Genomic DNA, 60,948 nt, shown 5'->3' on the forward strand with positions numbered 1-60,948 from the left:
AACGGGAGCAGCTTCGGACATTTCAGAGAGAGGGGATACAACACCCTTGATACACACCACCATCTGCCTCAATGTCTGAAAAGCAAGCTCCATGGATAGTGTTTGCAAAAGCTTTCCCCACATGCACAGCTTGTACATTCCTGCTGCACCCAATTCATTGAGAGATGCTGCAGCAGTGGTGTACTAAGAGTCACCCTGAAGCCTCTGAAACCAGCCAGTTTTACTTGGAAAGGGAATGAATTAGGAATGCTCAGTGTCTTACAGACTCAAGAAGCCACTAGAGCTTGTTCAAATGAAACAAAGGGGAGGATCGATACCTATTTTGCTGCTCTGTGCTCATGATACAAACTCACCTTTTGATGACTTTCTGAAACCTGAGTGGTTTTATGTTGCTTTCATTGGTACACATAACTAGTCAAGGGATTCCCTAATTAGATTTTTAAAAAAGAAAAAAAAGCTATTACTCGTTTGCAAGTAGGGAAAGGGAGGAAATTTGATTCCGTTCACATTTAGCGGTGACTCTCCCTAATTCACACTTCTCCACATTCACAAACCAAAGCACAACCACCCTTCAAAGTTCATACTTCTCTGAATTTTGCAATGCACCTTCTACAGCCAAGTAATGCATACAAAAATGCATAGACTGTGGTAAATATATATGTGAAAATGAGATACAAAAATACATTATATTGGGAGAAATAGCTCTTCAAAAAGGTGTATATTAGGAGATATGTGCACTAAAACGCTGACAAATTTTCATAATGTGTGTGTGTGTGTGTGTGTGTGTGTGTGAGAGAGAGAGAGAGAGAGAGAGAGAGAGAGAGAGAGAGAGAGAATATTCTTTTGGAGAACTGAGCCCAATATCAGAAAAATGAGAAACTGAGAGTGACCAAAATTTGCCACCATTGCATGCAAGTCATTGTGCTTGTTGTTTCTGTGTTTTTTTCTTTCAGTCTGTGATGCTTCTCCTGCATAGTCAGCGTCGTTACATCTTTGAGTATGACCAGTCAGACTACCTGCTATCTGTCACCATGCCAAGTATGGTACGCCACAGCTTTCAGACAATGCTGTCTGTTGGATACTTCCGCAATCTCTATTCCCCACCAGACAGCAGTGCATCTTTCATCCAGGACTTCACCAGAGACGGACGACTTCTGCAGACCCTCTACCCGGGTACAGGGCGCAGGGTTCTTTACAAATACACCAAGCAGTCTAGACTGTCAGAGATTCTTTATGACACCACGCAAGTCTCCTTTACTTATGAAGAGTCATCAGGTGTTATTAAAACAATACACTTGATGCATGACGGATTTATTTGCACCATCAGATACAGGCAAACAGGTAGGTTGAAATAATAAAATTACGATTACCTTTAGCCCATGTAGTATGGGAGCATGGCATAATGGCTGCCACAACTGAAAGAGAAGAAAAAAAGATGGGACCACAAAATGGTAGCAGCCACTCCATCATGGGGAAAAGGAACCTACAGCTGTCACCGCCATGTTTAGTGACAGAGAGAAGCTGCTTTTGCCTCTGTTAATAGATTGGAGGGTGGATATCCAGCCCTGCATTCCAGTGGAATGTGGGTATATTAAGAGGGAGGGAGTTGTTCATTGTAGAAAAGGCCAAGGCAGCATAAATAAGAACTGAGCAGAAAGAGCTGGCCTCTCACCTGTTGTAGATTTTTGACAGGATATTGACTGAGATAATTTCACAGGTGCCATAGGAGGTACTGGCAGCCACACTGGTGCTTGTGGGCATCATATTGATGACACCGGTGTAGCTAGTCCATCAGGCAACTTGTTTTATTATTACATTATTATTATTATTATTATTATTATTATTATTATTATTATTATTATTAACTTTTGTGCTGTTTTCCTTCTCTTTAAACATTTGTCCGATGTTTTATATGTAGGTCCACTTATTGGCCGCCAGATATTCCGATTTAGTGAAGAAGGTCTTGTGAATGCCAGATTTGACTACAGCTATAACAACTTTAGAGTAACCAGCATGCAGGCCATGATCAATGAAACTCCTCTCCCTATTGATCTGTATCGCTACGTTGATGTGTCTGGTAAAACTGAACAATTTGGAAAGTTCAGCGTAATCAATTATGATTTAAACCAAGTTATAACTACCACCGCTATGAAGCATACCAAATTTTTTAGTGCCAATGGCCAAGTGATTGAAGTGCAATACGAAATCCTTAAATCCATTGCCTACTGGATGACCGTTCAGTATGACAACATGGGCCGCATGGTGATTTGCGACATCCGAGTTGGAGTCGATGCAAACATAACAAGATACTCTTACGAATATGATGCTGATAGCCAACTTCAAACTGTGTCTGTGAACGACAAAACCCAGTGGCGTTACAGCTATGACCTCAATGGAAATATCAATTTACTTAGCCATGGAAACAGCGCTCGGCTTACTCCTCTGAGGTACGATCTCAGAGATCGTATCACAAGACTGGGAGACATTCAGTACAAAATGGACGAGGATGGTTTCCTCAAACAAAGAGGAAATGACATCTTTGAGTACACCTCTAATGGCTTTCTGAACAGAGCCTACAACAGGGTTTCTGGGTGGACAATCCAGTATTGCTACGATGGGCTGGGGCGACGGGTGGCCAGCAAATCAAGTTCAGGACAACACCTCCAATTCTTCTACGCGGACCTTTCCAATCCAGTAAGAGTTACTCACTTATACAATCACAGTAGTTCAGAAATAACTTCCTTGTATTACGACCTTCAGGGTCACCTAATAGCCATGGAATTAAGCAGTGGAGAAGAATATTATGTTGCCTGTGACAACACTGGCACACCTTTAGCTATCTTCAGCAGTCGAGGTCAAGTGATAAAAGAAATTCTTTACACCCCTTACGGAGAGATCTATCAGGACACAAATTCAGATTTTGAGCTCATTATAGGTTTCCATGGAGGCCTGTATGATTCACTCACTAAACTGGTGCACTTGGGACAAAGAGATTATGACGTCATTGCTGGGCGCTGGACAACACCAAACCACCATATCTGGGAAGAACTGAAGAACAACCCCAAGCCATTTAATTTGTATGCATTTGAAAATAATTATCCAGCTGGCAGAATCCAAGATGTGGCTAAATACACAACAGGTAAAGCATTTATTTAATTGGGTTGTGGGGGAGGGTAGTTTCTGGTCCAAACTTTAATGACAGGAGTGCTAAAGGGGATCCTCCAAACCTCTCTGTATGGCCTTTGGAACTCTCGGCAGGACACGCAAACCACTGAGCCTGTTTCATGCACAGAAGTTCAAGGTGTTACTTTTAGTATATGACAACTTGGGACTGCTTTACTTACGAGATCACTTTACCCCACATGCAGGGGCGTAGCAAGGGGGAGGGGGGGCAGTCCGCCCTGGGCAGCGCCCTGCTGAGGATGACACTTTGGGTGGTGGCCCCGCCCTCCCTGGGCTTTTTTTAAAGGCTATTTTCGGCACTGCCGGGGTGGAGCTGCAGGGGCGGCCAGCGAAGCAGGGTGTCAACCCCCCCCCCCCCCCTCGCTGGCCGCCCCTACGGCTCCACCCTGGCAGCGCCGAAAATAGCCCCCCCTTCCAGCGGCTTTTTTTGCCGCAGCATGGAGGCAAGGGGCGGACCAGCGAGGAAGGGTGCCACCCCCTCCTCGCTGGCCCGACCCTTGCCTCTATGCTGCGCTCTGCACAGGCCAGCCGGTGGCCAAAAAAAGCCTCTGAAAGGGAGGAAAGGAAGACTTTCCTTCGCCCCCCTTTCAGCGGCTTTTCCTGCCACTGGCTGGCTTGCAGAGCCAGGGCATGGAGAGGGGCGGGCCAGCGAGGAGGGGTGGTGGGCCAATGAGGAGGGCTGACTTGCGCTCCGCCGAGGGAGCCTGGGCGGCAGCTTTGGGAATCTCTGCGGGCTGCAGAGACTCCCGAAACTGCCGCCTGGCATCCCCAGAGGCAGGGTGTGGCGCTGTGCGCATACGTCATGACGTCATGACGCGCACACACGCCGCGATTCCCCGCCCCCAGGGGTGCCTCTTGGCTTCCCGCCCCGGGCAGCCAAGGGGCTAGAAACGCTCCTGCCCACATGTATCCATTCAACCACTTGGATCGGCGGAATTGGCACTGCTGCAAGTGCCACATAATGCTCATTCCGCATTTGTAAGAACTCAAGTCGTTTCGTGCGGCACCACCTGCACTTTGGAACTCTCTGCCTCTTGAGATCAAGCAGCCACCTCCACTTTACTCTTTTCGGTGCCTGCTAAAAACATTCTTGCAAGCCTGTCCAGAGGCTTAGAAAGCTGAGGTCATTTTAATCTGCTTTAGTTTTAGGTTTGTTTGTTTTTCCTTTTGCATGTTTTAAAGTAGGGCTGTAATTTATTATTATTATTAGCTGGGTTTTTTTTAATGGCTTTCAGATTTCTTACAATCAAACGGTTTTTTTTAAATTTTATGAAATAAATAATAAATAATGAAAGTCTTTTTGCCTGACTGGAATATGTCCTTGAACTCTTACAAAGTCTCTAGTCCACCTGGATGTAACTAGGAAAGGAGTATGAGAGAGAGAGTGTGTGTGAAAACTATCTTAGTGTGTACAAAGATGTAAATGTTACCTCTGTTGCTCCACCCACGTTTGCCTCTGGCCCTCCCCATTCCTGACTTGTGGTCCCTGGAATGGAATACTTCCCTCACGCTAGAAAAGGCTCCCCCAATGCTTTTGTGACAGTGGATCTTGTGAATATGTTCAGTCGATTTCTGTAAACAGTTTCATTGAATCTCTGATTAATTTTGAAACAAAATGAATTAATAAATCAGTCAATTTATTTTGTATAGCCAGAGGCCTTTAACAATGAACACCAGGGGGCAAGAGCGAGGCTTTCCTCTGAAATCACACAACACAAACTATAAAAGATTACAGCACAAAAGTTTTAAAACTAGAAATCCTTAACATAGCTGGAACGGAGCTTCCTTTGCCACCTTTCCTTCCAGATTTTTTAAATTAAACTTTTAACTGAATTTTTGTTACATGCAAAAACATGTAGACACTGGAAAAGAAGGTAAGGTGGGGGAGAGAAGAAAAAAATGAAAAAAGCAATGCAGAGTTGCAGAATGAAATATCAACAGCAAACCAGTATACCAAACTAAAGTCATATTTCACTGAATAACCCAGGTATTTAAGGCAGTATACAAGCATGTTCTTCCCCATTTTATTGCCTACCTGGGGGTTAGGTTAGAGTTAGACCAGGGGTTCCCAAACTGTGGTCCACAATCTTCATTCAGGTGGTTTGTGGTTCAGGATGGGAAATGGCAAATCCAATGCATGAAATATCCATGTTGATCATATTGCTTCTTTCTTAAATCAGGTTTTACTTTATTGCAATATGAATTTTATGGAATTACAGTGCTACAACAAGCAGCAAAACCAATCCAGCTCATACAATTTGTATTTTCCAACTCCTAGAGGCCATGGGAACTTTAGTTCCCACAGTAAAACATTTGAGGGGGCTGGGGCCCCACAATGTTAATGGACATTCCATTTCAAATGTTGCGTATGCACTGCATCATGTGATTAATTATGCAGGGTGGGGCTTACCTGGCCCCCACAATATTTTTTTCAAGTTTGCACCCCTGTTTGCTGCTGTTGTTTTCAATCTGCAAGTGATACATAATCGATTACATTCCTGGCTCCCATTTGCATTGAAATGAATGGTGTGGAATAACAGAATTATTATGTAATAAATTACATAAAATTCCAGAACAGCCGACAAGGAGATGAATAACGTAGTTTTGGTCAGAGCTGAGCAGTGTGATGGACACAGAACTGCTTCCGCCAAATGCAGGTTGCCGCCTACATTTTTTTTATCCTGTACCTGTCACTCCACTTCTCCCATGATACAGCTCTATGTGACCTAACATGAAAGTTACATGAAAATGTAACACATCTCTCAACAGCCACTTTTCAAGAATTAAATGAAAGCAACTTCAGGAGCAGGTGATTTGACATGGAGAATCAGCAGTTGAAGAGTGATTGACATTTCCTGCCACCAAATTTTCCCACTTCAGATTGCTGCTAACAAGCTACTTCCCCCCCCCCTTCCCCAAACTTCCAAATACATGCTTATCCTTGCAAGCCATGTATGTAGAAAAGGGTTAAGCACCTCTACTCCCCACTGTTATTTTTCCACTCAAAATTACTCTCTTTTGGGTTGTTTGTTTATAAAAAATATTTATAGACTGCTATTTCATAAAAAATATAGCAAAACAATTTAAAATAAAAATGCTTAAAACCACACAGTAAATACATATAGAAAAGTTAAAAACAGACATCAATTAACGATTGTGGAAATATGCATATGCCTGCATAGATGTAGTAGAATGGAAAAGTTTTCAGCAGGCATTTAAAACACATAAGACCTTGGCCTCAAGTTGGAATATAATTCTATACATCATTCAGCTATGGGAAATACAACACTATTCCACCCTGTCACCTTGGTTACAGCACCTTTTGATTCATATCTGAGCAGCCAAAGAAGGAAGAGGCTTGAAATATTTTTCTTTAAGACTTGAATCTCTTTTTTTCCATAGTTGTAGGGTTTCAAAAAGTGAAAATACGGACACAAAAGTGGTTGAACTTTTTTGTAGCCAAGTTGTTTAGCAAAGTTGCAAAAATCTCAGCTTAGCTTTTTTAAAGGAAATTCACCAAAATCTACATTGCCAACATGGGTTGCCATACATCCGGATTTTCCCAGACATGTAAGCGATTTCACGAGCGCTGTTTACGAGGGCCAAATCCCAGCTGTGTCCAGGAAATTCCAGATGTATGGCAGCCCTATTTTGTTTTTTCTATAATTGTCATACAGTACTTCTTGTCTTCAGCATGTTAATTTTTAAAAAAAAATAATTTTTATTGAATTTTACATACATTCTTTTAAATATCCAATAATTTTCATCTATTATTACATATTTTTGACTTCCATCAACACCTTCTCAAGATTTTCAAATTTCCTAATTTCTTCTTTTATTTCCAACTTCACTATTACTTTTTATCACAATATTTAATTATTACCTTCCAAAATTATCTTCGTAATATTTCCTAAAATTAACCTAACAAAACTTCTTGTAAACCTACTACCGTAATTTGTTGTTTACAATTGTCTTTCAAATATTTCTCAAACTTTGTCCAATCCTTCAGGAATTCCTGGTCCCGTCGGTTTTGAATTCTTCCTGTCATCTTCTCTAATTCTGCATAGTCCATTAACTTCATCTGCCATTCTTCAATCGTTGTAATTCTTCTTGCTTCCATTTCTGTGCCAGTAACGTTCTTGCTGCCGTTGTTGCGTATAGGAACAATTTTTTTATCTTGTCTATTAATCTCTTTTCCTACATTTCCAAGCAGAAATGCTTTTGGTTTCTTTATAAATGTATATTTCAACATTTTTTTCATCTCATTATGTATCATTTCCCATAAGTCTTTCACCTTCTTACATTCCCACCACATATGATAAAACGTTCCCTCTTTCTCTTTACATTTCCACAGCATGTTAATTGTATTCTGTTTGGGTTTATTTGTAGACATTGGAAGTTGGCTTGAGTTGTTTGGGTTTCAGCTTCACAATGTACTCCCGGGATTCCCAAAGCCAGAAGTGGATGCTATGGAGACAACATATGAACTTGTACAGCTTCAAACAAAGACCCAAGAGTGGGACCCTGGAAAGGTTAGCAAAAAGACACATTCCTGTGTTATGTGACTTCTAGGGGGGGAAACAGGATACATATTTATTTTCCTCTTTCCTCACCCCACCCTTGGTGTTTATGTTGGAGGGCAGGGGTGCAGGCTCCCCATGGTCCAAGATGCCCCAGCCACCATCGGGGCAAAATGTTTTCCTCCCTTATCTCATCGTAACTTTATTATGTCACTTACTCTAAAACAGAGATATCCTAGTTCTGTAACCTATGTGACGACTTATTCTCCATACAGAGGGAAGAGAAGACAAGGGCCTCTGCTGACAACCTTTTCTATTAAGCATCTATCCTAATTTGTTTGCGCAAAATAGTATGGATGTTATTTGATTTCCACTGTTTATTGAGCATTCATTCTGATTTGAGCTCCAGATAGCTCTGGAATGCTCTCATGAAATCTCGGGGTGGGGTGGGGGAAACTTGGATTGTCTTTTGAAATCTTGCAGCAGCATCTCAAAGCCAGCATGCTGAGCGGGCCTTCCCCTCCCCCTCCCACCCCCAAGCAAGGTGGAGAGCTTAAAAGCTCTTTTCATGATGGGTAACCCAAGTGAACCCACTGTGAAAAGAACTTTTGAGCTTTCTTCCTTGCTTGGGAGACAAGGCACACCAGCTCTGGAAAACTAGGGATGATCTTGCTGGAACTCAGCTGTCTCACAAGATCTCGTGAGAACCGTTCAGAGCTGGTGCACTGAGTGGGTCTTGCCTGGCAAGCAAGGTGGAGAGCCAGACAAAAACTTTACTCTACTACCTGTGGCCTTTTAGAAGTGGGCGGGGTATTTTTTCATGCATTTCTTCTTCTTTTTCTTGTTTTCAATGTTGCTTTGTGAGCAGGGTGGGTGGGTGCCTGTTTGGTTATTTGGTTGTAAATCACTTTGGGTTTCCCTGGGCAAGATAAAGCGGCTAACAAATGCAAACAACAACAACGCTATTCTCATGCCAGGTGCCCCCTAAGTGGACCTGACACAAAGAGCATTTGACTTGCACAATTTCAGCCAGCCCATCTTCAACCACATATGGTTGAAAATGTGCAAGTCAATTGCATGTGAGATAAGGTATTGCTGCACAGATCTGTAAATGTCCACATGTAAATCATGATCTTGTAAGACAACCACTAGAGGGTATCTTGAGAGGCAAACAGAGGTAGAATCAGAGCTCATCCAGATTTCGTATTGTGCTGCATTGCTAGGCACAAGTCCCGACTTTAAAGTGTGATGTCTGAGCACTTTTTTGTTTTGCCCTGGCGTTTCCCCTGAGAAAACACACTCTTTACCGCTGAATCTGAGCAAACAGTAATCAGCAGAAAACCTGAATTGTGGTTTGTTCTGGTTCAGTGTTAAAGAGTGGGTTTCTCAAGGAAAGCACTGGGGCAAACAGAAAACACATGAACACAGCACTTTAAACCACAGAGTTGTACCTTGAAAGTGAAGGACAAATGGCCACAGAAGAAGAGGTCTGTTCTTACAGTGCAGCTTCAAACCTGATTTATCCCATTATGCTATTTTCTCATGAAGTGCATACTCTGGAGTATTGCTGGAATTCTGAAACACTTCCAGGAAGTGTGGCAGCAGGGTCAGGGAGGATTGTGAAGAACCCACAACTTTAGCCATGTGCACCAGTACCTTGCACATTAACCTTTAAGCGATAGATAACTATGGTTTAAAGTGAAGTGTGAACCAGGCTACGTTGTTACAATAGAAACATATTGTTTCTCTAACAACTCCAAAAACCTTACCTTCATATGCCATGCATCTTCTCTTTTCCAGACTGTACTTGGCATTCAGTGTGAACTACAGAAGCAGCTCAGAAACTTCATTTCCTTGGACCAGCTTCCCATGACCCCCAAATACAGCAATGGGAGATGTGTGGAGAAAGCAAAGCTGCCCAGATTTGCTGCAGTTCCCTCAGTTTTTGGGAAAGGTATCAAATTTGCCATCAAGGATGGCGTGGTAACAGCTGATGTGATTGGGGTGGCAAATGAAGACAGCCGCCGCATCGCTGCCATCCTCAACAATGCTCACTATCTTGAGGACCTGCACTTTACAATAGATGGGCGAGACACTCACTATTTCATCAAGCTTGGGTCTCTGGAAGAAGACCTTGCAGTGATAGGCAACACTGGGGGACGACGGATTTTGGAGAACGGTGTCAACGTCACGGTATCACAAATGACTTCCATTATCAATGGCAGGACTAGACGGTTTGCTGATATCCAGCTCCAGCATGGCTCTCTGTGCTTTAACGTTCGGTACGGGACTACTGTGGAAGAAGAGAAGAACCATGTTTTGGAGGTAGCCAGGCAGAGAGCTGTGGCTCAAGCTTGGACTAAGGAACAAAGGCGACTCCAAGATGGCGAAGAAGGTATTCGGGCTTGGACAGAGGGGGAGAAACAGCAGCTTTTAAGCACAGGGAAAGTACAGGGCTATGATGGATATTTTGTTTTGTCTGTGGAGCAGTATCTAGAACTTTCTGACAGTGCCAACAATATTCACTTTATGAGACAGAGTGAAATAGGCAGGAGGTAACAAACAAACAAAAGACATCGATCTCTGCCTTTGCATCACCAAAGACTGCCTGTTTTTAACAAAACATTAAAGTAAAGGTTTATTGTATTGGTTTTTCTAGATCAGAACTCTGTGTATATATAAATATAGAGGGGGAAAACATATCCAACTGCCTTTAAATGTGACAGAAGATGGTATTTTAATATCGTTTGTTTAAAACTCTTTGGGAGATGGCAATGATTGTTAGTTCTAGGGTGGCTGCCTTCAACATTTGGAAGCGGCGTTCTTGGTGTCGAATTTCATTTGGAAATGGTTCACATGGGCAAAATATTGAGTGTGTTCTCTCTTTCCCTCTTCAGGACACAGTTTTGTTAATTTTAATAACTTGCATACAATATGTTTGTGGTCTGGCCAACACCCTTTGTTCCTTGGTCTAACTGACAACTCATCCACCAAGCAGTCTTCACAAGCTATGCTTTTAAGGGGCCTTCAAGCATAATTCCAGGGTATAAGAAACACTCCAAAATACTTTGAGCCAAGTAGAAAACCTGCCCTCTATACTTCACACGTCATAGGTGGGGTGTTGTAACGCCATGACCTTCTTAATAAATTGCAGATAAACCATTGTTAGTCATTGCCTTATAGGACAAATTGTTTCACTGTGTGGGCAGTTAAAAAGTGGCAAGCCAGATTTCAGGAATCTCAGCAGTGATAACAGTCATGTTCACAGACCTAAGGGAAGATGCCCTTTTGCTTGCCAACTCAGAGGATACTAAATGGTGAAGCACGGATAGAGATGCCACTTCATCTAACATTCCTATTGCAAATTTGCCAACTTTGAAGTAGGGGCCAAAAGAAGGATGTGTGTGGCCACCCTGACCTCACTCTCTCACACACAGAGCACACACACATTTGCAGACTCTCTCTCTCCTCCCCCACCGCCAGCAATTAGTCTTGAATAAAAAGCTTTTTAGCTTTTCTCAGGATAAATTGCCAGGTGGGGAAGGTGATCTTCATGGAGATTGCAGCTGAAGAGTAGGAGATTTTGTTCTCCTGCGACATCCTGGTAGCTATATTTTCCTTGAAGATCTTGGTCCTCCATGCATCAGTTGGACTTGAAAAGTCTACCACTGACACCAGTTCTCAAGCAGTGTGGGAGAGGTGCTTTTAGCAAGGGAGATACCATTCATGGCATCCATTCTCACATGCAATTCCCTGGGACACAAAGGCTAGAAAAAATATTTCCTACTGGCTCCAATAGGAGGCTTTTTCCAGCCAAAAATTGTGCTGAGGGTGGGGAGGATGAGGAAAGGATCCTTCCAGCTGAACAGAGGAGTCCCTTGAGTGACATCCACCCTGCTGGTGGCTGGTTTATCACCCTGGACGTTATGTTTTTGTGTCTTTCACAAGTTTAGATTTAGGCCATGCATTATAAGCACATTTGGTCTACAATCCTAACCACACATACCTGGTGGGAGCAAGCACCACTGAATTCAGCAGAGTTTACTTCTAAGCAGACATGCTTAGGATTGCAGGCTTGGTCATTACCAATTCCCATCCGCATCAATGGTAGAAGGTAGTGATTTTCAATTTAAGTGAGAAGTTTCATCAAAGTGAATACAACCACACTGGCACTCTTCTGAAATAAAAGAATGAATGACAGTCTTAGTGCAGACTTTAGGGCCTCATCATATGACAAGTGGGAATGCTGAAAAATGGGAAAGTGTGGCTGTGTGGAGAGTCTGGCACGTCATGATGAAGTGACCATGCACTTGCTCCCTCAGATGTACAGTCTGCAACTCAACCAGTTTTTTGAGTTCACCAATATTTGCCCATTTTTTCTTGCAATTTCTCGTTCATTTTATTTCTTTAATTCTTTATGATGGCATTTAGAATCCACTTTCACTGCCACCCAAAGCAGTTTAGAAAACATAGAAAACAAATAAGTAAAATACACAGTTAATATCGAAAGCAAAAAAATAAAAAAATCAGCAATAAACCACAGGATATGATTGCATATTATCAACATGTCAACTTGGTCATACAAATGGGCCCAGATGAGTGGATGTATTTTTTTTTAGCAAGGAAAAGCAGGTGCTTAATAATTTGCCCTCACTAAGCAAGTACTAATCACAATGCCTGTTCATAAGAGTTAATATCCTAATATTCATTGCTCCTATATTCCCAAGCTGGTTTATATTGGGTATATGTGACAACTAGCTGTTAGGGATCGGCTTGATTATGAACATCAGATCTAAATCCACCAAATAACAATGACCTTTGAGTTCTCCCTTCTTGTTAGTCCAGATTCTGGATGTTCTTCATCTTTGACCACTGGAGGTAGAATCTGGGAGGGAGGGAGGGAAAGAGGGAGGGGGGAGGGTGCCTCAGAGGAAAATTCACTCTCCTTTAGATTCTTTTATGGTATAAAATACTGTACACCATTGGATCCAATTAATGAGATCAGACAAAATAATTAGTATTGTACCTTGTTCTTGTATTGCTAGCTCTGACTTGGGGGTCATTCCCCATGAAATTGTGGAGAATTTTAGTACCTCCACACACCAGGCTAAAATGGACAAGCACTTTTTAATTCACAGAAATAATTTCTGGGCTTTATGTAAGAAGTGCACACATGGTGATATATTTTAGCACTGATCTAAGATGTCAACACTAGCAATGTTTTAAGCAGTTCTATCATTTGAGGCTCGTGAATTGATGTACCTTTTAAAACAAAATGCTTTAAAATACCCAGAAGGGAAGAAAATGTTTTGAAACTCTTCTTAAATAGTTATTAGCTTGAAATTGTGCATTTCTAGTATGTAATACGTATGACGTTAGTGTGTGCCTTGAGTTCCATATAGATATATTTGTATTATATGCAGGAAATGCACTTTATATTACCAACCATGGATGGGTTTTAATGCTGCCTTGAATGTTGTCATTTTTGTTATTATGCCAAAAGCTCATAAAATGAAATGGAATACTTTTCTTTCCCTCTTTGGCGTTTACCAATGAATGAACAGAATTTCCTAGGTGTGTTTATAGGTATTGTTTGATATAAAATGTGGATTAGAAAAAGAATTAAATAATCATGCCACCAGAGGATGGTGGTATATAGAAATGTTTTTATCATGTTTGCTTCTGAAATTCAGGAAAAAAACTGTTATTTTTACCACTTTGAGGTCAAGGACGCAGCCCTCCAAGCTCAGCTTCTGTGCAAATCCCGTGCATAGGAATGAATGGTGATTGTGCAGAACATCTGAATAGATTTCACTTTAAAGCAACATGTTTTGGGTGCTTCCAGACTGTAGCTTTTTTGAAATCTTGAGAAGGATATGGTTATATAGAATGCAGACCAGCAGTGGTGAACCTCAGGCCCAAGTGGCCAAATGCAGCCCTCCAAGCATCTCTCTTATATCCATTGAGCCCTTATAACCCCAGGTTATCATCCTCACCAGCCTTACTTCACACCCTCCTTGAGTGTTTTTGCCTGGCTGGGATGTATCCTTGAAAACTGATCATGTCACTTGCTCACCTGGATAGAGAGGAGTGTGCAGAAACTACTGCCCTACAAAGATACAAATTTGTATTAATTGCCCTGTCCATTTATTTATTTTTTGCCTCCAGCCTAACCCACCATTGACATATGGTCCCTGAAAGGTTGCTCAGAATTAAGTGAGGTCCTTACACTGAAAAAGGTCCCTATCCCTGGCCTAGTTAATGCAGTCTAAAGCAGGGTTTCCCAAACTTAGGTCTTCTGTTGACTACAATTCCCATCATCTCTGACAACTGGTCCTGTTAGCTAGGGATGATGGGAGTTGTAGTGCAAAACAAGCTGGAGACCCAAGTTTGGGAAACCCTGATCCAAAGAATCATTCTGGCTTAAGGCTCATCCACACTTACGTTTAGTCTGTGCTTTCTAGGCTTTCCAGGTCCGTGTCTCAGTGATTTTTTTGTTTTGCTTTTTGTTCCACCGCTTCCCCCCCCCCCCCCGGAAAACCCGCACTTTACTGCTGAATCAGAACAAATGGCAGTTTGTGGAAAACCCCATTGCTGTTTGCTGTGATTCAGCAGTAAAACATAGGTTTTCCATGGGAAAGTGGTGGGACAAAAGGGAAAACCTGCTCAGACACAGACTGGAAAGCCTGTACCTGTGCCTAGAAATGTGGCACAAAAGGAAATGTGGATGAGTTACTGACATTTTGCCATTCTGCAAGTGGTGAGCAGCCTCTGTAAAGAAAGTGCAATTGCCAGAAAGCTCATACAAGCCATTTCTAGGAGAAGTGGATTGAGGATATACATAGAATAAAATGTACAGAATGTGTTGCTTCACCTGACTTACATTCTACTTTAAACCACATTCTCCTTACAAACACATTCTGCTATTATGCCTTCCTGCATAACCTTGCTAAAAGCAGACCTACTGGCCCTTTTAGGCATGCTTCAGTGAAGGTAGGTTGGATATCAGACAAGTATTCAGTCACTTGGCCAATTTTATCTCCCTACTCCCACCCCCCATATTTAAAAAAAAATAGAAGGGGGGGAAATCACAAATCACTTTCTAATGAGCAATTAAATAAACAGTCTACATTGGGAGGTGCTAGAAGATTTTGTGTTCTTACAGTGGTGGCGAAGCCTCTGACTACTATTGGCTGAACTATTGTGATGCCTTGGAATATTAGCAAACATTCAATCTGCTGAAGGGAGTTCTCAGGTATGAAATATTCGCAAACCTCCAGTTTTGTCTGTCCTCACATCATCTTAAGGACTGGAAGAGCATAATGGGCAGAACAAAAGAGAGTGAGATGAGAACTAGTTGAAGAAAGACCGCCTCAGAAATAGGGGTCTTGAAGGGCAGAATGGCTGAAGAGAAGGGGAGGGAATACACTGAAATAGGGACACGGGTGTGAAGCAGAAGACAGGGAAAACAAAGAGGGCAGAAGATACTGGAAAGGGGTGGCAACTGTGGGGAAACTACAAAGGGCCTCAGGGCAACAGAATGTATAGGAAGTGGGACAGAGAGTCGGAAATGCTGTAGGGAGGCTGCCTGACATTATAACAAAAGGAAGTGAAATAAAAGTAGGGGGAGGCAACTCACACTGAAAAGCAGAGGCTGCTTCCAGACAGTCAGTGTTTTGCAGGTGACATTCAACCAGCAAATTCAGGTTGCACAATTAAAGTAGATTTAGCACTCAAGCACAAGAAACCTGCTCCCTGCAAAATCATCATCATCATCATTATCTTTTTGTTTTTTTTTATAAGAATTTATTGACATTTTTACTTATAACCACATACAACCTTAACCACACCTACATTTATACACATACTAAACAAATACAATTACACATCTAATACAAAAATTGCCATGATTTTCCTTCTTAATTAGACATCTCAAAAAAAAAAAAATTTCTTTTTCCAATCTTGACAGTTGACTTCCCCTGCCTTTTCACCTTCGAGTTTATATCCATAATCTACTTTTTAACCTCTTCATTTAAAAAATTAAACTTAATTATATATATAAAGAAAAACATTCATCTTAATCTTCATCTTAATCTTAATCGTCTTAATCTATAAACTTAAACCACTTAAATCGACTTTATTTATACTACATCCTCATAAATCCTCACAGATCATCCTCATCAAATCTATCTCTTCTGTCCTTTGAACTGCTGCTAATAACATAAAAACTTAAAATATCTCTTTTCATGTTCAAACAGATAATAAAACAAACTATTGTTGACAGTGTTCACCCTCCAATTTCAAAGTACCATAACAGATTACTTTTAGATTTTGCTTAATACATCACCCCACACCCCCTCTGTCCATTCTTCTTCTCCTGATGGCATCAGCACTGAACTTCCATGCATCTTCCCTCTCCAAACGTCCACAGATCCAGGCATAGTCCAAAGCTCTCCTTGCCACGAGCTCCGAGGTGTCCAACTCTCCCTCTCTCAGCTTCTCCGGTTCTTTGTAGCATTCCTTTTCTTCTTGTAAATACCTTAATTCTCTGTCCCTGGCCCCCGAGCTCACACCTCGGGGACTGGATATAGCAAATCTTGACATCGCCTTGGGGCTGCCACCCCCAACAAGCGAATTTCTTCTCCGAAGTAGCTCACTCATTTCTTTCCATCTTTCCATCCATCCTCTCAGCTCTTTGACAAGATTTTCTTCCAAAGTGTCAAAAGTTTTGTTAGCCTCCTCTGTGGGCAGTTGGTTCCATTTCAGACCCCCACACAAGACTTTAACTTTTCTGTAAAGTAGTTCCACCTTCAAGGCAGTGAGCCTTTGTTCATCTGTTAGTCCAGAGTTCAATACCAGTTCAAGGACGAAACCCAGCATACTGGCAGAGGAGGAGGAAGTGGGTATCATATTTCTTCTCCTGTCTCTTTGTTCGTCGCCATTTTCCTAAGCTGGAGCGCAGACACCGCAACTTTAAATAGAGATATTTTCCGCTAGTTAGCTTCCCAAGAAAAAAGTTTGCCAGTCTCATGTATCGATTTTAAATACTTTATAACCAGTTCTGTGGCAGCAATCCCTCAAATTGGTTAATTTCTTAGGCTCGAAGGGAGGGAGGCAGGCTGCCTTTCTCCTTCCCCCCGGATCGTTCCAAAAACACGATTTCTGCCAAGATTATTTACTCACGACCACCGGGTTCCTTTAGCTCCATTCTTCACAGGTAGAACTTAGACGCTCACCGCGGGCTCTGCCGCCGCATTTGCATCCCGGTTGGGGCATATCCCCGTAAGCCCGGCTCCGTTGTCCCTTCACCCCCACTCCCCCTTTACAGGGGGGCAGGGGAAGGGTTCGGAGCCTCCGCGGGCGCAGCCGGGGAGCCCAGGGTGCGGGACGCTCTTCCCGCACCCCAACCGGAGCCGCGCGCTGCGGTAGCGCGGCTCCTAACCCCCGGGATGGACAAGGCGCTTCGGACCCGAAGCAGCCTTCGACCACCCGGCGATGGCGTCGCCGCCGGAAGATCATCATTATCTTTTTGAGGGGGGAGCAGTTGAAATGTGTGTGATGACATTTGCTTGATGCAACATCATATAACCTCACAAGCACTCAGTAAACAGCAGACATTGTATAACCTCCTTGAAAACTTTGTGCAAATGAGGATGAACACCCAATAAACAGATCATCTTGAACTGACCTTAGTATGGCTGCAGAGGCAGGTACTTGGAGAGCAAGAGCTTAACAGTGCACTCCTGTAGTTGTAACTGAGACTTAATTGTTTTAAGGGAAAGGTCATAGCTCAGTGGTAGAGCATCTGCTTTGCATGCAGAAGCTCCAGTTCCAATCCGAAACCCTGGAGAGGGCAGCTAGGGTGTCACTGAAATGGAACACTAGCTCTCAGGTAGTAGTCAGCAAAAGAATGAGACAGAGGTCTTGTCCGCACTTCCACTTGTCCTGTGCTTTGGGCATGGGCATGGGAGAGTTTTCTGCAGACTGCAGACTGATATTTGTTCCCCTGGGGAAAGCAGAGGGGCAAATGGGAAACATCTCTGATCCATGCCTAAAAGCATGGAACAAGTGGATGTATGGACGAGCCCTGAATGAAGAGTGGGCCCCTGAGGCCCCCAGTGTGGAAAGTGTGGCAAATCAGCAATGGAATGAAGTCTAAAATTCAGTTAGAGAAGATGACGGCAGCCATGTGCACTTATGAATGGTCATATATAAAGTATAATGGGGTTACTATAGAACGGGGAAATGTGGGCGCAGAGTGCTAGATCCTGCTCCTTTCCACTCCCTTACCTCACCTTAATCTACTTTTTTAATTGCAAAGTATTAATTAACCATATACACAAATAATTAAAAAACATAACACCATATATGACTATTAAGATGATGATATGAGAAAGCTCACGCCCAAATCCAGAGTGAACCTGAAATCTCACCAACCCTAGGGGTGGAATGTAAAGCTCATACTGGGTTGAAAGAGCAGAAGGTTGATATGGGCTGGAAGCCAGGGAGGGCAGAGAAACAAGAGTGCCCAATGGTGATTCATAGTCCTTCAGGGTAGCTGAAGGACATGAGAGGCAGGCAGTGGGGGAAGTGGGTTGAATTAGAGCCTTGAGGAAACAATGGTCAGTGGAGGAGACATGAGATTGGAAGCAGAAAAGATTAGTTGGGAGTGGTTCAACTAGCAACTAAATTCACACATTGTTGTCGTCGTCTCTTTTTCTAGTAAGATGCCTGTGCTTTTAAAAGTTTGCATAGAAATATAAAACTGCTGTGATAAAGGGGTTGGAGTGGGTGGAGAAAGAGAGAGAACATCTTCTATTACATTGCAGCCTGTTGGCTCCCAGATCTGGTTGATGCCTTCAGCAGAATGAGGATGGGATGAGGCGGTAGAGTCTGGAGATTGTAGACTAGATCAGTGTTCTTCAATCTCAGGTCCACACAACTTTTAGGACTACAGTTCTCAGCAACCTTGACCATTGGCCAAGCTGGCCAATGATCTGGATTTAAGACAACTGGCATGTCATTCTTAGTACATAGATGAGGAGTAGAGAGAGCCTGCAGCCCTCCAGATTTTGCCTGCCAGTCAAAGCCAGCAGCATGCCCAATGATAAGGGATGATGGAGCCTAGCAAAAGCTGAAGGGCCACAGGTTACTTACCTCTGTGCTGCTACAGGGCGAGTCTCCTCTAGGTGTGTGTTTCAGTGTTCCACAGGCTTGCAGGAGGCAAGTCAAGAAAACTCTAGGCTGAGCTATGCCCTAGTAGATTGAGTTTAGCATGAATCATCTTCCTCTCTGCACACCTATGCCAGCAGCAGCCTTGCCCTTTGAGACACACACGGGTCACCTCAACATCACAAGAGACTAGCAATGTAAGGAAGAACCCTGGTGATCTAGCTGAAACCCTTGACTTGCCTCCTCTTCGTGCTATTGTATTTCATCTGGAACATGGTCCTCCGGACATTTCTAAACCATTCCACCAGAGCAATGTCACTACCAGCAGAACTAAATTCTGTCTTTTAATGACAGTGAAAACTAGTAATTCTGTCACCATTTGGCAAATTAGAACACTGGTCAGTCTGCAAAGTTATCTGCATACACAAAGCATTGGTAATGCAAACTAAAGAACATACAGCCTTGTGTTCATCTCCTGTTGATGGTTCAAACCTTACTAGAAAGTGCAGAGTGCTTCCCATCATATCATGTTAAGATATGACTGAAACCTAGGGCTTTGGTGAGCAAGGCTGTTTTTTGTTTAAAGAGGCAGAATATTATCATGCCTTCAGTAATCTGCTGCCCTTCAGACGAGAGAGGGCAACAGCATTTGAAAAGGGTGTTTTAAAAAAATGTATCCCACTTTTCCCATCAATTATGCTCAAGGTATAATGTTGGCCGCTGTACGAAGGGGGGTTGTAATGGAGAAATAGTAAAATAACCAGAAGCAGAGAGAAACAAAAGAGCTGGAGCCAATTTTTAGCACACAATGACAAAATGTGTTAGATTTTATGTGTTCTGTGGTCTGCAGTCCTACTTATTGCCCTTCCAAATGCTGGCTTATAGAGACCTTAACAGAAACTGGGTGTCCTCAAGTTCAATTTTGTTGTGGGATTTTCTTGGCCTTTGCCATTTTACATTATCTGTCCAAGAGAATGTGTTTGCCAGTTACAATCTTTTCTTAGATTTAGTGGTGAACTTTAGCCTCTTAATAAACATTAGTATATCTGTAGGTCTTTGACAATATTTCACATGTATGATGATGAACCATGACAGAACATTGAAACTTCATAAACAAGGTGTCTATAAACAAAAAAAGAGAAGCCTAGCATACAGTGTTTTGTCAATTACTAGTCTTTTTCCTTTGGTTTTGCTTTCTCATGAATTGTAATGATGTTTACAATGTATGCCAAGATTTTCCATTCCTATCTAACAACAACACTTCTAAACTTACTGAAATTGTAGTATAACGGCTTGAACTTTGTTGCTAGGGAACAATAGAGTTCCTTTTTTTTGTATTCCTGCTCTGAACACTGGCTGGATAACTGTACAGGTTTTATGTTCAATGGCTGCAGTGAAATGGTTTGTTGCATTTTGCTCTGGTTTTCAGACCAGAAGCATGTATTTTCTACAAGACCATTACAACAACCCTGCTGTAAATAGTAAAAGTTACTATATAATGTGTTGACATTTGAAAGACAAAGTACTTTGAATATTTCATTTTTAAGACATAAAATTGCAAACAATTAACCGGAATGGCTTTTCTTGTTCTTGACTGGCCAGATGATTTACATCACAGTCCTGCGTCTATCTGCTTATAGGTTAGCAGAAGTTGCCTTTATTGACCTTCATAGAGGTTCCTCTCTATTTCTCCTTATGCTGCAAACCTATGGTCGCTCAAAGGGCATCCCAGGAGCAAGTAGAAAATACTGGATACTCCTTTGGGGTGGTGTGTGTGTGTGTGTGTGTGTGTGTGTGAGAGAGAGAGAGAGAGAGAGAGAGAGAGAGAGAGAGAGAGAGAGAGAGAACCAGCCCAATACATTTTGCCACCTGAAGTGAACCACAAAATGCAAAATGGCACCCCTCACATGGAAGAAGCTGTGAGTGAAGATCTACATCAGGAACAAGGGGGGAATAAAGATCAACACTAGGAACAAGAGGGGGAATCAAACCAACCTCACTCAATACATGATGTGGGAATCAAAGGCTGTTGCTGGGGATGGAGGAATGGGTGCACTCTGAATCACCTGGGCACGTGCAGAGATCAGGAGAACCCAGAGGGAAGCCCCCGCCATTTCCTCCCTAGAGGTAGAAGACCAACAGCGCCTCCTATTTGCTACTGTAGAGGCATCATGGGGTAGGGCCGCTGACCTCTTAGGAGGGTTCTGCAGCTGTCACTGCCACTGTCAGGATGCTGTCAACGGCTTCCACCTGGTTGCCCAGGAAAGTATAAAGACAGGGGAAAGTTTCTTACCATCCTTTTTTATTTCAATCTTTACAGAGAGAGGCTATAGAACCCAGCCTCTTGGATAATGACATTGTCCTGAGTGAATCTTTACCCCTCATCTCTCCCACTTCCTCATTTGTCACTTCTGTGGGTACAGCTACATGCCCTCTGTCTTTGAGCTCTTTGCTCTCCTACTTTTAAGACTTGCCAGGTTCTGGGAGATGGAGGGCCTGGAATGCTTTCTAATGACAATGGGTCATCTGGGTGTTGTTCTGGCTCTCCCATGATTTCCTGGATTTCCCCCTCATCTGCCTCTGAGCTGCTACCTCCCTCAAACCCCTGTTGTAAATCTATACTGTCTTACTCTTCCTCCTCCCTGGAAGGGTCAGGATGGGGAGGCAGTCTCCACCATTCCTCGTCTGCGCAGTCCCTGAAAACAACCATGGTGGTGGCAACAGTGGGCAATTGATTCCTTGGAGGCCAGATCCGCTGCTCCTGTGGATCCCCCTGCCTGAGGTGGTTACCTTACAGCCTTGCCTCATAGGTGGGTCAGCCCTGGTAAAATAGATCAAGCCAAAGGATGGGGGAGGAATTTGATTCAGAGTGCATTTAAAGCTGAATCTAGCAAATTCACACATTCTGAAACAATATGCTAACCAAACACGTGTACCATTCAAAATCTACACTTATCCAAATTTTGCTATGCCAACTAAACAAACAATGCTTACAAAAATGCCTATATTAGAGGAAAGTGTTCATAAAAATAAACATATTAGTGCACATAGCCTGAAAGAATGGATTATATATGGGGAATTTTTTTTTTGCAAAAAATGTGTTTATTAGGAGATATGCCCACAAAAATGCTGAAGTGTTTTCATGAGGATTTTAAAAAAATAAAATGCAGAAACTGCAGCAGAAATATGGAGGACTGAATTCAATACTGACAAATCCTTGCAACCCTTTCTGGAAATGACTGGGTGGAGACACACATTGTGCAGAGGGTTTTGCAGGACACGTTTGTGTTTTTCTCTGTCCTCCTGAGGCTTTGCTACTGCATGCACTTGCCTTTCTGCAGCTGTGAGCTGTTGCAAGTGCTGCACTGCTGCTGCTGCTGCTGCTGCTGCTGCTGCTGCTTCAGCTCTGCAAATGTCTACAGTATGAGTCGGGTCAATTCAGGGTCTCTTAGCTGGGGTTAAGGCAGACAGAGAGACCTGCACCTTCCCAGGCTACCCCTGTACAGTGGTACCCCACTAGACGAATGCCTCGCTAGACGAAAAACTCACTAGACGAAAGGGTGACTTGCAAGACGAATTTTCCTATGGGCGCGACTCACAAGACGAAAAGTTTTCGCGTTTTCCCCCCCGTCAAACCGCGCTTCCCCCGTTGGTGCTTCGCAAGACGAAATTTTCGCTAGACGACAGAACTCGCAGAACGAATAATTTCGTCTTGCGAGGCACCACTGTAATTTTATCCCTATGCTGACATTTCTCTGTCTCTTTGATGTTTAGACAGCTATGTCTTGGGTTGGATCCTGCTTACAACTTCCTGCTTCTCCTCACAAACTTTCTCTGAACCTTGGGGCAAGAGGTAATTTTGGGTTTATCTTCTGACAACCAAGGGGCGAGCATGGCTTCTTTGTTTCTCCAACTAGATAGCTAGGACTACAGAAGTTATTTCCTATCAAGAATGTACTTCCTTTAATAAACATAAGCTTTCTTACCTGAAAATGAAAATCAGTGTCTCTTAGCAACCTAACCTTCTCCCAGTCTGAATTTACTCCACAAAAACACAAGGTCTGTTACGTGAGAGTCACACAAGTCTCCAAACGTACACGTTTGTGCAAGCTTCTTTGAATCCTGGAGGTGCACGCATTGTCTCTCGAGACACACGGCTACCAACAGGGATCAATGTGTTTCCTTTCCATCTGAGCTCTGGTGAATAATTTGTGTTAGGTTGTGGGTGGACACAGCAGACAACACAGTGATTTCCAAACAGCTCTTGTTTATTCTCAGGCTGGAACAGAAGTGATAGATAGATAATACTTTATTCGGCTATAAGCCCACAAGGTAAAACAAATCAATAAATAAAACAGCATTTTACATTCTAAAATATCAACTAAAATATTTCAACGCATAATCTCCTTCGCATTACAGTACTTGCAATCTCTAGATGTACCGTATTAAGGCCTTGAAGATAAAGATGGTACATAGAGTTTACTAGATTTTTAATAGTCATGCAGCATTCCATGAAGTCTTTTATATGAAAGAACTGAAACCAGGAATCTGGCAACTTGTAATGTTCTATAAGAGTGGAACAGAAGTGAACTGAAGGGCTCAGCAGCCTGCTTATATAGAACTCAGCTACAAAGCAACAGTAACAACTTTCTGTAGTTACCCAATCCCTGAACGTCACTTTCAATCGCTCATTTGCATGTGCGGACCTGAGTGAAAACTGCAGCAGAATGAACTATATACACACACCCCTAGTGGCCTAGGGTGAGAACTTCAATACATAACAATTTGTCTCTCATAAGACACATTCTCTTCTGGAGTGCAGCAAGCCTCAAATTTGCTGGCAACAGCTGATACCTTTTGCTTATTAGCCTCAACAGTGAACTGAATGGATATGAAAACCTCCCTAGTCTCTTCTCTAGGCATGTACAGAAATCAGGCATTTTGGAGCATGTCATCCTTTGTATGTGAACCACAAGCAATGCCATATATTTTGAAGCCATGCTTGCACTTTCTCCAGTTGTTGACCATGTTGCCCTGAAGCACCAGCTTCCCTAGAGACTATATTTGTGCCATAACCACTGTGCAGGGATGTCAGTGGCACTGCATAATATTCTTAAATGGGTCCCATGTCCATCTACCACTCACACAGTCCTATGTATGTGTCTTAACCATTCCTCACAACAGCTGCCAGGAGAATAGTTGCTCTCTTAAATAGGTTATAAACAGGGCTAGCTTACACAAAACTGAATTTTTGGCAGAAGGCTGCAACACACAAAACATAAATCTCAAACATGCATGCTGGAATTCTGCCATGATATCCAGTAATATTCCCTTATCCCATTCTCCTTTCACACTCTTCTTCAAACCTACCCCTACTCTTCCTGACTTCCTTGCCCGCCCCCCAAATTACCACACTCTTGTTTCAGTGATCAGCTTGCTACAACCCATAATATTACAACTGCACTGGGATGCTTCACACGTGATAAGCAGGCTGGGCCACTTTACACCTTTTTAAAATAAATTGGTATCAATAACTCAGTTAATCTCAATGAAATAGAGGCAGTTCCCTGGCTAGTCACACACAAAAAAAGTGTTCCCAGCTCCTTTGACATCTCACCTAACTCCTATACTTGGAAGAAACTGCCCTTCTGGTGCCTGTGAGCACATTTGGGAATTTGAAGAAACTGCTGCAAAATGGATGATCTGACTGCACTAGTCACAACACATGGCCATAGTGGGTACACCCACCCACCCAATCAATTCATGTTTAATTTCTGTTGTTGTTTGTCCCATCAAGAGGTAAGTCGACAAACCAAAGCAGTTAAAGGCCTAGCAGGAAGTTACTAGGCCTAACCACACACCAGAGGAGCCACATAACACGTTTAGGACAAGGCAGTTATACATGGACAAGAACTGCCAACCTGGAAAATGCCCTGGCATTACTCAAGAGGGATGCACTGATGTCAGTGCCTTTACATTAATCTTGTAGCATAGCCTACATCCCGCAGGGTTACAATTCCATTGTCTCTCTAGATGCCACACATCTCCCACACAGGGTCAATGTCAACAAGTAAATAAAAAAATTAAGTTATACAATATATTAAACAATATAAATCATTTTGAAAGCATTAAACTACACAGGAGATAGAATAATATGTAACACAGAAATAAAATAGTAGCATACACACCCAAAAGGGGTGGGGGAGAGAACCCACCATCCCCTCTGCCCCCCCCCCCCCAAAAAAAGCCATTTCTGCCAAGGTTCGCTCCCCTTCTCTTAAGTTTTTTTAAATAATATTTTGGGCAATAATCAAATTCCTGAGACATGTTGTTGTTCAGTCGTTCAGTCGTGTCCGACTCTTCGTGACCCCATGGACCAGAGTACGCCAGGCACGCCTATCCTTCACTGCCTCTCGCAGTTTGGCCAAACTCATGTTAGTAGCTTCAAGAACACTGTCCAACCATCTCATCCTCTGTCGTCCCCTTCTCCTTGTGCCCTCCATCTTTCCCAACATCAGGGTCTTTTCTAGGGATTCTTCTCTTCTCATGAGGTGGCCAAAGTACTGGAGCCTCAACTTCAGGATCTGTCCTTCTAGTGAGTACTCAGGGCTGATTTCTTTGATTTCCTGAGACATGGCAATTGTTAAAAATTATGCACCAGAGAAAAGTGCTGAGTCTGTTTATTCTTATAAGCCTTCTATATCAGAACACTACATTATTTGCAAGCACACTAATAGTCTAAACAATATAGCTCCACAATATGTTAATTTGGACAAAACAGGATTCATTAAGTACAGGCACATTGCTGACCCAGTTTGTAAAACCCTCAGCCTGGTACACTGTGCTAAGAAATATGCAATTCCATTATTGATCCTCTCACTAGATGCATCCAAAGATTTGATAAACTTGCAAGTAAATTCTTGGTGGAAATTCTACAGTATCAAAATATTGAAGGTGAGATTTTGGAGGAGGGGTCTTAAAACAATTATATGCAAATAGCAAAACTAGGGCTGGGGTAAATAATAAAAAGTGTGTTTTTTTCAACTTGGAGACGGGCAAAAAACAAGGTAGCCCTACCACCTCTACTACGTGTGTTTTATATTGAACCACTGGCTAACATATTTGGAAGATAAAGTTCTCTAAGAATTTAAACAACCTTTAAATTTTTAACTTTAATTTGTCATTATGAAAAGTTAAGGCTGAGTTGGAAAAAAATAAATTTGTCCTGTTTGGGAATAATAGCTCTTATTAAATTTCATGCTACCCCCCAAATTTTTATTTTTTTATTTCAAGAATTACCTGTAGACATTCTCAAAGACAAATTAAGCCATTTGCAGAATTTATTTAGCCTATTTATGCTCCAAGGGAAAAATCTAGACTAAACACTAAGTATTCAGGGGTGTGTGTGTTTTTTTAAAAAAAGGAAATGAAGGTGGCTTGTGTTTTCCAAACATTGTATTATATTATGAAGCATTCTAATCTAGGCAGATTATTTCTATACTCAACTACAGTATAACTACACTAAATGGAAAGAGTCTATAGGGACATTTTCATGTCTTTCCATTAACTATACTGTACAGTAGATTATAGAGTTTGAGTGTTTTCCTTTGTAACCACTAGAGTGCAGCACTTGGCTAAGATAAACAATCCTTTTTTAAAAGAACTTATTGACTATTTGGTTAAACAGAGCAAAGCTTTGGGCTATAGATAATTCTCCCTTAACACCAATAATTTATCATACACTTCTTTACCTCTCAGACAAGCATAATTAGCTTGTGTATATATTGTATTAAAGATCTGCGTGAAGGATTGTAACTAAATACTGGTCAGCCAATAACAGATCAGCTACAAGACATTCAGCATTAATGGTATAAAAAGGTAAAGGTACCCCGACTGTTAGGTCCAGTCACGGACGACTCTGGGGTTGCAGCACTCATCCCGCTTTATTGGCCGAGGGAGCCGGCGTACAGCTTCCGGGTCATGTTGCAGCATGACTAAGCTGCTTCTGGCAAACCAGAGCAGCGCACGGAAACGCTGTTTACCTTCCCACCAGAATGGTACCTATTTATCTACTTGCACTTTGACGTGCTTTCAAACTGCTAGGTTGGCAGGAGCAGAGATTGAGCAACGGGAGCTCACCCCGTCGCAGGGATTCGAATCGCCGACCTTGCAATCGGCAAGCCCTAGGCTCAGTGGTTTAGACCACAGTGCCACCCTCGTCCCTAATCACCAAAACCTTCATTTTGGAGCTCCCCACTCCCACATTAAAGCTGAATCTACAAGGCCACTGCTAAACATGCAAACTGAGCATGTTGTTAGGACTTTGGAGGCAAGAGTGATATGAGTTTGGGGGAGGATTAGTAACCAATTAGTTCCTTTGAAGCCCTGTTGGGAACTTGAAAGAGATGAGCTGTCTTGCAATTATCTGTATCCAAGTGGGAAGGAACCAAAAGAGGCAACAAGGGGGACTGGGCAAGATAGCACCTTGGGTAACCTTTTAGGAGAGATGCTTTGAGAGCTGGACAGATGTGCCTTGCTCTGTGCTGGACCTAAAGCTGTGGCTAATGGAGGAGCAATGCACTGTGAGCCCCTCTATCCTATGCCCAGGATGCATATATGTTTAAATAAAACATTATATGTTAAATACACCAGTGTCTGTTCACCTTCCATCCAAGATAACAGAATACCGAGTAAGCACACAAACCGTGGAGTCTCTCACCACCTGGAGGTTGGGGTGACATGTCACAATACAAAAGTCCTGTCAAAGGTTTTGCATCAGACTCTTATGCAAAAAGCATGCACAGATAATTTGTCAGAGCTGAAATAATCATTGGGAAATTTTTAGGTTGTAACTACTGGGAAGATGTATGGAAACAGAAATTTGCATTGGCATAAAATAGGGAATAGGGAAATTTGCATTGGCATAAAATAGGTCTTGTCCCGCACAGCAGTTGCCAAGACTGATGGTCCCCTTCTTCTACTACACTACAGCTACGGCTTCTTCCCTGTAAGTAAGGGGTAAGGTAAAGGTGAAGGGACCCCTGACCATTAGGTCCAGTCGCAGAGGACTCTGGGGTTATGACGCTCATCTCACTTTACTAGCCGAGGGAGCCGGCGTACAGGTTCCGGGTCATGTGGCCAGCATGACTAAGCTGCTTCTGGCAAATCAGAGCAGCGCACGGAAACGCCGTTTACATTCCTGCCGGAGCAGTACCTATTTATCTACTTGCACTTTGAGGTGCTTTCGAACTGCTAGGTTGGCAGGAGCTGGGACCGAGCAACGGGAGCTCACCCCGTCGCAGGGATTCGAACCGCTCACCTTCTGATCAGCAAGCCCTAGGCTCTGTGGTTTAACACACAGCACCACCCACATCCTTAATGGACAGGGGTACCTTTACCTTTTTTATATGAGAGGAGCTTTTTTTGTCAGCAAGAAGTAGATCGGTGTCATATCAGTAATATTTTAATCTGGCTTGTTTATTTGATGTTTTAATGTATGCGGTAAATTGCCATGAGAATTTTCTTTTCAGCAAATATAAATAGAAACAGGGGACGGGAGAGAACCTAAGTACTATATTTATAATCCTCCCCCCCCCCAGCAAATAACAGTGGAAGTGCTGGTTCTTTCTTTTTTCTTCTAATTTTTATTAAATATTCTGTTTTATAATTTAAAATACTCATTTAAACATCCTTAAAATATCAGTGACTTGCCTTCTTCTCTTTCCACGGTTCATTTTGGATATCATAAATCCCTGCATATTTTTTAAAAAACTAAACCATTCCGTAGACCAGTGTTTCCCAAACTTGGGTCTCCAGCTGTTTTCAGACTACAGTTCCCATCATCCATTACCACTAGTCTTGCTAGCTAGAGATGATGGGAGTTGTAGTTCAAAAACAGCTCGAGGCCCAAGGTTGGGAAACACTACCGTAGACCAACTAACATGAGTTTGGCCAAACTGCGAGAGGCAGTAATGGATAGGCGTGCCTGGCGTGCTCTGGTCCATGGGGTCACGAAGAGTCGGACACGACTGAACGACTGAACAACAACAACAACAACAACAACAACAACAACAACAACAACCGTAGACCATGGAGATTCAAGGAAGTGCTGTTCTTTCTACCCTTTTCCTATCTCTGGGGTTAGCGCCGCGCCGTCGGCCTCTTAAACCCCGCCCTCCCGTGATGTCACACCCGATGATCTCACGACGCCACCCTCGGTCTCTTCCAGCCGGCCTGTATCTCTTTCTCTCCCCCTCCTCCCCCTCCCTGCAGCTCAGGATGAGCTCATCCCTTTCTCGTTCCTCGGAGGGGGGGGGGGGCCGGGCGGCCGCGGAACGGAAGTGACGCCATCAGGTGTCGCTCCGTGTCTTCTTTCTGGTCGTCGCAGTCCGGTTCTTCCCCTGCCGTTACCTCGCTCCTTCTCCCTGGCACCTGGCTCCTGTTCTGTCCTTCCACCCTTACACCCATCCCTCCCGCTCTTCTTCCTCCTCCTCCCCCACTCCTAGCCCTGCTCCGCTTGCCATGACGGCGCCCGGAGGAGCCGGCGGCGAGTTCGGCAACCCGCTGCGCAAGTTCAAGTTGGTTTTCCTGGGCGAGCAGAGCGGTGAGCGCGGGGCCCCGGGGGTTTAGGGCGGGCAGGTGGTGAGGAGGGTATCTCTGAGGGATGACCCTATGGCGATGACCCTCGGGCAGAATTGCCCTCCCCTCGATATGCCCGAACCCTCAAGTGCGGAGCAACATGCAGGTGCTGCCGCTGTTTTGCCGTACGTGGTGCTTAGCAGAGTTACATAAGCAAAAACATATGAGGTCCCACTCAGCATTTTGGATAAGAAGATCTCATGCCCACAAACGGGCTTTGGGTGGGCAGTAGTTGGTGAGGCTGTTTGTATGTGCCTAATGTTGTGGTTTGTCAGAAACCCTGTCAGGAAGCCATAAGCAAACCCCGCCCCCGTCTTTCTCCTGTCCCCACTCCCCAAATACCGCTTTGACATTCCAGGGTTTGGGTAAGAGGAGGAAACAAAAGTTTGTGACGGTATGATTCTGATACATCCCAATAAGATAGCTAAGGCGTCATTAGTGTAATTGAACAACTACATCTCCATCAGAGTACATAGTGTCTCTAGAGTTGCATAAACAGATGGGGGCAAATGATACTTTGTTATTATAAATGCCCCTTGCTGTGATTCCTTCATTCATCCAAGACTTTGGAGAGGTATTGGAAGTATGAGAGAAGTGTAGCACCACAAACCTGAAATGATACCTACCATCACCACCCAGGTTGCCCAAATGAAAGTATTATAAGATGCTCTGTGTGTGTGTGTGTGTGTGAGTGTGAGAGAGATTGTACTCAAGCTCCCACTGCTCATTTCTATGGGATCCTAGGAATTTTGATTGGGAAGCTTTAAAATGTGTTGATCCTATGGGAGTAAGTCTCATTGAGCATGATGCTACTGAATGTGCATAGAAAAAGCAAAAGAAACTCAAAATGAGATAGTTTCTAGGATTTGCCAATACTCCTCCACACCTTATATCTTTTTACCATATATTTTTGAAGCTAAGATTGCTACCAATATTTTGGTCTGCTTGGTAGAAGACTTTATAATTCCCAATCCTTTTTAATGTTAAGAGCATCATCCTTGAGGATAATCTTTTTAAAATTATTATCATTGAAGTGATATATCACAGCTGAATCTGTCAGCATATCTATGGTAACATTTATTGTGTGAAAAGGCTTTTGCTGTTCAGTTGTACAGTGTCTTGTTGGCACTTGGACATACTAATGGCTGATGGAGTTGAGCTTACCAAATGGTGAGCTCATCACTTTCTACCTTCTCAACTGATCCAGTGAATTGATCCTTCCTGTTCCAGAGGACAGCTTCTAGGACACTTAGGTGTGAATAATAAAGTCAAGTTCAAAGCATTTTTTTCTAAGAGCATGGCTGGAAGTGTTTCTCATAAATTTCTTTCCAGTGCTCTGAATTGCAATGTTGGCTAATGCCCAACATCCTATGTATTGAAGCGTGATATGGGAGCTAACAAAGTCGTCAGTAGTGAAATAAATATAGAACCTCCTAGAAACTCCCCTATCTTATGGTTTGTCATGATGTGCCAAAATTATTTGTGTCTTTGCCAGTTCTGTCCATTAATAGAATTTGTAATTATTCTGAAACACTGAATATGTAGTCAGTGACATTTGTGGCTGTTATCATGTATATGTTGTAGTTAGGTGAAGAAAAATGAAAATTATAGGAATATGTTGCTTTTATCACAACAAGCGTAGTTGTGCTTGCACTAGTTAAAACTGGTTCAGCTATTTTAAAGTCTTTATAAGGTTTGTTGGAAGAAATGGCGTTTGAGCCCTACTATGTAGAATTGAGGTTGGTTTGCAGGTCTTGTAGGTACATGCTTGTGTGTGTATGTCACCAGCCTTCTGTTCCATGCTAAGACTTGTGCTATTAAATTAAAGTTTTGGATGGGAAATATGGACCCACACCTTTGCAGTATCACAGAACAATCTCGGTTTTCAATGGTTTAGGATTGGGGTTGACATTAATGTTCTAGAAATCTTATTTATTTATTTGCAAAATTTATATCCCATCAAAAGAGCTCTCAAAATTTATTTTTATAAGCTGCTGGAATATGACCTCTGTACTCAGCCTCACAGTCTTTTTAAAAAATGACATACAAGGAAGAAGATATTGGAGAGAGGAAGGAAAAACAAGACCAAGCATAGTTCTTAGTTACAAGCTATGACAGTTACAGTTTGGGCTGTTTTGCCCTTGACAAAGATCACCATATATGGAGGCACTCTTCTCATTCTCACCCAAACTCGAGCAGATCCAGAAGGAGAGCAGGTGACAGTGTCCAGCCTAGGAGGACAGGGCCACACATTTCATCCCTCAGACAGATCATACTTATTTGATTCACATTGTGATGGATCAATATGCTTATTGTTTGCTTTCTGTATATATGTCCCACAGTACTCACAAAGGGGCTGCTTGTGGAAATAAAATAATATGTCTGCACAACAACTTCTAAAAGCAGCAGACCCAAAAATCTCATGCTACTTTATGTTGGTTAGGTGGATTTCTAAAAAGAAGGAATAGTATAATGTGCCATGATATTCTGGAGATCTTGATTCTCTGTGTGGGCAGGTGTTTTGAGTGCCGCTCCTACCACTTCATATATAAAGAGCCATTTCTCTTCTCCCCTCTTCTATAGTTGGAAAAACATCCCTGATCACCAGATTTATGTATGACAGTTTTGACAACACGTACCAGGTAAGTGGGAGCATAGTCAAGCTTCATGCATAAGAACATTTAAATTGCACTGTTTTCATGGAGAGGTTTATAAACTAGTGAAATTATAGAGGTCTGGAATCTGGATATTGGTTGGACACATCTATATACTGCCAGTAGATAAAAGAAAATGCTATTGCATAGGCTGAAGGAAGATTTACAGTTTTTTAAAATGGAAACATAAAGCAACCAAATATTATAAATATTATATACACCTAAAAGCGGATTTAAACCAAATAAAAACATATTGAACAGCCTAGGACCATTGTTTCTACTATATATATATTGCAAATAACTTTCTCTTGCTGCCAGAAGTGCAGACTTAGCAACAGCTCTTACTGATGTATGTCTACGCACCTTGTACAGTAGTACCTCTGGTTACGTACTTAATTCATTCCGGAGGTCCGTTCTTAACCTGAAACCGTTCTTAACCTGAAGCACCACTTTAGCTAATGGGGCCTTCTGCTGCCGCTGCGCCGCCACAGCACAATTTCTGTTCTTATTCTGAAGCAAAGTTCTTAACCTGAAGCGTTATTTCTGGGTTAGCGGAGTATGTAACCTGAAGCGTATGTAACCCGAGGTACCACTGTATGTTCTTATGACTTTAAAGCAGATTTGTTCCACTTAGCTTTTTATTGATGGTTTTATGCTGCCTTTGACTTTAAAGAGTTGCTGCTATAGTTAACGTTTGAAACCTAATTCTGTCCATCCAGAAGCTGAATGGACTTCAGCATGCACAAATCCTTTCTGTCTTCCCCCTGTAGCCCCTCTGGCTGCCATCCAGATTTAGAGGGATTCAAGGAGCTACTGGGTGGTGGAGAAGAAGGGTAAATTGGCTTGTGTAATATTGGATATTGCCACATAGATCTTGAGCCTCAGCTGAATTAAAGCATACAGATGCAATCCCAAAGCAAGTCTTAATTCATTTTCCATAAGGCACCATGATGTTCAGAGACTACTATCTCAGCGAGGTAAATGTATTTCATAACCTATAATTAAATAATCGGGCCTCTGACCCCACTGAAAAAGCTTTGTGTACTATGGAAATTATTCTCTACAGCAATACCCCCCTTGTGCTTCAACCTCCAAAATTATTTAATTTATCTGAGTTTCCCCCTCCCAGATGAACAAGGTCACAAGAGAAGAGTCCAAGAGGACCATAACTTGTTAGATAACCTTTTTTTTAAAATTAGGCAGCTCCAGAATTCATTTCGCACAGGAATCATTCATCCGATGTGTTCAGTATTGAGGTTACCACATATCTGTCTTTGTATATAATTCAAGAATGAACATGATTTTTTGTGGACTTCCGGCAACTCTTAACTAGATGTCTGTTGTAGTTCAAAGTTACTGAGAGTTTTCTTATTTTTTCAGGCAACTATTGGAATTGATTTCCTCTCAAAGACTATGTATTTAGAAGATCGCACGGTGAGTGGGGTCGTCTGTGTGCATAACCTGGAAAAAGTATGTGATCACTGTCCTGACTTGTGTTGTATTTGACAGCTTTCACCTGCTAAGAGTGGCCCTAAATCCCATGGCAGCCCCTTCCAATCATGGTCTCTGGCAAAGGAGGGTAAGCCAGCTGTGGCTCTTTATTTGTGACAAACTGTACCATGCAAGAGGAAAAGCGATTTCCCCATAGTCATGACTTTTTGTGTCCTATTGAATATGGGATTCTTTAGTAGGCTCAGCTTGCATTCCTCCCTAACCTGCTAGCATTTCTCTCCCTGAATCACAAGGTTAGAATTGTGTTTTTTTAAAAAGGGGGGAATGAAAGAGGAGGCCCTTTGAAATCCACATCACTGGGTAGATTGTGTACAAAATTGCAAAGGCGGATTAGTTTTGACAGAGAAAATGTGGTGCTTTTGCCTTTCAGTCCCATGGAACCAACTTTTATTGTGGCTATGGAATTTAAATCATTGGCTGCAACACAACATCCTTGGTTGTGATACTGGAGGGAGACCAATCTGGCAGCTAGAGGCTCTTCTGGCAAAATTATTTCTCCCGCAATTTAAAAATGTGCAAAATGTGCTATGGTCATAATACGTGCAACGGTCCTGTAGGGGAAATTTAGCCTTTGAGAGAGAAGCAGCCTAATGGGTACAAAACCCAAATGAGGATTTGAACCTGGGTTTCTTACAGCCTAACTGAAATATAAGAGCACCATGTTGGCTCTACTTTATGACAGCAAACCGTTGAACTATCTGGCATCTCAGTCTGAACTGGCTGTGCCTCTAGTGCTACCTTGCTTCTGTTTCCTGGAGTTAAAATAAGAATTTTCTTAGGTCATTTTCAGAGTGATAGTGTTTATATGTTGGTGCAGGAGTTTCCAAACTGGCCTGTGGACCGCTAGTGGTCCACAAGCTTCATTTGATTGGTCTGTGGCAAGTCTCTGGATTTGTGGTTGGAGATGCAAGTCAGCACATCCATCATATTAAATATTCATAATTTTTCTTAAATTCTATTGCTTCTTTTATATTTCATATTGTATTTTATTGCATAACAATTTGGATAAGGAAAAAAAAGAATAAATAACAATACAGTTAGAAATTATACTGCATCTTGCACAGCAATTGCTACAACAGGCAAAATAACAATTCAATGGTCTGCCAAGACCCACGACAATTTCAAATGGTCTGTTTGGGAACCATTGTGTTAGGGTATGGCTGTAAGCAGAAACTTAACCTTCGGTTCAAGATAATTCTTTGTCTCAGACTGGAATCCTGACCAGCCAAACTATGCAGTTGCTGACAATTCCTTTAACGTTTATTACTATGCTACTTAGAAATGATGGGCAGCATTGACTCCCCTCTGGTTCCTGTGAGACCACATTTGGGTGAAAAACCCTTTAACCTCTTTCTTCCCAGTGTGGACAGCAACTGTGGCTTTGGCATGACTCCTCCCTGTTATTATTCAACTCACTTGATGCATAGACAAAGTACACCTATGGAGTAGTTGAAGGGCACACTGAGAACTCTGTTGAAGCCTCTTCCGTGCTCTGTGTGTGTCTGTTAATGAGCCCTTGACCTGTATCTTTGTTGTGGGGCTTCATAAGGGGGTACACAATTAGGCTGAGTATCAGAAGAAATTCCATTGGGGCAGCTTGGGCCTTCACTTCTTGTACCTGCTGTATTCTTTTGCTTCCACTGTGGGTAAAAGCTGGCTGTTTTAACACATTTAAAGGGATCTATTCAGAAGCTACGATCGCAAAGTACCCTTGGGCAAGCCCTTCTTTTTATTTTGCACTGATTTTTTTTCATTTTACCATTTCCCCTGCCCCTTTTGTTGCTTGCATTTTTCCTCAAAGAGTTTGCATTCTTTTTTTAAATTTCACATAATTTTTTTGTTTTTATTTTGTGTTCCACATTCCTGCTCTTTCTTCCCTTCCCCCCTTCCCCCACATTTTCTGTTTTCCCAGATCAGGCTGCAGCTATGGGACACAGCCGGTCAGGAAAGATTCCGCAGTCTCATTCCCAGCTACATCCGGGACTCTGCTGCGGCTGTCATTGTCTTTGATCTGACAAGTAGGTATTGTGGCTTAGGCTCTGCAAAGGCACTGTACACAGTGGAGAAGAGAGCTCTGGTTCTGTCCTTCTTAGTAAGGGAGCAGACAGGACTAAAACCACCCAAAAGCCTGCAAAGGATCATCTGATAGAATCCGTTGTTACTAGCAAAGGCCCACCACTTTTTTTGTTTAACTGTTTCTTAGTATGTAAATTATAATTGGGCAAATTCTTAGTATGTAAATAATCATTGGGCAGATATTTTTATTCAGCTAATATAGATTTTATAAAGTATGATACCGAAAATGAAAATTCCTGTTACAAATAACAATAAAGCTATACCTTTTTTTTATAAAACAGATTAAGTGCCTATCCCCTTAGAAAGGCAAAAAAATAAAATTAAAAATCCCATAATTAGCACCTGGCAATTTAGTACAGTGGTGCCTCACAAGACGAAATTAATTCGTTCTGCGAGTGCTGTCGTCTTGTGAAGCACGGACGGGGTAAGCGCGGTTTGACGGGGGGGGAATGCGAAAATTTTTCGTCTTGCGAGTTGCGCCCATAGGGAAATTTGTCTTGCGAGTCACCCTTTCATTAGCGAATGCCTTTCGTCTAGCGAGTTTTTCGTCTAGCAAGGCATTCGTCTTGCGAGGTACCACTGTATGTTTCCACTGTCTAGCAGTTATTATTGTTTTTATTATTTACCCATCCTTCACCAACAACTCTCAGGGCAGGTTACTGCAGTCAGCATTAAAAACAGCTACAACAAATCACAGCCACATGTGTCAGAGGCCAGGGCAAGGAGGTGTGTCTTTAGTGGATGATGAAAGTTGTATATTGAAGGTGCCAGATGCACTTCTGAGGGGAGGGAATTCCACATCCTAGGACCAGCCACAGAGAATGCTCTCTCCCACACCGCCACTGCCATCTCAAACTTCTGAGGTCAATGGAATTTATCTTAACACCTTAGAGGGCCTATAGGGAAGGAGACAGTCTGCTAGATATTTGGGGTCTAAGTTGATTAGGGCTTTAAACACTAATGTGGACACCTTTACTTGCACTTAGAAATGAATGGGTGACCAATGCAACTGTTTTTAAAATTGATTGTGAGTTCTAAAGGCAACCCCAGCCTGTAATCTAGCTGCTACATTTCGGACTAGCTGAAGTTTCTGAGGCATCTTTAAGGGCTGCAATAATCCAGCCTGGAAGCCATTGGAGAATGGAGGACTATGGCCTTCATCTCTATCTATAGTTTACCTAAGCCTCTTAAGAGGCAATGTTAGGCCCAGTTTTGCTGTCTCATATGCCATAGCCCAGTCTTCCCTAACCTGATGTCCTTCTGGTGATTTTGATTTCATTTCCCATCAGCCCAAGCCAGGATGGCCAGCAGTCAGGGAAGATGGGAGTTGCATCCCAACAATATCTGGAGGGCTTCAAGTTGTACGAGGCTGCTATAACCTCTTTATGATTAACTCATTCCTTTTTTTGTAAATGTCAACCAAAAAAAACCAAATGGTCAAGTTAAATTTCATGTCCTGTTGTTCTGCTCAGATGAAATACTTTCTTTCAGGCATGTCTACTGGTCCAACTCCTTGTTACTCCTTTCCCCTTCATCGACCTAAAAAGTAATGCTGCAAAGAAGAATATAAGCTTCTTGTTAAGATTCTAGTCCCCAGTATCTTATTTCACACAGTAGCTAGGTAGGCACCCTGACAAGCCCAGAAGCAGAATATGAAGGCTACTGCTCTTCCCAAATGTTTGCACCATACCCTGAGCAACTGGTGTATTATCCCTGAACCTGGAACTTTTATTTAGCTATTGTATCTGATAAACATTCAGAGACATATCCTTCATAGCAACGTACAAAGCGACCTCATTGAATCAGACCACTGGTCCATCTTGCTCAGTATTTTTTACACTGACTAACAGGGTGCCAAGCAGGCCACATTCCCGGCTTCACCTGGCAATGCCAGGGATTGAACCAAGACCCTTGTACATGCAAGGCATATGTTCTATAGCTGAGCGATGACCCTTCCCTATGACTTTGTCTCATCCCATTGATAAAGTGTGCCAGGTGTGCGGAACCTTTAGCCCTCCAAATGTTGCTGAACTTATCATTCCCATCAGCCCCATCTAGCATGGCAATTGACATGGGATGTTGGGAATTGTAGTTCAGCAACATCTGGAGGGCCAGAGGTTCCCCATACATGTTCTGTGCCAGCAGTGCATTCCATCAAGTCATGTGTTGCAAGAAGTATATACTTCTGTTTGCCACAGTTTGTATAAAAGCAACTAATCCATACCTTTTGATGGCCCAGTTTAGGAAGTTTATTAATGAATTATTTATTTCATAAAATTTATGCACTGCTTAATTGTTTGTTTGTTTGTTTGTTTGTTAAAAAAATCAAAGCAGTTTACAAAAAGACTTGGAGAATTGTTTGTGGTCCTTTAATCCTCTGCCACTGACAATTCCCTCCTGGAGTTTTTGAGCCATTTGTTGTTGTTTTTTGCATTTACTTAGTGGTATTTTATTTATTTTATTTTATTTATTTTATTTTATTTTATTTTATTTTATTGTAGCATCTGTATGCTCCATTCATCAGAAAACAATTGCATTCAGGCAGTACAGTGGTACCTCTGGTTATGTACTTAATTCGTTCCAGAGGTCCGTTCTTAACCTGAAACTGTTCTTAACCTGAAGCACCACTTTAGCTAATGGGACCTCCCGCTGCTGCTGCGCCACCAGAGCACAATTTCTGTTCTTATCCTGAAGCGAAGTTCTTTTTTTTTTAATAAAGAATTTATTGGTTTTTCCATAACACAAAACACTCCATCACCTTCACCAACATAAACCCCAACACTTACCCACCACTATAACTAAACAACTACAAACACACCAACGATTCTTCTTCTTATTTTTTTTTTTTTAAATTTCTTGGTCGAATCTACATTATTGACTTCCCCTGTTTTCTCTCCTTCGGTTCCTATTCCAAATTTACTTTAATAACTTCATGTCTCTAAAATTAAATTCACTTAACAATTCAAAACTAAACATTCTTCAAAAGATCTTATTTCTTAGTTTACAATAATATTCCACTCCTTATCTTATATAAAATCAAATCATATTGTAACTTCATATAGTTAATAACAAAACATATTATTCTTTATATCTTACCATATTATTAACATATCTTAACAACTTATTCATATCTTATCAAATTATTCTTGGATCAAATCATAACAAACAACTTCTTTCCCTAAAACTGCTGCTAATAAAAAATAAAACAGAATATCCCTTATCTAGTTCAAAAGCTTAGAAAGAAATAACTTGACACACCGGCTTCCAGATAACAATACAGTTCATCCTATCCCACTTCTAACCATTTTCCTTTTCCTTCTTACTTCAGAGCCACTTCTCAAATTGTCCTCTTTACTTGTACATCCACAGATCCAGACACAGTTCACAGGAATCCTTGCATAGAGCATCAGGGTACACAATTCTTCGCCTTCCAGCTTCTCCATTTCGACATTCCATTCTTCTTTTGTTGATAAACTTAATTCTTCTCGGAGATGCCAAGCCGTTTTGTTCTGTTCTTCCATAATCCCCTTCAGCTCTTTGCCAAGGTTCTCTTCCATTGCAGGTGTCCTGAAAAGTCTCCTCTGTGGGAAATACCTTCTCTGCCATGTCCCGGTTCAACAACACCAATTTCTGGTTAGCCAGTTCAAGCCTCAAAAAAATAATCCTTTGTTCGTCAGTTAGTCCAGAGTCCAGGGCCAGCTCAAAAACGAGACCCAGCATGGCTGAAATGGGCATAGGTGTCAAATTTCAATGTTTTTCCATCTTAATGCCAGTACTTTTCCGCTCAGTCTCAAACCTTCGCAGCCATTTTTCCTGGAGCCAGGGCGCAAGGATTACAAATCCAAAAAGAGATATTTTCCACTGTCTTAGCCCCCAAAGGGAAATTCAAACAGTCTCACTTGTCAAAAGTTATAACATTGTAACCATCACTGTAACAGCAGTCTATCAATATGGTTATTTTCTTTGCACCGGAGGGAGGGGAACAGGTTTCCTTTTCGTGATACCTCCCAGGTCGTTAAATATCAAAAATAAATCCAGTTCAGTACTCACGACCCCCAGGCTTCCTTTTTTCTTTCTTTCTACAGGGAGAACGATGTCGCACACCGCGAGCGGCGGCCGCCGCTTCGCCGTCCTGGTTGGGGCATTTCCCCTATAGCCCAGCTCCGTAGTCCCTTCACTCCCACTCCCCCTTTACAGGGGGAACGAGGGAAGGGTTCGGAGCTATAGTGGGCCCGCCGGGGAGCCCAAGGCGCGGGACGCTCTTCCCGCGCCTTACCGGAGCCCCGCTTTGCGGTAGCGGGGCTCCAACCCCCGGGACGGCCTGGGTCGCCTCGCTGCCGAGGCAACCCACGACCGCCCGCGATGGCGTCGCCGCCGGAAGTCCCCTGAAGCAAAGTTCTTAACCTGAAGCGTTCTTTCTGGGTTAGCAGAGTATGTAATCTGAAGTGTATGTAACCCGAGGTACCACTGTACAGTTAAAACTACAACAATAATAAAGCAATAGGACACAGATATATAAGATGGCTGGTAAAAGCTTTACATTAGGAATGATGGCTTCACCTTAAATAGCTACAGAACTAGTACATATGAAGTGAGCATGTGTACTAAACAGGACCTGAGTTTGAAGAGAGTTAATATCAGTTAAAATCATTTGGTGGAAAGCCTTGAGCTTCAGGAGGCCAAATGTAGAAGCAGGACTACCTTCTTGGCCCCTACCCCCAAAGGGGTGGTGGAAAGGATTTTGCAATGTAGTACATTTCAGCACTCCTCCATGACCATCTGCACATGTGCATGGAGATGATTGTGCCCAGCCAGTTTCCCAGTGGGCCTGGAAACCTGTCTCTGAAGGGGAAGTCAACTGCACATCAGCAGCTCCCTGTGCAATCTGTCAAAATGGGGGCGGGGCAGGAGAGAATACTTAACATTTCTGCACTTTCAGCTCAACCGCAGCTGTGTGACAGCATACAGAGCTGCAGTTTATGTGTGTTGCAGCTTCCCTGTGGTGTCTTGTTTGCTTTGCATTGATGTGGACAGTGACAGGAAAGGCAAAAAGATGGCCATCCTTGGGAATAACTGCTAATGGGCTGAGTTGGTTGGGAAAACGAACTTTCACCGTACGAAAGCATTTTCTTTAATATATATATACACACACACACATACACACACACACATATACATATATATATACATATATTTGTATAGACCTCCAAAAGGAAGATTTTCTCCAGTGGAAGAGAATGCAAAAAATAAAAGGTGTCTCCCTATTTTCTTTCACCTTAGTGAAGCTATAGAACCTGAAATCATGTTCACTTAAAGACATGTTGGCTTCCTTGAAAATGCCACACCTTTTCACCAAGTGCTCCTTGGGCAATGCTGCTGCACCAACTGGCGGCTAGTGCCCCTTGGGACTGTTAGGGTGGGAGGCCAACAGTAGATGGGAGTCAGTGCAAATAATAGGTGGAGACAGAGCTAACGGCAAGCAGAGCCAACTAATTCTAGTTCTGTCCCAATCATCTTCTCTGCTGAGTCCTACAAGGGACAACAGACAAAGGAGGGAGAAGCTGATAATCAGGGCTACCACACAGACAGGAAAGAAGAAAGAAAGTAGGCAGGTGAGGATTGACTTGAGACCACACTGAGGCTTGTGTTACAGTGCCCTATTCACCCCAGCAGACCAAACTCCATTGCACACCTGTAGGGAGTTTCTTGGTTTGTGCCCATGTTCTCTGCGTTGTGTGGGGGCTCACTAAACATCTTTCTGTGCAGTGGTTAGCAACAGCTGTGACCATATGTGTCAGGGCCACATAGTGGCTCCCTGACTCAGTGGCCCTGCTGATTGCTGACACTTTCCCTCTCTTCAATACAATTGCATTGATATATATGTGAAGGGAGGAGGAGAGGTCTGCAGTGCTGGAAAGCTATGGGTGGAGACTCAATGTGCTGCAGACTTGGTCCCTCAGCCTAGGGCGGTGGGCAAAGGAGCCCCCCGTCAGTAGTTCATCTGCACCCTTTCTCTCCTGCTCCTCCTTGCTCTTGCTTCGTCTGTCCTTGTCCCTTAGTCTGGTGTAAACATTGCAATTATTTGCTTCATGGAGTTAGTGTACATGTTTAGGAACTCGCTTTGTTTGATGGTTGTATATTTATGCAGTAAAATGCTTCAGTTAGTATGGGGGAAGTGGGATTATTTAAATAAATAAATAAAATCAAGTGGTTCCTCTTGTCTCTGGTACAGTGACAACCTTTCTCCTTGAATCAGTTCCATGCAATCCATCAGAACTGTCAATGTGGGTGCAGTACCATAAACTCCATTTGTAGACTCACCTGGGTGCGTTTTTCATTCCTTGTTCTTCATTGTAGGCACAGTTACAGCTCTAACCAGTCACGAACAATGTTGAGGATGGTGGTGGAAGGGGTAATCTTAGTCATGATATCTCTTTGGATGCAATCCAAAGCTGAATTTTATTCTCTTTGCCCCAATAGCTAGTTCCAGTTTCTGCTTTACATAGCTCCCAAGAGGAAGGGCTGGTATGTTATGTGTTGTTGTTGTTATTATTTTAAATAAAGATTTTGTTAATTAAATGTGTATCCTGACTTTCCTCTATGAACCTTTAAAACACATTGCCTGTCCTGAAGGCATCTCCCATCTCCATTGTGCTGCTCAGGGAATTGTGCTATGCTGAAAGTTGTGAGATTCTTGGTATGACTGGCAATGCTTCCATTTAATTTAGCTCTGTTGCTATTTGCCTCCCTTAGGAAGCGTCTTCCTTTCCTTGCTGGTGCTGTAAGGAACCAGATGACTGCACTGTGCAGTTTGAACCTTACCCCATTCACATGCTGAAAATAAGGGTTTTGGCTTCACACTTAATGGAAAGCTGAACCCAGAATTGAGAATGTCAGTTTCTCCAGATGGAGCTATGCTGTAGTTCTCAGTAGAACTACAGATCTTGCAGAACTTGCTCAGATGTATTGGCTTTCATAGAGTAAGATATATAGGAAGTCTCACTCGCATACCCTGTTCACTAGTATTTAGAGGTTATAAGAGTCTACTGAACTGGAAGAAACTAGTCCACTTTGTGCCGCTGGTATTGTTCGCTGTCTTGGTTGGTAGCATCATTTGATGAGTAATTGTCTTATTTGCAGAAGCAGGAGTTAGGTCTTGGGTAGTCTGCTGTGTTTTCCTCCCATCTGAAGCACTGCATTTTCTACTGGTGTGTCTGTGCATTTAGAGATCTATTGCAATTCTATAGAATTCATTTTCTAACTGCCTTTTCTCTAAAGGACAATTTCTTCCTCTTCTGTCTTTTGTCCCTCTGTCTCCTCCCTGGGCTGGTACCAGCAGGTCCGACTTCAGCTTTGGGACACAGCAGGCCAGGAGCGGTTCCGTAGCCTCATTCCCAGCTACATCCGTGACTCAACTATTGCAGTGGTAGTCTATGACATTACAAGTGAGTGAGAGATTGGTTTCACAGTGTATGGAAACAGTCCTCTCAGAGAGGGGTCAGAGCACAGAACCCCCGGGTCATGGCTGCCCAAAGATAAAGCAACTGGGCTTGTTGTATGTCATGCTGGTCCATGGGGTATGCAGGTACCTTACTTTTGCAGAAGAGCCTTTAAAGCTTTTGTGCTTTTTAAAGTTTTTAAATTAAGCCTTCCCCCCCACACCCACAGATCTGAATTCCTTCCAGCAAACCTCCAAATGGATTGATGATGTGCGAACAGAAAGAGGAAGTGATGTCATCATTATGCTGGTGGGGAATAAAACTGACCTTGCAGACAAGAGGTAATTTGGGGAGTTGGGAGTCAGGTTCTTTTGTTTTCATATATGCTTGAAAGCTTCCTAGCTGGCTTTTGGAAGGAATAAGCAGAGGAAAATATCTCTTTTTTTGTGAGAAAACAGGATTAAGTGCATCCAAAGAAAAGCATGTAAGGCTGGTAGAATTGTGGCTTTAATTGAGATGGCACCACCATCTTGCTTCTTTAGATATCTTAAATTGTAACCATTCTCTGGAAGCAACACATCTTCCTTGAGAGAGATTTGTTTTGAGGCTTCTTATTATTGACCAATAAACACAGTGGCATTCTGCTAGGCCTTTAGAAGCTGCTTTGCCAACCCCCACGCCTTTGTGACTTCTTTATGAGAAATTTGGGTGCCGCCTTGACCAGCTAGGGATCTAGTACACATAGGCCAAAAAAACAACAACAACAACTCGTAACTTCCCCTGGAGCAAAAATCTGAATGGCTTTAGTACAACCTGGGAATAAGGCAGCAGGTAAAATTACAGTTCTTCCTTTGATCATTGATCTACGTGGGGCTAGTTCTTGAAAACAAAGGCACAGTTACATGGCAGAAATAATTTGTAACATACCACTAAATACAATGCAACTCATAATTCAGTCAGTTAACTGTGGGCTCCTTTTTGTGGGGGAGGTGTGGGATATAGATTTAATAACTCAGATAAATACTTAACATAGGACATCTTTCCTGCCGGTACTTCCCATACAGTGCCTAATCAGATGTATAAATTTGAGTTTTCCAAACTCATCATTTGCAGCTTTTTAGTTGCAGATCTTGACTAGCACCAGCTGAGTCCCCAGCTATGGACAGCTAGCAAATACAGGTAACTCACAACTTACGCGCATTTAACTTGTGCACATTCAGCTTTATGTGCTTGGCAAATATAAATCCATATTTATACACATATATAAAAGGAGGTGGGCATCAGGGAGGAAAAGCTTTGGCAATCCCACCTGCCATTGCACTCAACTTGAGAGAGATTTTAGAGATACAGGGAAAGAGTGTTCTGACTACTCGATTTTGGCGTTGTGTGTTGTTCCTGGAATATAACCCCATAAGTTGAGAGTCGCCTGTATTGCAACACCTATTAGGATAGACATAATGGTGAGGGAGCTCTTACACCACCACCATGGTCTCAGGAATGTCCTATCCAATTTAATTTCCACTGCTGTCATCTCTGCATATTCAAGCAGTATATGTTTAGCTCCACAGATTTAAGAAAGCAATTTTTAAGGTACTGTCCCTGTCCCCTTGAATTAACCATTTATAGGATCTGTGCTGCTTAGTTGCAAGCAATCATAATTCATTTGACAATTGCAGTTGTTCAAACAGATGATACTACAGCCGTTTTAGCATGCAAAATGCTGTATTTATTAATATAAAGGGAAAGCAACTTATTCCTACAATAATGTGAATTATAAATAAATTCTTTTTGGGGGGGGACATTCACACCTGTGGTTTCTTTGTTCAGCTTTTTTCCTACATCTGTAAGTACTTTCTGTATTAAAGGTAAAGGATAAATTGGGCAGATTAAAATCAAGCTGCAGTCTTGTTTGCTCCCTCCTCCCACTTAGCATTCAATTTTGCTTTTAATTTCCCCTTTAATGAAACACAAATGTTTTTTTTCCGGTGTCTAAACCACCAAGCATTGGTTAGTCCTTCCTTTTCAAACCAGAATTTGAAACCCACTTTAAACCATGATTTTCTATTTGGAAAGGAAATACAAACAATATTTCCCCCATTTAGACATCCTTACAAACCATGGTTTATGTTACACAAAAACGTTGAAATTGTAGCTTTACAGGGAGGGAGGTATAAGGCTAGTTTTGGATCCCCCACTGGCATCGAAACACCAATTCTGCTCTGTTTTGGATTGTGTGAAATGAGCCTAAGAGACTATAATAATCAAAGAAAGTCTTAGGTGAAAATGAAGACCTCTCTCATGCAACCTATGCAGACATGCAACCTGTTCCTTATTGTTTTATTTTGTGGGGGCTGTGTGCTTCTTCCTTGCTGGCTTTTCTGTTGCTGGCCAATCTTTTGAAGCTTCATTTGTTTTTGTTTGTTTGTTTTTGTTTATTGCTACCAATTCCCTTTTTAGTTTTTGCTTCCTTTTGGATTTTTCTCCCCCTTTCCTGTGACATTTTTTTCATTTCTGTAGAAGAGGGCGTGCAAGAGGCCTAAGAACTGAGTAGGATGTATATTGAAACCAGGGATAAAGCAGGATTTTATATAAAACCAGGTATGTACAGGGTGTTAGAGATTATTAATTCCCACACAGCAGTGGCATAGCTTTCTATGTGACATGTGACCCACCTAACCAAACTAAGCCAACTAACCATGTTTTGTGGCTTTCCTCTTTTGACTTACATTTTGTGTTTTGTAATCACATGCAGGTAGAGCAAAAATGGGTTTAGCCAGCCCACCATGCATAGCTATGGGGCTGTACTTGGTTTGGTGAGATGTAGAAATGCCTCCAAAAAGGTTTCTATTACTTTTTTCCTCTAATATTCTATAAATGCAACAGGCATTAAAGCTCTCTAATTCTAGCATTGCTTGTTTTCCTGCTTTTGCTTGTTGTGATTTGTGAGCACCCAGTTTCTAACTTTTCGTGGTCGCTCAAAAGCTTGAGTTGATGAAGGTGGCAGTTCTGAGATTCAGGAGTCCTCTTGTAGTGTTGATAAGACAGGGAGGGATCCTTGACAACTGAATCTCCCCTCAGAGGACAAATGCCTTACCTTTCTTTCTCTCTTGTCTGCATTATTATTTCCAGGCAAATTACTACAGAAGAAGGCGAACAGAGAGCCAAAGAACTGAGTGTGATGTTCATTGAGACCAGTGCAAAGACTGGTTATAATGTGAAACAGGTAACTTGGTACTGCTCCCGGGAAGGAGTGCTGCCATTTTTAGCACCAAAATTCATATTGGGATTTTGGGATTTCTCTTGCTTGAGGGAATTTAGTTCTCTCCCCACAAATTCTGAGTGTGCTCTGCTTTGTGGTGATGTATTGGAATGGATTAACTTCTCCTTCCCTTTGATTCCATAGCTTCCATGATCAAAATATTTTTTTAAGGCCAGTGTGCTGCTTCCATCCTGACTTCACTGCTTTTCATACTAATTATTGCAGCTTTCACATTTCTCTATCCCTTAAGCTTGTCCCAATGCTCCCCCTAATGCATTTTTTTAGTTACCACATGTTCATGCACCTTCTCTTTGTGTTGCCTTCCAGCTCTTCCGCCGTGTGGCTGCTGCCTTACCTGGGATGGACAGCACTCCAGAGAAAAGCAAAGACGACAGTATCCTTGCTCAGCTTCTCAGTAGCTTCATCCCATACTGCAGTCTTTCAGAACAAGCTTGGGGAAGCCTAAGACAATTTCTTTTTAGAGCAGCTCTTTGCAAAGCATTGACAAGAGCTTATTTTATTGTGTGCCAGTGGTGAAGGAGTGGAGAACCACAGCCCCAGGGGCCAAAAGTGGCTCTCTGGGGCCCCTCTCTGACCCCTAGACCACACCCATCACTGCTCCACTTTGCCCACCAAGTTTCTCCACCCCCAGCTTGAAATCTAATGCTGCCTCTTGCTTGTCTTGCTGGAGAATGGAGGGAGGGGATGTGAGGATTTATGGAAACTAGTTACTGTACAAAGGTAAAGCAATGCTTGTTCGTCCACCCATTTCCCCCTCTGAATTGCCTGCCACTAGCATATGGCCCTCAGAAGGTGCTTGGAAGGGGTGGCAGAAGTGTGTGTAGCCCAGGCACTTCTGTAATGTGTCCCCAACCCTTTTCCACTGAGGTGATACAACACTTGGTCAGAAACAAGTCCCCCTGTCCTTGCTTTATTGGCAGCGAGGAGATGCGAATGCTTCTGGAATACAAGGAGTGGGAAGGAAAGGAAAGTACAGATCCCCTTAACTTCCTGGATCTGTTTTGCTAGACCCAAGTGTTGCATTGTTGCGCTTTTCTCTGTGTTCTTTACCACACCTTGCTTTACATATTGGGTGTTCTTTTTTCCCCTTAACCTGCCATCTCCAGTGATTGACATCAAACTAGAGAAACCTCCCGAGCAGCCAGTAACAGAGAGCGGCTGCTCCTGCTAAAGGATCTGTTGCGTTGCAACCTCATCCCGACTGCCCAGCCCCATCTCACCGAAGAACATCACTTTTCATTGACTAGAGAAACTTCAACTTTTTGAGGGCTGGAGCCTCAGTCTAATACACTATCGAGCCCCTTGCCCTGTGGACACCCCAGCTGCTCCCTCCTACTGCATGGTGTGAACCCTCAAGTGTGTCCTGTCCCATGTTGGTTGTTGCACTTTGGGTGCCCTGGCACTCATCTTCTAGGTTTCCTGTCTCGGGCGTGTGCACCTTTCTGTGTCGTCCTATGAATGCAAAGGGGCAGAACTTTTCTCAATTTAGGAAAGCATGGACAAACCTACAGCAAAGGACCTAGTGGGGCTGGGTCATTCCTTACTTACTTCCTGTTGCTTTTTATCCATCCCCTTTCCAGAGGTTGCTCCTTCAGTTTGCCTGCTGTTGCAGCATATATATGAGGATGGGGGAAGCAACAGGTGTACTCCACTGCTGACTTCCTGTAGGTTAGCCATAGCTACCCACTTAATTCCCCCTTTAATCTTTGTTCCTCCATTCCCTGAGGGGTAGTAAAGGGGAAGGGAGAAGGTAGCTCAGAACATGGCATTAGATATTTCTACTCCCAAGTTGTCATTTATCTTTACACAGTGGCTAGGTATTTTTAATTGCAGATTGGCTTACCCTTTTTTCTCAAGCATGTGGTGCTCAGTTAAATATGGATAGGGAGGATTGGCAGAACCAGACTGAATATGCAGAGCCTTATGTGGGAAGTCTGGCTGCAGCAAAGTGATGGACTGGGGATATATTCTCAAGGACTAAACAAGATCTGTTTCTAGGTGAGCTGTAAACTCTACAGTTACTAGCTAGATTAAAACAGGGATTTGCAGACTAGACTTGGTCCAGTGCTGCTATTTCTGTAAATGTACGGTATGTGTCATTTTAAATATGCAAAGTACTTTACAGTTACCTTTTATGCTTCATGGCTCTATTGCCATTTTTTACAAATGACTATGGGCAGTACACTCTCCCGTTAGGTGAGACAGTGCCTAGCTATGAGAAAGTTTTTATTTTATTTTATTTTGCTGGGCCAGACTAGCATTTAAAGCCTAAATGTAAGTGGCATAGCACTTCTCCTTGAATTGGTCCAATTTTGGTCTAATTCTGTCCCCCCCCCCAAAAAAAACTTGCTATTGACCAGTTCTCCACACATATTAGGGTTGTTCCATTTTTACTTAATGCACAGTGCAATAGACTTCAAATCTTTTTTGATGCTTGGCTTGCTCTGCAAGAGGTACCTGTGTATCATACTTTTTCAGAGGATAAAAACTTTTGAACTATAGTTCTTTGAACTTATGATTTATCACAAATGTCACCCCCTTTATTGGGTGCAAGCCACCCTAACATGCAGACCTGGGAGACTGGTCGCAGAAAATGACATTAATTGGGTAATTGTTTTGGATGGTACTTGGGACCATTTTGTTTTGGTCTGAAGTTTTGTCCAAATAATAATCCCCAGATCATGGTACCCTCCAGATATGGGGGTTACAACTCTATTGTTCCTGGCCATTGGCTGATGGGAGTTGAACAAAATCCGGGGGGGGGGGGACCATGCTCACTACCCTTGCCCTATACTCCGATAGTTCTTCCTGCCAGACTTGTGTATGCAAGTGATATGGCTCCTCTTTGCTGGAGTTGCTTCTGAACATAACCTGTGGACACTTACATAAACAAGTTTATATTCTTACAAATGAGTGAGGGATGGTAAAGAGCAAGAGCAGCATATATTCCATCCCTGTTTTGTTTTGCTTTGCTCCCTCCCTCCACGTTCCTAGCTTAAGTGAGTTGCCAGCCCTGTTTTCAGCAGAGGCTTCTGTCCTCGTAAGCTGAGTGAAATTCAACCAGTACAGCATTATCCCTTCAGCTAATGCTGCATAATGGAAAAGCTTTATCTGTTGAATTTTTAAGGTTTTTCTTAAAGCGTTTTGTTGCAACAGCAAAAGTACCTGTCAAGTTCTACATAAATTGCTCCCCCAGAAAGGGAGAATACCCTTAATTCCTACTATCACTTGGGTGGGGCAGGGGGTTGTATGTGTTTAATAATTTCTCCTAAACATGACTCCTTGGGCAGAGACACCCACCTGTCCTTACATAACAAAAGAAAACCCAGGTTTTCCACAAATATACAGTCTTGTTTATCCCCTGTAGTTTATCGACTCATAGCTGTGAGGCATTTGCGAGCTTTTTTGCAGAGAAAGTCTTGCTGCTCCGCCGTGACCTCCCTGCCAATTTGGATACAATAATGGAACTGGAGGCCCCTCGACTGTCCTCGGGTCCAGTATTGGACCACTTTGATCGGATACTCCCTGCCGATGTAGACAGATTCCTCCAAGCTGGAAGGCCCACCACTTGCCCCCTTGACCCGTGCCCATCTTGGCTGATTAGAGCGTGTCCAGACGAGGTACGGGCCCCTCTGGGTGAGATCATAAATTTGTCCCTTGGCACGGGGACTTTCCCACAGGAATTGAAGGAGGCAGTGGTGCGTCCGCTCTTAAAGAAAACATCCTTAGATCCTTTAGATCTATCCAATTACCGCCCAGTTTCGAATCTTCCGTACCTGGGTAAGGTAATTGAGAGAGCGGTTGCTGAACAGCTTAGCGGATTTCTGGATGAAACATTGGCTCTGGATCCGTTTCAGTCCGGCTTCCGCCCTGGTTATGGGACCGAGACAGCTTTGGTGGCGCTAACAGATGATCTTCGTAGACAACTGGATCGAGGCGGTTCGGGCTTGCTGATTCTTTTAGATTTGTCAGCAGCCTTCGATATGGTCGACCACGATCTTTTAGACCACCGCCTTGCCGACGTGGGGATTCAGGGCACAGTCCGACAATGGCTGCGCTCCTTTATCTCAGGTCGGGGACAGAGAGTGGTGCTAGGGAGGGAATTGTCGCCGCGACACTCCTTGGTGTGTGGAGTTCCGCAGGGCACAATCCTTTCCCCGATGCTTTTTAATATCTTTATGCGCCCTCTTGCCCAGATTGTCCGGAGTTTCGGGCTGGGCTGTCATCAATATGCTGATGACACCCAGCTTTTTCTGTTGATGGACGGCCGCCCTGACTCGGTCCCAGACACACTGGCCAGGTGCTTGGAGGCTGTGGCTGCATGGATGCGTGGGAGCCGGTTGAAGTTAAACCCTTCGAAGACAGAGGTCCTCTGGCTGGGTCGGGACGACATGGGGTTGGGAGGCCAACTCCCATCTCTTGCGGGGGCCCAACTAGTGCCAGCGCCTTCCGTCAAGAGTTTGGGTGTAACCTTTGATGCCTCTCTTTCTATGGAGGCACAGGTTGCAATCACAGCAAAGGTGGCATTTTTCCATCTCCGCCGTATTAAGCAGTTGGCCCCCTACCTCTCTCGCCCTGATCTGGCCACAGTGATCCATGCGACGGTCACCTCCAGACTTGACTATTGTAACTCGCTCTACGCGGGGCTGCCCCTAAAGCTGACCCAGAAACTCCAGCGGGTGCAGAATGCCGCGGCGAGGCTCCTTACCGGGTCTTTGCCGCGGGACCACATTCATCCAGTGCTTTACCAGCTGCACTGGCTCCCGGTGGAGTACAGGATCAGGTTTAAGGTGCTGGTTTTGACCTTTAAAGCCCTATGCGGTTTGGGACCCTCGTATTTAAGGGACCGCCTCTCCTGGTATGTCCCATGTAGGACCTTAAGGTCCTCAAGTGATAATCTTTTGGAGGTCCCGAGCAACAAAGACGTTAGGTTGGCCTCAACTAGGGCCAGGGCCTTCTCAATATTGGCCCCGACTTGGTGGAACAGCCTATCACGGGAGACCAGGGCCCTGCGGGATTTGGCATCTTTCCGCAGGGCCTGCAAGACGGAGCTGTTCCACCTGGCCTTTGGGTTGGTTTCTGTTTAATATTTATGCTTCATCTTTTATTGGTGGGTTATTTTGAAATTGAGACCTGCAGTTTTAATTGAATTTTAAATTTGTATTTTAATCTGTTATTTTAAATTGATCGTTTTTATGTTTTTTGTTGTGATTTTAATTGATGTTAGCCGCCCTGAGCCCGGTTCTCTGGCTGGGAAGGGCGGGGTATAAATAAAATTATTATTATTATTATTATTATTATTATTATTTTCACTGAGCTGTGCTGCTATGATGAAGGTATTATGATGAATACCTTTTCTGAGTATTCATAGTACTTAAGTCTGGTTCTCATACTTGGCAGTCTGGTGTACATGGTGGAATGCAAGTTTGGATTTGCAGTTTAACAGCCCAGGTTGCATGTTACACTTAATAAAAAGTGCAGGTTCTCAGACAGACGATCCCAGCCGCTAGGTTGCTCCTCTGGCCCTGCTGCCCACTGCACTGCTTTGACCTAAGCCACAGTTTGTCTTAATGTTAACATCTGAAACTAGGCTTGTGGTTTATCTCTCACAGATTATCTACAGGTGGGTAAACCATTGTCTGGACAAAATAAACCAGCGGCCTGGACTTGGATATAACACAAAGCCAAACCATGGCTTCATAGAATTGTAGGGTTGGAAGGGACCATGGGAGTCATCTAGTCTAACCCCCTGCAATACAGGAATCTTTTGCCCAAGTGGGGCTTGAGCCCATGATCTTGAACCCTGAGATTAAGAGTCTCATGCTGTATCAACTGAGTTATCCCAGCAGCAAGATTGGAGAAGGAGCAAAATGGCCATGAATCCACACATTTGCTCATTTGACTGCAGCAGAGGTTGGCTTACTGTTAAATGCGAACTGGGCCACGGTCTGCATCAGTCAAATGTATATTGCCCAGTTTCTGCAATCTGCCATCTCCTTTTCGACATAGAAGGATTGCGGGTATTGGGCCTTTGCATGCATCATAATGGTACACATGGCTCCTTGCCCCATCTTGCGTATGAAATTTAGAGCTTATGAGCATATGACATCACCCTTTGGCCTTGGAGCTAAGGGCTCACCTTGGTAAAGTCCTGATTTATTCGTGGAAGAAAATAAGCACTTACTGCATCTTGAAAGCTTGGAATGGCTAAGTGCATTTAAATTATCTGTCAGGCTTTTTTTGTGAAACTTAACAGTCCTCATCTCAATCTTATCTGTGACTGGCCACTGAAAGCAAACCTCAGAATCTGCTACTTCTATGATGCTTTGGGTTTCCCCATCATTCTCTTATACCCCTTTAGCTGAGTGCAGGAACCTCATGCACAGATTCTGCCCGCCCGCCCCCCAGCCTTCTGCTCCTCAGTAGCCTCTCCAGCAGAATAGATAAGCCCACAACTTTGGCCCCATCAGTTCTGAAAGCAAATTGCACTGTAGAGGCCTCTACTCATCCTGTGTATATATATATTCCCTGTTGCGTGGAAATTGCTGATGTGCTGTCAGTGTGACTTGTTTCTCTCTCTGCAGTTAAACTGATGCCACTCTCCCTTTCTCACTGGCAGCCCAGTCCTGTCACTGCTGTTGTGTTCTCTCAAGACACACTGGAAACCTGTGTATTTTCCAGAGAATAGGGATTTCAAAACAAAATACTTAAATGTTTTGTGGGGAGATATGGGGGTGGTTGGGCAGGCGGTGGGGACGGACGGACAAGGTGAACAGCATAGTTCATTTTCTGACTGCCTTCTCTGTGGATGTGTATACTATTTGAGTGTCTGTCTCTGGCTCTGCTGTCTTCTAGCTGTTAGCCAAGCAAGTGACTCTAAATATATGAATACTGACTGTCAGACTACAGCTGTGTATCACACTAAATAAAGTTAATTTCACCACAGTTGTGTCATTGTGATGTTGTTTTTTAAGGAAATATTGGGCAGCTGCTCTAACCTCTTTATCCACAAATCTTCCATATGAAGTTATGCATAGGGCTTAAGTACTCACTGGCTGCTTTTATTTGGCACTCCCCAGCTCCCAAACTACTGAGGTTCACCAGAAACAACCCTTATACTTTGAAGGCTTGGCATGCAGTTGTAAGGGCTAACAACCTAGCTGGTAAATTTTTGGTATGTGTACTGAACAATTGACTTTTATGGATCACAAAAATCTGTACCCATCACCGAATTCTGCTCTTGTGCCATAAACCCACCCTGTGTCTGTTTCCCCACATCCCCACCCAAAATATATTGGCTGTTTAAAAGGAAATGCCTGCGTTGGTGCCTTTTTATAGTCAAAACTACTGTTTCATACTCCTGAAGAGTCTTGAGACCAGATTCCAGCTGCTGTGACCATGGACTCTAATGTGCTGGGAAAGAGAAACTTGTGGGGCAGGACAGTTACGGATATCTGTTGCAAAGCCTTGGCGTTCCTGGTTCTCTATCCAGGTTTAACAGCATCCCACTAATTCAGGGGTGGGCAGCTGTTTTCAATCAAAGGACCACTATTATTATTGTTATTGTTATTACCCCACCCATCTGGCTGGGTTTCCCTGGCCGCTCTGAGCAGCTCCCAACAGAATATTAAAAACACGATAGAACATCAATCATTTAAAAATTCCCTAAACAGGACTGCCTTCAGATGTCTTCTAAAAGTCAGGTGGTTGTTTATTTCCTTGATATATGACGGGAGGGCGTTCCCTAGGGAGGGCGCCACTAACGAGAAGACCCTCTGCCTGGTTCACTGTAACCTCGCTTCTCGCAGTGAGGGAACCACCAGAAGGCCCTTGGCACTGGACCTCAGTGTCCGGGCTGAACGATGGGGTGGAGACGCTCCTTCAAGTGTACAGGGCTGAGGCCATTTAGGGCTTTGAAGATCAGCACCAACGCTTTGAATTGTGCCTGGAAACTTACTGGGAGCCAGTGTAGGTCTTTCAAGATGGTGTTATGTGGTCTCGGCGGCCACTCCCAGTCACCAGTCTAGCTGCCGCATTCTGAATTAGTTGTAGTTTCCGGGTCACCTTCAAAGGTAGCCCCACGTAGAGTGCATTGCAGTAGTTCAGTCGGGAGATAACTAGAGTATGCACCACTGGCAAGACAGTCCACAGGTAGGTAGGATCTCAGCCTGTGTACCAGATGGAGCTGGTAGACAGCTACCTTGGACACAGAATTGACCTGGACACTCTTCTGGAGACCACCCTGCTGGTGATGGGCAAGACAGGGCAAAAGTGGGTGGGGCAGCAAATGCAAATTTTACCTGTGTACAGTGAGCTTTCTGCATGCATTCACACACCTCTCTCAGTCCTCCATCAAGACAAGCAGAAGTTAATGGAGTTCAAATCAGGACACATCCAACCCTGCAAGAACACGTAGAATGCCAAGCCAAGTCAGTGAGGGACATGCCCAGGTGAGAGTTAGGAGGGCCACATAACAGCCTGCATAACGGCTACATTTAACCCCTGGGCCTGAGGTTTCCCAACCCTTCAGTGATCCATCATATTTCTGACACCTAGTCTGGACAGGAAGATTTAGATAGATATTTATCAAAACAGCCCAAAGGATCAGTGCTTGGAGGCACTTTTCAGAAACTAACACCTCTCTGTCCTTAATGCACAGATAGGTACTTCTTGGTCCTCCACCTAAGCAGAGTCTAACCTCATCTATTCCTAAAAATTACTTTGTGTTTTTTGTTTTGATTTTGACAACTGTTTAAGAAGGGCCGGGCTCTCTAAATAAACAGTTTAATGTGTGGGTTTGCACTTTCACAGGAGATAATTCATAGCTCTGCAAGAGTGACTGGTTTAACCTGCCCCTCTTTTGCTCTGTTTTTTAATAGAGCTTTAAGCTAGGGAGAATGTGTAAGGATTGCAGAAAAAGTGGCATTCCCCTGTTTACATTCATTCCCGTTAGTCTGGAAGATTGCTTTGGGCAACTGGGGAAACCAACTTGTAGCTTTCCAATCATTCTTATCACCCAAGCTTTGCCTTGGAGGTTTTGCTTTCTTTTTCTGAAAGAGCCTGTTGAGTAAGTGCTATCAAAACATAAAAGTGGAGCTTTAGCTGCTGTACTGTCTTTTAGCTTCAAACTTAAAACATTTGTTTAAGTAGGCACTTATTTCCTGGTCACACCATTAGTTTGCCTGCACACAACTTTACCTGATAGGATTGTGTGACTGTTTTATGGCTTCACACACATTAGTTTTACACAGATAAGTTAATTTTCAAGTTTTATTCTGTTTTTATTTTTAATTTGTTTTATTAAAAGTTTTCCATGAATACATATAACATCTCTGTTTTCAATTCATCGAGTCCTTTCCACAGGTCATTTACATTCAGTGTGAGACACTACTGTCATAGGCATTATGAGGCAGCGTCACATGGATAGTTTATGTATGTATGCAAGTATGTATGTATGTATGTTGACAGTGCAATTTGCTGGAGGGCCCAGAGCATGGTTGGTTGCATTCAGTTGATTTCAGTGAGTCTTGTTTGTGAGGGGGTGTGGATCATTGGGTCAAATTAGCCATATTTATTCGTATGCTGTTGGTAGGGTTAGGTCGTTGTCTTGTTTGGGCTGTATACAGTATGTAATAAAGAGGAGCCACACCAGGGTGAAGGCATCCTCTTCTGTTTGTCCCTGTGCTAATTTCAATTTGCTGGTTAGCTTTTCTAGTAGGGGCTCTTTCCCATATGGTTTGGTACCAGTGGTTCATGTTGACTCCTGACAGGTGCCTCCAATGTCTAGTTAAGACACTCCTAGCTGCTAAGAATATGTGGCTTATGTGAGTGTGCATTGTTGCCTTGGTAGATATTTACTGGGACTAGTTCTGGAGTTGATTCTGATACCTATTTTGTTATTTTGCAGATTTCTTGTAGGACTGATGTCCAAAAGTTGTACAACATACAACATATCAGCTACACCATTTGTGAGGCTCAAATCATTGTCCTGTGTTTTAATCCACATATTGCCATGAGATTTCAGTGGTTATGCATACTGTCCCCTCACTGCATATATTCCATGAATGTTGCCATATGTTATAAAAATTGTGAGGATTTGTTTTCCCTTTGGCCAACCGAATTTGGCATTTTCTGGGATAGGGCTATCAACCATATTTGTGAGAACCATCCCTCGGCTGTCAAACCTGAGGGAGTACACCATTACATGGCGATGTCCATCTCTGCAAGAAAGAATATCGGAATCTCTTTATGGAAAATTTACAGAGTGTCCATTATTCCCAGGTTCTGCCAATATAAATATAAAAAGAGTCACTGATCAGTTCAGCTAGTTGATATATATGCTGATATCTATATGTGAATCATTAGACGCCACAGGTACTATGTTGGTTCCCAATGGCCTGCTCCATGCAATATGGTAAACCAACAATGGCTTACTAGGGCCGCATGTGTGAGGGCTCTGAAAGAAGTTCACGTCCACTTTGTTCCTCCACTTTTGGCACCCATACTAAGCTCTGCCAAGGGGTCACTTTGTATGCCTTCTGAACCCAGGCTCATGGTTAAGTTCCTTAGTAACCAGGAGCTGCTCTTTGGAGCAGCCACTGCCTTTTCTCTCTAAGCATTGCCATGGTGGGGGTTGTGCTGAGGGAGCTCAGTCATCTCCACTGCGCTGCTTCTCAAAAAGAGCTAGTGAGGAAGTGAACAGAGGCAGTGACCATTGCTGAAAGATACAGTTCCTTTCACACTCATTCATCTGCAGTCTCCCTCTGGGCAGCACCACAGTGAGGATTGGGGGTCCAACCTAGCTGCTGCTGTGCAGTGATTGAGAAAAGGCATGAAAGGAAGCAGAGCCTTGGACTTCCTTTCTGCCACACAGCCAGGCCCAACCATTTTTGCTCCATGGTCTACAAGCTGCTCTTACCTCAAGCAAATGCCCTTTCACTCACTTGTGTGTTCTGAGTGGCCTTGATGACCTAATCCTCTACACTGCTGATAGAGAGGATGAGCGAGCAGGCAGAGATGGAAGTTGCCCTTTCTTATTTGTGCACTGTCTTTCCCAGTAGGCTCAGTCTTTTCTACTGCAATACCAAGGGCGGAAAAGATGGAATGGATACCTGACATAGTCACTGAGAAGTGGCAAGATTTGTTCAGGAGGCAAGGAACAGGTGAACGATTTGAGAAATTGTGAACCAGGGGTCAAGTGAGGCTTACCTTAATGACAGATTACTGGGTAGCTACCACTTGACACACTTTGCTTACTGTGGAACAGAATTTTACATACATTTGCAATTCAGCTGATCAGTTTATTTGGTCAGATCCGCCAATTTTTTAAAAAAGCTTAAACATGCAGTTTAATTCTGTTGCACAAAAAAAAAAGCGAGAGTACAGGCAAACCCCTCTCCTGTCATTTGTGTGCAATTGACTCTCATGTGACTGCGTATATGTGCAGTGCCAGGAAATAATTAAATAATAATAAATAATAAATAATAAGAGTTAAATAATATAACCTATATACAGTATCCGGAAATGATGTATGCTGAAATGTGTACTGATACGACGCCACTGTTGCAGCAAGATCAAATGCAGGAGAAACTTCCTGAGACCCTTGCATCACAGCACAAAGGTGTGTGAATTTTTTCACCTTTCTCTCGTCGCCCTTCCTTTGGATGCATTGAGTACTTAGTTTGTGTAAAATGTAGAAAATTCTAATGTGGCTATTGTGGTTAACTGCTTTTAATTGTTGGGGGGGGGGGGGGTGGAATGCCAATACAGCTCATTGCTAAGGGTGCAAGTGACCCTAGGTACAACTCTGTATACGATAAGAATGACCGAGAAGTACAATTCAAATACATACAGTACAAGCATACTGCAAATTAAAGTGCAAACCTAAAATAGCAACGGCCTATTTAAATAAATGGTAAAATCAAACCTGTCAAATGCTTACCTTAGCAGTTCTTAAGGAGCTTGGGAAAACAGATACATTTTTGCCTGTTGCCTTAATGATAGTAATAAGGTCTCCAGGTAAGCCTTTTTCAGGGTGACATTCCAACGAAGAGTTTTATCACCTGTGACTGCCTGCTGTTGTAAAAAGGTTGCTGTATGTATGTATTCTAGCTCTCACTGAGTTGCCCCCACCTTCCCTTCTAAAGTTTTGTTTCCCTCTGCTTTCACAACCATGTGCAAGTAGGAATTACTCTTCAAGCATCTTAGGACCAAGCTATCTGAAACACCATATTTCCTCACAAAAACCTGCTCGGGTTCTGAGATCATAAGGAGAGGCCCTTCTCTCAGTCCCACCACTCTCGCAGGCACACTTGGTAGGGACACAGGAGAGGGCCTTCTTGGTGGCTGCTCCCCAACTTTGGAACTCCCTCCCTAGAGAAGCTAGACTGGCTCCCTCCTTGCTGTCCTTCTGCTGGCAGGTGAAGACTTTTTTGTTCCAACGGGAACTTTAATAATTGACTTCTTTTAATGAAAGGGCTGGCTATTTTTATACCATTGGTCAGCCCGGACACTAAGGTCCAGCACTGAGGGCCTTCTGGTGGTTCCCCGACTGCAAGAAATGAGGTTACAGGGAACCAGGCAAAGGGCCTTCTCGGTAGTGGATCCCGCCCTGTGAAATGCCCTCCCATCAGATGTCAAGAGGAAATACACAACTATCTGACTTTTAGAAAACATCTGAAGGCAGTCCTGTTTAGGGAAGTTTTTAATGTTTGATGTTTTATCGTGTGTGTTTTTTAATAATATTTTTTTATTTGTTTCCAGTTACAATCCAATAATAGCCTCATTACAACAATACCAATTCATAATGCAATTATTAATACCAATAATTCAAATACAGTACTGAATTATATAATTTAGATAATGTGCCCCCCCGTGTGCTATATTTAATGATTTGATTAAATTCCAAGTCCTCTTAGTATTATTCAGTTCACTTCTTAAATAATAAAGGATGGGGAAGAAGAGTCAGATCTTAGTTTCCATCGTAAACCTTTTGCAAAATAGAGCTTCCTTCTGATAACAATAATGTTGCATTTGATGGCCTCTTTCTTGTCCACTTAAAAAGTTATACTATAATAAAAGTTTGGTTGTGAGGGTGCCACAAGACTTTATTGCATGTTCCAGGGATAAAATTTCCTTGCATTCTCTCCTCTTTTTCTCACCTGCACCCCATTTTCATGAAACAAACAAGCACCTGTATTTTGTAGTTGGGTAAGGGGGGCTTAAAGAAGTAAAAGTAGCAGGATTAAGTCATGGGAATCTGATAAATGCAAATGTTTACTTTTGCTTAAATTTGGAGTGGGTGGGTAAATTTCATAAAGAAAGGGGGGCTTTGGTGCCCCTCACCTCAACCCACTTTTTTAAAAAGGGCAGAATAGCCTTTTATAACACTAACTCTTCAAAATATGAATCTCAGTTGCAGATTTAAAGGATGGATGGATTTCCCATATAAGGACTCAACAGCAAATATTTTTGTTAACAATTAATTATCAATGCCATTAAGAATCCAGCATGGCACATGCCAAGGGTCTACATTATCTCAGTTTTTTAGTCCCATTAGCAAGTTTGTTAAGAACCAATGGAATTAACTTTGGCTTGCAAGAATTTAAAATTTCACTGTATGCAGACAATAGTAGCATTATCTTTTACAAAACCAGAAACATCAATGCAAAATACACGGCCTCTGGAAAAGCATCCGGTTACAAGATCCATACTACTAAATCAGTTGGTTTCGGAATAAATATTGGCAACTCAATTGATAAATACCTTCTACAAAGATTTTGGGTTTCAATTTAAAAATAGTCCAATAGAGTACTTAGGACCCAGATTCACAAACAAATGTCAATCATAACTGCAGAAACATAAGCACACGAAATGATGAAGATACTAAAAAGGGGCAGATCCTACAACTTTCTTGGGTGGGTTAAAATATACCGGTAAGCTATTTCTATGGTGTCTTTATTCAAAAACAGTATTTCCAGCATTTTCTCCAGTGACCTCGGAAATGGTTTTGTAGACAACCAATTTTGACAATGTACGGTTTTTTAAAAATTGAACAATGTGTTAAACTATAGCAGCTGATTTGTGCCAGCATCAAATTATTTGACATGAGCAGGCAGCAATAATAATCACGTACTCCCACTATAATTCTTTTCTTTTTCAACTGAGACATATAGGGTAACAGTTCAAAGCTAAATAATCAGGTTACCACATTAAAGCCTTTTGAGCAAAATTATAAAACTTAAGTAATAACAAATATCTATTTAATATTTTTGATAAATGCAAAATAATCTCCCTGTCCTTCATGTGAACAGGACTTAGCAAATATTGGGTCAACAATCTTTGAAACAGAATGGACATGGGTGGGCATTTAAAATATACTGGAGAAATGTTTATTAGTGTGACCCTGAAGGAGAATTATCTTAAGACAAATTTCCAATGCTACTTAATTCCGCACAAAACTAGTACTATCTTTG

At 42.7% G+C, this 60,948-nt stretch overlaps 2 protein-coding genes across 19 annotated transcripts in view; both read left to right on the top strand.

The window, feature by feature from the left end:
* The window catches only part of TENM1 (teneurin transmembrane protein 1), a 379,169-nt gene extending 368,820 nt beyond the window's left edge, over nucleotides 1–10,349 (top strand). For all 14 annotated transcript variants that reach the window (XM_033137208.1, XM_033137217.1, XM_033137214.1 and 11 more), the window contains 4 exons: nucleotides 954–1,341; nucleotides 1,919–3,139; nucleotides 7,573–7,715; nucleotides 9,504–10,349. In XM_033137208.1, the coding sequence (XP_032993099.1) occupies nucleotides 954–1,341; nucleotides 1,919–3,139; nucleotides 7,573–7,715; nucleotides 9,504–10,262 (2,511 nt within the window). In that variant the 3' untranslated portion in view covers nucleotides 10,263–10,349. The remainder of the gene's footprint in view (nucleotides 1–953; nucleotides 1,342–1,918; nucleotides 3,140–7,572; nucleotides 7,716–9,503) is intronic.
* An 18,882-nt stretch (nucleotides 10,350–29,231) lies between these two features.
* On the top strand, nucleotides 29,232–48,844 carry LOC117039887 (ras-related protein Rab-6B-like). Of its 5 annotated transcripts, none has more exons than XM_033137232.1 (9): nucleotides 29,252–29,478; nucleotides 32,097–32,155; nucleotides 33,548–33,601; nucleotides 42,236–42,280; nucleotides 43,092–43,200; nucleotides 43,424–43,535; nucleotides 46,324–46,417; nucleotides 46,781–46,847; nucleotides 47,581–48,844. In XM_033137232.1, the coding sequence occupies exons 1-9, from the start codon at nucleotides 29,397–29,399 to the stop codon at nucleotides 47,643–47,645; spliced, it is 687 nt and encodes a 228-aa protein (XP_032993123.1). In that variant the 5' UTR covers nucleotides 29,252–29,396; the 3' UTR covers nucleotides 47,646–48,844. The 5 variants fall into 5 exon arrangements, with proteins under 5 accessions (XP_032993127.1, XP_032993123.1, XP_032993124.1 ...); XM_033137233.1 differs by having other exon boundaries at nucleotides 29,258–29,478; nucleotides 43,095–43,200; XM_033137236.1 differs by lacking the exons at nucleotides 42,236–42,280; nucleotides 43,092–43,200 and adding an exon at nucleotides 35,592–35,697 and having other exon boundaries at nucleotides 29,232–29,478.
* Nucleotides 48,845–60,948: the final 12,104 nt, after the last annotated feature.

This window comes from Lacerta agilis, chromosome Z, assembly GCF_009819535.1.
Source record: "Lacerta agilis isolate rLacAgi1 chromosome Z, rLacAgi1.pri, whole genome shotgun sequence".
NCBI lineage: Eukaryota > Metazoa > Chordata > Lepidosauria > Squamata > Lacertidae > Lacerta > Lacerta agilis.

What these genes read in the sequence shown, in the direction of transcription:
- LOC117039887 (XM_033137232.1), top strand. Translation starts at nt 29,397, where the DNA reads ATGACGGCGCCCGGAGGAGCCGGCGGCGAGTTCGGCAACCCGCTGCGC. An exon ending in GTTTTGACAACACGTACCAG is followed by an intron (nt 32,156 to 33,547) that starts GTAAGTGGGAGC and finishes TTATTTTTTCAG; the next exon opens with GCAACTATTGGAATTGATTT. An exon ending in AGAGAAAAGCAAAGACGACA is followed by an intron (nt 46,848 to 47,580) that starts GTATCCTTGCTC and finishes TGCCATCTCCAG; the next exon opens with TGATTGACATCAAACTAGAG.